The sequence below is a fragment of the Myotis daubentonii genome, chromosome 8, assembly GCF_963259705.1.
Source record: "Myotis daubentonii chromosome 8, mMyoDau2.1, whole genome shotgun sequence".
NCBI classification, from domain to species: domain Eukaryota; kingdom Metazoa; phylum Chordata; class Mammalia; order Chiroptera; family Vespertilionidae; genus Myotis; species Myotis daubentonii.
This window is the reverse complement of record NC_081847.1, coordinates 93,166,278-93,238,366: the sequence shown is the minus strand read 5'-3', so window position 1 is coordinate 93,238,366 and position 72,089 is coordinate 93,166,278.

Here is a 72,089-nt window from a genome sequence, read left to right as displayed (position 1 = left end):
ACTGTTCCAACTATTGTCATTGTCATTATTATGTTGATTATGATTATGATTTTATGGTACATGAATAGGATGCACTTTATTCAGCCAAACATGCTGTGCTCTTAAATAGTTAAATGACATGAAATAGCTCTTAATAAATTGTTGATAAGGAAATATATAAATTATATAAATACTATTTTTCTATTTTAGTAAACAAATTATATTTACAGGTTAAATACTGGAAGAAAACTTATGAAAGGTCTACAGTGGTTATCACTGGGATTGGTGGAACCCTGGGGGATACAATTCACTATTTAACAGAATAAAGAGGAAAACTCTCAGAGTCATCCTAGTTGATACAGCACCTGCATTCAGTAAAATCAGCATTCACTCATAATAACTCTCAGCAAACTGGTAGTAAGAAGGAAATTCTCTAACTTCATACATTACAATTATTTAAAAACCTACAATTAGCACCATACTTTATGGGCAAAATACTGAGTTGTTAGTTGTTTTCCCCTAATTGACAACCAGGCAAGAGTTTCTGCTCTCAACACTCCTATTAACATTATAACAAAAGTCCTATAAAATCAAAGAAAAAAGTATAAAGACAGATAGATTAAAAATGAAGAAAAAATGAAACTATCTTGACTTGTAGATAATGTGATTGCCGATGCAGAAAATTTCAAATAAATGATATAAAAAATTCACGTAAGTCTATTAGATGAATCTATTCACCTAGATTTTATCAGCATTGCAGGATATAAAGTCAACATATAAATAAAATAAAAGCATTTAAGGACGCGAGTGCCTAGTTTGCTAAGGGCAGAGCCTACAGGAACGTGTGTTATGAGGGACAGGGCCTTTCTGTCCTTCAGTCACTTGGAGTGTTTAGCAAGCATGGCTGGGAGGGAGCACAGGCCATCCAGCTCAAGGTCTCACTTTAGAGCTGAGAAGACTGACACCAGAGAGGCTTTTGTCTCCCAAGTTAGTAGCTCCCCTAGAAATAGACACTTCTGCAAACCCAGCTCGTCTGGGGTCATTCCTAATTCTGTAAACTCTTGAATAATTTGACTAAAAGTCCTAGTGCCAAAGCAAACTCAAACATCTACAAATTGTCACTCATGTATCTTTTTTTTTGCTTTAAATCTTGCATTAACATTGGCATTTGTTTACTTATTGAGCATCACCAACTTTGGTATAACTCACCATCCTAAGTGCCTGTCTTGTGCCAGCTTTATAGTATATCTGTCTGTGTAATTTAACAACAGTCTCCAAATTCCATGTATCATAGAGTATTTGTAGTAAGTTTTTAATCTCTTTACCACTCTATTCTGTACGTCTAGTTTTTGGTCTCTCGTAAGAAATTTGTGTGCCATCAAATTGCCAATTTATGCACTCAGCTAGTAGACTTGATATCTTCTTTATAATTGTAGTTCATTATTCATAAAAATTATTTATTTAATACTTATCTCACCACCAGACTATAAGCTCATTCAGGAAAATAGAAGGTTTCTTTATACCTTGCACAGAACCCTGACACATAATTAAGTATCAATAAATATTTTCAGATTAATGAATGGAATACAGACTAATTTTAATATTGCTATCAGAGAAAAAATACAGAAATAGAAAAGCTATACTATGTCACCAATCAAATGCCTATAATGTTTCTTTCAATGGCAGGTGTGACATGTTTTAAAATACGTCTTATAAATCATGCGTTGCCAAATGATCTTGAAGATAGGGGAATAATTGAAATTTCATTAAACTTAATTCTTTAATAGGATTTGTTTGAGTTTAAGTCCACCTTGTCAAGGGGGTACTGTTCTACCAGTTTTACTAAATAAAATTTAAGAATAAAATTGGAGAGCAATCTAAAGTATATCTGTAAGCATGGGACCATTCCCAACTACCTGAACCACACCAGCCAGGGCTGGACTTTTTAATTAGATGAACATCAATAGTAATTGTTTATTTTTAGTCTTTTCCCCTGAACTTTGTTATATTTCCCCAGCAGATTCATAAAGGCCATCATTCTTTTCATAACCCCACATAGATTTTGAATTGGTATCATTGCACTTCTCAAAGGGGTTAGAAACAATAGACATGATATGCCTGTAACTGGCACAAGCCAATATACATAGTTTTTCAATATCAACCATAGTAACTGGTAAATGTTTTAAATCAGTGGGTTAGTTTTTATGAGACTTTCTTCCCGTTTCTTTGCTTTCATTTTTTTCTTTTTTCTTTATAATGAAGTGGAGGTAATGGGTGTTGGTAATGTTGTCAGCCTTGTGTCTTGCTTTCTAATTGGTGGTTGGTTGCCCCCTTTAACCTTATCAAAGCAGCTAAATTTCTTCAGACTGGAGCCCTGCCAGCATCGTCCAGCCAGCCACTGCGGACAGGACTCGGCAAAGCTGAACTGATCTTCCGTCCCCTGGGCATCCCACACAGGCAGCCCCTGCGGCAGCCCGGGCGCTTGATTTAAAGCGCAGCCTTTCTGCCGGCTTGTGAGGCAGGCAAGCTGTGCCTCTGCACGGCAGTATTTAAAGATACTTCAGTTTCTGTGTATAGCACTCAGCTTTTCTGCAGGCCTTTTCCGTGCCCCAGGGAGTGAAGTTTGCAGGAAGAAAGTGAGAGAGAGAGAAGTAAACCCGTGGTTTAGATGACGAGACCAAGCACACTGTTGCCAGTTGGATCCCATTGTCATGAGCTAGTTATTAATGACAGGAAAGGAGCAAGAGGAAGGTCAGACATCATAGGCAGGTCATTTGGGCAGCTTCGCCGGGGAGCTGCAATTTCACACTCCCCAGGGGTCCAGCAAGAGGGAGACAGACGCATGCCCAGTGAAGTTGGATGACAGGTACTTGGCTCGCAGGCAAACCTGGGGACAGAGATGGTTGGCCAGAATGGGAGTGGCCACTGCAAGCCCATGAAAATGTGGGAACTCATAATCCCTTAAAGGAATTCCCTCTCTTGGTTTTTGGCTCTGTGGTCCTCTTGCACTCACTCATGTTCCCTCCATAGCCGCATAGCCCTGTGGCCCTGTGGACCCACCTGCAATAGAGTGATGGGCTGCCCCAGGGAACACCAGCTAAGCAGCCTGATGCTGTGTTGGACTGTCTCAGTGTGGGACAGAAACCACGGACACGGACTCTGACTCTAGCCCTATTGACGCCACAGCTGTTCTCCTTCCTTGATGGGACGAGGGGAAATGGGCCCTTGGAAATGAAGCTTTCTGCAGTATCGCATCCTCCCGTGGGGCCTCTGGGCGTTCTCATTCCAGCGGCACTCCAAGAACCCTACTTTCACCAGCAACAAATTCACAGGGCACCCTGCTCTCCATCTCCAAGTTTCCCCTGAAATTTAAGCTATCCTTTGGTCCACATCCTATTATACTCACAGGACTATAAAGATAAGTCCTTAGAATGAATTCTTCAAAAGAAGTGGAGTGACCTCATACAGTTTCCTGATTGTCATGACTAGAAAATTTTATTAGTTTCTACCAGTAGAATGTCTGCATTTGAAAAGAATAGTTTTTGATTTTAGTAAGCAACCATACTTCAAAACAAAGTTATCACAAGCCTTTTGCACAATGCGGTCTATCTCTGAGTTACTTTTGTGTCTTGCTGTTACGGAATTCTTTACAGAAGAAATCTTGTGCTGTAAAATATAATTGTTATTGGTTTGCTAAGAGTTCTGCATGAAAATTCGCTTTTGAGCTTACTTCACTGCCAACTTGTCAGGTAAAATAGAGACTTGGGCTCTTTGGGTGCACATCTAAACTTCCTTGAATTCAGTCATCTTTTACTGAGCGTCTCCTATGGGTTAGGCAGTGGGCGTGCTGTTTGAATTAAAAAGATAAAGGAGGTGGCGCCTGCTTCAAGGAGCTCATAGCGCAGCTGGGAAGATGAGGACTCTCCAACCAAAGGCCACGTGCTAATTGCTCTGGGTGTGCGATGGGGACGAAGCATTTTCCACGGATAAGAAACCATCAGTCCTCACACCTTTGAGAAAGAAGCAACTTGCAACTCCGCTGCTGTGATGTAGCTATTGGTGAAAGCAATTACACAGAATTAAAGTAATGGATCTAAGACCAAGAGGTTCTTGGTTGGCTGAGTTGTGCCTAACTTCCCACACAGAGCAGAGGGTGCCCAGGAACGTAGAAGAGAGACTATAGAATCCCAGAGGCAAGAAAGTGATCGTTAGACCGACTCTGACTTAATCCAACCCTAACTCCGCTCTCCTGTCAACATACCACATGTTTCCACTCAAAACGTGGCTCATCAATGTTCTTTTTCCCTTCTTCAGTAACAGCAACAACATTTAATTTTATCTCTCATTCCTCTTCTCCTCTCTCTCTCTTTCTCTGCTTGACATACCTATACATACACACACGCAAATGCATTCTACATAATGTTAATGTGTAGATTATATACACATGCTCATGTGAGATGTTACTCTCTAAAGATCTAGTAACTTTACATGTGGAGCACCCTATAGTTACTAGCAGTTTGTAGCCTTCTTTTTCTCAATCGTATTTAATTTCTTAGACCCACCACAGTTAATTGCCTTCAAAAATGTGATGCTCAAACATTGGTTTAAAGCCCAGAGGTCAAGCGCATGCAGGTGTATCTTGCAAGATAGTGATTGAAACGACCCTCACTGCCTTATTAATCCATAATCTTATCACTGTTGGATTTCATTAATCATATGGGAAAAAATCAAGACACTCTGCTTTATAAAGGGCCCATACATTAAGAAGGTCAAGGAGATGAGGCACTCTAGGAGTCTGTGAGATTGCCAACTGACAGAATATTTAAGTTCTGTCTCTATTGCCAGTTATATGTCCCTCCAGGAACCTTCATCTGATTTCATTTTCATTTCACAATCAAACTGTAATTGCTATGCTCTCTCTGTTACTATTTATACTACATGTCTAGCTATCATGGGGGCATTAGGCAGTGCTTTTTTTCTCATTCTAGAATTTGCCAGAATGTTCTGTGTGCCTTTTTCCCCTCTAAGTAGAACTGTTAAAGCTATTTCAAGCAAATATAAGCTCCGTTACACAAAGTTTATGGGAACTTTTCATGATCGCCTGGTCAACTTCATTTAAACCAAGAGCTGATCACTCAGTAAATCTATTTAAACATTTCACAGAATTCAAACGTCACTTCCCTGAAGGCGTTGCAACAAGTTCAGAATAACCATTTATTTCCTCGGTCACGGAGGACCTAGAGTTTTTGTGTAAAATTTGAGCTGAGGGAGCGATGAACTCCCCATACAGCAGTTGCCTCCCAAAGTGATACCTTTGGTCGCTGGCGCGGAAAGGGCAGAGATCAATAGGCTGCACATGGTTGTGATCTGGGCGTTGAATGAGGAAGAATATGTTTCTTTATACTGAGCACCTTATAAGCCAATAGGATGGCTGAGGAAATTAAAAGGACTGAGTGTCGGTAGGCAGACCAGTCAAGAGCCTGTGGCCGTTATCAGAATAGAGATTACAAGTGTCTTGACAGCAAAAATGAGAGAGAGATGATGTTCACTGAGAATTGAGAAAGCATGACAATCCAGTCCATGGCATCTGGCTTGAAGTGGCAGCAGAGACACATACATCAGTGATGACTGAGAGTCTGCTGCAAGCTTTGGTACACACCGAGGCTGCACTCAAGACCTCTGCCCAGGTGCAGCTGCTCCTCCTTATGTTACCATCATGTCAGTCATAGGAAAGCATTTCCTCCAAACTGGACTTTTACAGCCGCCTCCTACCTGGCCATCTGCCTTTACTCTTCCCACATCTTCACCTGTCGGTGTAGTCCAGGCATTGAACTGAAGTGCACCTGCAGCGGCTCATTAGAGGGGACGGGACTTTGCGTTGTGTGGCTCACCATCATCTTCATCCAATGAACGTGGAACATTTAGGCCTAGACAACTGAAGAATACACAGGAGGGGAAGTTTATGTTAGATCGGTAGGTGATTCATCATCTGGAATCATAAGGCTCTCAAAGTATTTTCCCATCTGAATTTTACAACAACTCTGCAAAGGAATCCATTTTCTTTTCTTTTTAAAAATATTTTTGTTGATTTCAGAGAGGAAGGGAGAGAGAGAGAGAGAGAGAGAGAGAGAGAGAGAGAGAGAGAGAGAAACATCAGTGATGAGAGAGAATCATGGATTAGCTGCCTCCTGCACACCCTAGACTGGGCACCGAGCCTACAACCCTGGCATGTGACAAGGAATCAATGGTGACCTTCTGGTTCATGGGTCAATGCTCAACCATTGGGCCACACTGGCCAGGCAGAGTCCATTTTCAATGACAAATATGAGGCTCAGAGTTTTAATTCTCTGGCTGAAAGTCACAGAACTATTACATGTTACTCCGTAGTAACTTTCAGCAGGGTACAATGTAGAAATTTGTAATTTTAAAATAGTTCCTCTTTTTGTCTAAACTCCATTCCCCATATTAGAAACTATGAGGTCTAAATATACCAGGATTTATGAGATTAATACGTAGAGATTGTATGGATTTCTTTCTCAATTTTTTCCAAGTACACTGTGAACTTGATTCATGCTTCCCAGCCTTTGTCTCTTACATTCCACAAAAGCTCCTAGGACACCGTCTCAAAGCAGTGTTTACCACTCACTGTTACCAACAATCAGGACAAAACAGCGGGCTTTCCGTTCTTTACGCTTATGTGACGTCTGAACTATTTGACATGACGTCATGAACAGCCCAGTGGCTACCGCATCTGTGCCTATCAGTCTCCTGGGTCCTGGGAAATAGTTCCATCTCTAAAAGGCAGGAGGTCAAACTACTAGAGAAGAGATGGACCTAATACCAAATCCTCTTTTTTAAGTCATGTCCAATAGCAATAATCTTGTCCTTATTGCTCAGACCTTGAACTTGAGATTCTCTTGCCTGCTTCCATCCCCTGCACACACATAGACACACACACACACACACACACACACACACACACACACACATGCTTCCAGAATCTAAGTCCTCAGGTTCAATTTCAGGCCCTCCTACTCAAACCCAGCTGTGCCACAGTGGGACTCTCACTGGACTTGACAGTAGAAGACCCACATTTCAATCCTGGCCCTTCCTTGTGCAATCGGCACAATCTTTAGCTGATATTTATTGAGGCGTTCTGAATTACACACATTATTCTAAGCACTTTGCATGCATTACCTTTATTTCTCACAGCATCGATATGAACTAATTATTATTATTACTATCCCCATTTTACCATTTTTTTAAAAAAATAAATTTTATTGATTTTTTACAGAGAGGAAGGGAGAGAGATAGAGAGTCAGAAACATCAATGAGAGAGAAACATCGATCAGCTGCCTCCTGCACATCTCCCACTGGGGATGTGCCCGCAACCCAGGTACATGCCCTTGACCGGAATCGAACCTGGGACCCTTCAGTCCGCAGGCGGACGCTCTATCCACTGAGCCAAACCGGTTTCGGCCCCATTTTACCTTTAAAGAGCCCAAGACACTGGCGGGTTAGGATACTTGCTTAAGCTGGTTAGTAGCAGAGTTAGGACCAGTGGCAACTCACTAATTCTACCTGACCCTGCATCTTCGTCCATGAAGTGGGGATAACAAGCCCCGCAGAAAGCTGTAATAAGGAAATGTATGTGAAAATACTTATCTATACTAATAAAAGGGTAATATGCTAATTAGACTGGGAGACCTTTCAGAAGACCTTCTGGATGTCCTTCTGGACATGGTGGCAGGGCCAGGGCAGAGGCAGTTAGAGGTGATCAGGCTGGCGCGGGGGAAGGGGATAGGGCGAGTTGGGGGCAAGCAGGCCAGTGGGGAGGGGGGGGGCAGATGAGGGTGAGCAGGCCGGCAGGGGGTGGTAGTTAGAGTCTATCAGGCGGGGGGGGGGGGGGGCGAGCAGGCCAGAAGGGGGGCAGTTAGGAGTGATCAGGCCAGAAGGGGGATAGTTGGGGGCGATCAGGCAGGCAGGCAGGCGAGTGGCCAGGAGCCAGAGGTCCCAGACTACAAGAGGGATTCAGACATCCCCCGAGGGGTCCCAGATTGGAGAGGGTTCAGTCTGGGCTGAGGGACCCCTCCCACACACACAGGAATTTCGTGCACCGGGCCACTAGTTAAGCTATAAAGCTCTACAAATCCAAATATCATTCTTATCCAGTGATGTCTTGATAGCACACTGAGCCAGATTCTGAACAATGCCTCACACTCACCAGCTGCTTTCTCCTGGGCACCCACTTGCCTCTGAAGCCTCAGGCGCATCTGCACTGAGATCACCAATAAGAGCCTCCATCGTCCAAGTCCAGTAAACAGTTTTCTCCCACTGTATTGGCAGCCAGTGCGGGTGTGCTGAGCAGATCCACTCCTTCAGTGAGAACTGTCCACATGGCTCCAAACGACGATTTTGTGGTAGAGACCATCATAGAAAGCTGCTCTAGGAGAGCTAACGTCCCCACAAGCCTGAGAATTGACATGGAAAGCGTGTTCCCCAGAGGACACGTGTGAATGGAAACAGAAACAAGGCGCAGTCCTCACAGGCAGGCAGGTGTGGCCGGTACAGCGCATCGGACCTCGTGGTTTGTGCCCCGCATGTGACGATAGGTCATGCTCTTGTCGCATGAATTGACCTATGGATCCCAGGGTGCACTGTCCCCCTCCGGGCTTCTACCCCGTCCTCTGACCAGCCTTGCTTACATTTCTAGCAAACGCTTGTTGGCACACTGTGCCTTAAACCCTGGGCTTGGTTCTGGAAGATTTCAGCTTCTGGACAAATATGGTTTCAATGGCAGCTCAGGGGTGAATGGGATGCTTCCTTTCGTATTAAAGAGAGGAAGTCATTCTCTCTCCCAGCTTAAGCTGCCCTAAGACACGGGGAACTTCTGGAGCGGCCTGATGTGCCACAGGCAGAGGGGCCTGCGGGCTCTGCTTTGGGGCACAGCACCCTGCCCCTTTCCATCTTTCAGCACTACAAGCTCTCACCTGTGCTTCCTTCGGCATACTGGCTTCTCCTGCAACCTGCTTCATCTGACTGTGCACCAACTGTGCACCATCTGTGCACCAACTATGCACTAATTATGCACTAACTATGCACCAACTATGCACTAATTATGCACCAATGACACACTGACTGTGCACATGGTCCACCTGAGTGCCAGCCCTGACCTTTCAGTCACCGCATCAGCTTCAGTGAGCAAGGGCCTCCACGGCCTGCACTCACACTCCTTTCTGCAGATTCGCTACAGAACGTGGTTAGCTGCCAGTCAGCCTATCGCTTATCTTACCTTGAAACTGGGAAGCAGCCTTCATCCAAAGAGTCATGTTGGCAGAGGGGAGTGAGGGGCCGTGTGGTAGCTCTTTCTAGAACACTCCAGAGAAGATGTTTAAAATAAAGTTGGTGGGGACAGGGGCAGATGATGGAATAGGCTTAGTACATGTGACAGAAGCACAATATAAATATATTTTATTCTATAAGTAATTGATAAAGCATACATACATTATTTGCTTTGATATAGATTATTATGTTACACATTGTCACAATAGAGCAGTGATGGCGAACCTATGACACGCGTGTCAGAGGTGACACGCGAACTCATTTTTTTGGTTGATTTTTCTTTGTTAAATGGCATTTAAATATATGAAATAAATATCAAAAATATAAGTCTTTGTTTTACTACGGTTGCAAAGATCAAAAAATTTCTATATGTGACACGGCACCAGAGTTAAGTTAGGGTTTTTCAAAATGCTGACACGCCAAGCTCAGAAGGTTCGCCATCCCTGCCATAGAGTGACCTAGTACCAAACACGCCATTTGGGTGTTGTCAGACCACAAACATGCATTAGCTCAGGTTTCTGCCGATGTGGGCTGGGCGTGGCAGACTTGGCCATCAGCTGTCCCCTGCGGGTTATTGTCCCGTCATGATGCCGGAGGTCGGCTGGCTGCCAGCGGGGGCAGAGGGCCAGCTGGGCCTCACGCCTCCTGTTCTCTATCATGCTCAGCCCAAACACGTCCTCACAGCCGAGTCCGGGGGACAAAGAGGAGATGAAAATGGCCCGCCCTTTCCCAGCCTCTACCTGCGTCGCACCTCTGTGATGGTGCACCCGCCCAATCAAAGCCCCTGGCCCAGCTCTGAACCCGGGGAAGGAACGAGGCCGCCTAAGGGTTGAGGACCACTAGGTCACGTTGCAGAGGCTGCGGATATGGGGTGGCAGCGGTGGGGGGGGGGGGGAATTGGGGTGTTAATACCATCAACGTGCCCCCGAAATGAAACATTAAAGTCATCAGATGGGGAGTCTTTTGAGAAGGCCGCCCAGAGGCAGGGGTTTTGAGTAAGTGCTGAAGCCAAACTGTAGGCGAGCACATGTAGAGCCAGCCATCACTGGGCCTGGTGTAAAGGTGCTTCTCCTTTTGCTGTTACGGATAAAGGGGTCAAAGGAGGCCCGGATGCCGCGCTCCTTGTCCCGGAGAGAAATTAGGGCCCAGTGTTACTCTGTGCTCAGCAGCCCGAAGCCGTGCGGCAGCCTTCGCGGCGGCCTGATCTACTGTGACAAGCTCCGGAGCCGCTGGCATGAACTTCCCTGCGTGTCTTTCTCAGGCGGCTGAGCTCTGAGAGCACCTTGATGAGGTTTCAGGTCTCAGTTACCTGGCCTGTGATCTCACCACCTCACCGTCTTCAGGAGAGAGAACATTCACTTCTCAGAAGCCTGGGGGTCTTTGTGGGGAAATCCCAGGAGGCAGCATTCCAGGAGAAATACACAGAGCGCGAGGGTCACATCTGAGGAAATGCCAGGCGCTGGGGGCGATAGAACTGTGCATTGTATGCAAACTCGGAGTTGAATCGATGGCGCCGGGTCCAGACGAAATAGATGAAAGCCGTGCTTATGTGTAATATACTAACAAAGAGGTCGCAGTCTCCCCGTAGCTCAGTTTCTTAAAATACTGTGTGTACATAAAGGAGATGGCATCCCTGGCCAAGGCAGCAGCTAGATAATTACCTGTGCGCATAAGAGCAAATGACCGTTTCAGAATCTCACAGGAAAAAGGAAAGCGACACCTTCTATGCAATGGGAAGGCGTAAGAATACCCAGAAGAGAGGCTCCAGTACTAACTGCCTCCTGTCGGTTCTGCAGTGCCCCAGGTTGTAACTTTTCAGGTTATTTCTTTTGTCACCAGTCACCTGATTTAAACCAGCATTTTCCTGTTGTTTCTTGTCCAACACTGCATTCTCCTCACACTCGTGGCAGACCTCACGGCTGTACGGAGGGCCTCTCTAGCCGAGGCTAGCCCAGGTTCTAAATCCTCCATGTATTCCCTTGTGAGATTAGAATCAGCAGCAAAGGAAGCCACCGTGCCCTCCTGCTCACTGCCCCTTCCTCCCTCCCGGCCGGTTTTAATTTAGCGAACTCCTACTCACCCTTCCAGGTCCAGCTCCCTTGCCACCTCCGCGGGAAGCCTGCCCTGGCTGCTCACTCTCATTTGGCGGTCTGTGTTCTCGCAGTACCTGGGCCGACCTGCATGAGCGAGCTATTTGCGCGATGTCGCTTCTAGATTGAATTTCCATCTCTCCCACGCACCGGTCTGTGCAGGAAACACAAGTAACTGAGACCCGCATGGTGCCTGCCTGTCTGCACCATGGCCACAACTCTCACCGCACAGAGCTCGGAGGGGGCGCCTCCCGCTCAGGTGCCCGTGTCCGGGCCTGCGGGTGGGTGGGGCGCTTAGACAGTGGGTGGCCTTGGGAGCAAAAGGCCCAAGCGGACATGTTTCTTTTTGATCCAGGCTTCTCACCCAGAAAATGACCAAATGTTGGTGACATTTTTCAGTGCTTATTCGCAGCAAAAAGAGTCCGGCTGGAAAACCTCGGTCTCCTGTGACAGGTCATGAGGGAGGTGCTGGTATAGGGCCTTATTCTGGGCTCCCCAGGGGCACGGAGGCCAGACGGGCATGTGTTCCGGCTGCTGAGTGGCGGGACGGGAGCAGCGGGCTTAGAATCATCAGGAGACCACAGCTCACCTGACCCAGGCGACGTAACATCCCTGAGCCTCTGTTCCTGCCCCAAGGAGAACAAGAGCTACCCCTGAGGGGCTGGCATGCTCGGAGGGGAGTTGTGTTCCTCTGAACGGGGCCTGAGGGGCACCTGGCAGTGTTAGCAGACCCCTCCCCCCCCCCCCCCCCGGCTGCGATGGCCCCAGAATAACGTTGGGATGTCTCCCAGCATCTTTTTATTCAAGATGATGGGGACACATTAATTTTCCATTGAAATAAAAATGGATATTGCATGTATAAAATGCAAAAGGCTCATGAATATTTATGGCAAATCACAGGACTTCAAAGAAATTTCAGGCTTGGAACAGGGAGCAACAGACTCTCGCCTGAACTGCCCGAGGATTTCTGTTTACCTTGCTCTGCCGCTAAGTTAAAGGCGTTGAGAGCCCTGGATTAAGGTCAGTGATTTCAAACACTCCCAAACACCCTGTAATTGTGGCAGATGGCCGCAGTTCTAAATGTTAAAATTATTGATTCACAACTTTTCCTTAGAAACGAGTCTTGTGTTTGAGTACTGCGTATAGATCCAAACCCCACAGAGCCTACATTGTCTCATGGCATAGCCCATGTATGGCGTTCTCAGCATATATGTACATCATCATTGCCCCCAACATCTAAGTCATTGATTTGTTCCCACTTGGGAAGCAAACTGCATCTCTTCCTGGCAGATCCTTGTCCGTAAACAATAGGAACGGGCAGGAGTGTTAGATTTTCTGCTCAGATAGACTCTCACACAAACAACGGGGGTGGCAACGCAGCCTGCAGGAAAAATAAATCGCAGCTCAGCCCGTGTGGCAGAATTTCCAAGCACAGCATGCGTGAGATGTGACTCTGGGCTTGCCTTTCGGATTTGAGAAGAAATTCCACGCGGGTGCTCTGTGAGAACAAGCAATGGCCAATGGCCGCCGCTGTGTGATTCCACACAACAAGCAGACACACGCTCATGTCACTGCTTAGAAAATACCAACAGTCCCGCCAGTGTGGCTCAGTGGTTGAGTGTCAACCTAATGAATCAGGAGGTCACGGTTCTATTTCTGGTTGGGACACATGTCAGGTTGCGGGCTCGATCCCCAGCAGGGAGTGTGCAGGAGGCAACTGATCAATGATTCTCTCTCATCATTGATGATTCTATCTCTCTCTCTCTCCCCCTCTCTGAAATCCATAAAAAATATATATTTTTAAAAGATACCAATGTGTTTTCACCTACACACACACACACACACACACACACACACACACACACACACACAGACTCTGCAGTTGATTGTCAAAATAAGAAGTAGTGAGGTTCAAAGCCATCAAGCCAAAGACATATTGAAGTCCAGGCGAGCCACAGATAAAGAAGCGAGGCCAAGTACAGCAGCACATGGTGCAGAGAGAAGAGCAGGCTTCATCAAAGGAGAACTGAAATCTGAGAGGACACCTGACGAGAGGCTTTTGTTGTAAGCTGATTAAAGCACGTCTGCGTCTCCCCAGGTGCCACCTGCACCTGCTTCTCATTTCGGGTAGAAGGGTCCCATTTCTGTCTCACATCCCCTGCGAGGCGTGTGGGCTGCGTGGAGAGTGTTCGCGATGTGCGTTTCAGGGCTGTTACCAGTAGCAGGAAAGCACCGACAGAACAGGGGGCCTTCAGGGACCAGGGCCTGGGACAGTTGTAAACACCGTGACTGTGGTTTCCTTCAGTCCCAAACCTGACAAATAGGCCCCAGAGCAAACAGGCGCCTGTGTACGAAGTTGCTCCCGAGACTAGCGTCCTGTGTCACCTACAGGCCCACCCGCCTCCTGACCCCCGGAGGCGCTGATCTGGCCGCTGACTATTAGAAGGAAGCCTTTCCCGTCTGTCCAGGACTCACAGGACCAAAGACGCTGCTCCCCGAACCATGCACTTTATAGGCCCGCCTCGGCTCAGTGCTCAAGGCGCACTCAGGCCTGGAAAGTGCCAGGGGCTGATGATACGCGCTGCGGTCCGTTACTTCTGTCCACGTGCGCACAGCCCTCGGGGCCTGATGGGCGGCGATGGGCCGCCTCACGCGGACGCGGCCTCTCCTGCAACCTCGGTGCCCGATGCAGTGGTTCGATCAGACTGGCAGAGAGGTGCCTGCAAGTCCAATACCAAAGATCATTTGGTCGTTGAGAGGTCCTTAACCCCATGGTGACTTCTCCGTGAGGAAATCTAATTCCGGACCCCAAGCTACTGGAATTAGATTCTGCGCCCGGCGGGGTCTTACTCTGAGGACAGAGCGCTACCAGCACTCAGGAGGCAGGGAGGGGGTGACACCGAGGCCCTGGGGCCACTTCGCCTGCATCGCTACTTCTCAGGCTGTCTCTCCTGGACGGTTAGGAGCATGACAGGTGCGTGCGCACGGAAGCGAGGCAAGGCATCAGTACCGGCCGGTGTTCAAGAACATTCCAGCTCACAGACCAGCAACAATCCGCATGGAATTCGCCTGGTCAGTGTGTTCACCATTTCAGAGAGATGCCCACTGGAAGCTGAGCCAGCCCGCGTCCAGATGAACATTGCAATCCTTCAGGGGTTAAATTCGGAACCAAAAGCATCCCACTCCGTCAAGATGCACAGGGGTCTGGCTTTATTGTGCAGAGGCCCCTGGATAGGCGTGTGTGTCTCACGGTTTCAAATTGATCTGCTTTAAAGGACACTGAAAAGATGCTTTCAACATGATGGAGAGCTTTAGGCGTAATTCACATGGAAGTGCCACTGAAAAGGCAAAGCTAAGAAACTCAGCTGGCCGTCCCTCTAGTGTAGTTACATCCATGTCTTCCCATGTGCGTGGGTCTATTTCCGGTTCTTGTTAAGAAGTCACAGATTCAAAAACTAGTCACTGGGTGTCTACCATGTATCAGCCAGTTTTCCAGGAGTAGGAACATGATGATGAATAAGACAAGTAGGTGCTAGCCTTGATGGAGCTAATTGTTTCTGGGGGGGGGGCGGCCAAAAACAAGTTAAAAGACAGACAAAGGTTGCTCAGGTTTGATAAGTGCGATGAAGGGGACACAGGGCTTTCCCAAGTAAACAAATGTTCCCACGACATTTCTCGGGGGTGACGCTGAAATTGGACCTGCGATCATGTCATCAAATAATCACTCGAGAGAATCCCAATTCCGCGGCCCGCCCCATGCAGGCGGCCTCGGTCACGTACACACGGAACCGGTCTGGCTGAGCCTCAGCAGCTGCTCGTCCTGAGGACCCGAACACGGAATTCACAGCAGCGTGTGGGCCACTGTTCTGAAGGTCACGGAAGAATCTTTGTTGTTCATGAGGGACTTCATGTGCTTTTGTTGGTAGGGGTGCTGGGACCAATGGGAGTAAATTGTGCTCTCACTAAAAGATTTTGTTTCCATTCACAGTCAGTCACCTTTTTAGACTAAAAGCCTTATTTCAATTAGTTGTAACAAAAGTACCACTAAACAGTTTAGGTGATAATAAGGTTACTGATCAGAGCTTATATTTCCCAACACTTTAAACAGGGACAACACATTCAAGTACTTTCTGTAGGAATATTTATGGTAATAAGGCATATGCTAATTTTCCTTATTTGCTTAGTTTTTTTTCATATGAAGGTAGCCCAGTTATTATTATTGTTTTTTATTTCAATTTTAAGAACTTCATTTTCCTCTAACTCCAGTTTGATCTTTTAAAAAATAAAATGCCACAAATTGAATATGATAATGCAGATTTATTCGTATCAAAGACGATACCCCAGAATAATAAAGGGAAAATTAGATATAAAATCAGAGCTATATTCCTTTTAAATGAAATCTCAAGTTCTTTGCCAGGCCTTTGTGTTACTGTTAATGAAATAGATGGTCCTTACATGCACTTGAATGCTGTCCTGGGTTTGGGGAATTCTGGGAGCAAGTCTGAGAGTAGCAAACTGTTACAGAATTTACTAGGCGACCAGAAAATACACACACAGGAGTACTCCGAGATAAAGGAAAAACCATTTATTTCCAGATGTACTAGTGCCATAACTCAGGGCAGCCTGTTTCCAAATCCTGAGGAAGCTAATATGGAGGAAGCTTTCTCTTTAAGCCCTTCGGTTTCCTTGTCCCCCAAATCTGGATCAGACTTCCAGACCTTTCTCGGGCTTTGCAAAAAGCCCCGTGCGTTGGGATGGGGCCGTGAGAGCACACCTAAAGGCCTGCCCTGGCGCCAGCACTGATAGCCCCTCCGGGGGTTGTGTATTGTTCATGGTTTATGGTCTCTGTAAAATGTGAGTATTTAGGTAAACAGGTCTTATCAGACCAGATAATTAAGGAAGGGGCAGTGACTAGACTATAGGCTAACAGGAATGTGCATTAGGGATACTGATTAACTAGGTACAGAGTCAGGCTTCTAGGCCAGCCTTCACTTTCCCCTCCACACCGCTCCCCCACCCCCCATCCCGCAAAAAAAAAAAAAAAAGTCTTATTTTCCTCATCAAAAGCACTGGACCAATAAGGTTCATTCTTGCCAAGTTGGGGGCAAATAAAGGAAGGGAGAGAAAACCAGGAAGGTGCATCCGTATAGTGCTTATCCAACAGCTTCTCAAGTGCCTCAGAAACAGTGAAGAAGATTACACAGTGGCATTTGGCATCACAAAGGGAATATTAGGTTTTGATGCTTTATCTAAAACCTTTTCAACTACAGTTTCGTTATAAAAATATTCATAAAGGCAGAATTAGGATGCTCCTTTCAAGCACTGTTTAGTGAAAAAAAGAACTGATTGCGCAGTGAGATATAAAAAAGAATGTGACTCAATAACAGCCCTACATTTTTTTTTTAAAAAAGCATTTTCCCCCCTTAGGTAATGAAACAATAACAACTACAAAACCCAGAGAACTTGTGACACAAAGGGACCAACTCAGTTTCATACTAAATCAGATCTATGCCCTTGTTACAGTTCCGAGTGATGTTCTCCTCCCTTATCACCATGGAAATTGGCATCAAATTATTTTCATTATATTTTTAAAAGGAGAATGAGCGCTTCTAGCACATAATAGAAGTGAACCTTCCAATGAAACTGACCACTGTGCTGATGGAAATCTACTTGCTGATGAATGCTATTTTTTAAAAAATCTTTCGTTATTCCCTAAAAGCAAAACAAGGTTGCTTTGTAAGAAAGCCTACTCAACAACTCCACAAGAAGTTATGAGTGGCAGAAGCGAGTTCAAGCCTCTCTCTCACCTTCGAGGGTAAGGTAGTGAGATGAAAGATCTTTTTTCAGTTTTAGTTTACTGTCATTTAGAAGGAAAGGCAAAAGGATACACTGGCCTCAACTGTGACTAAATTGAGTAGATGAACCAATAAAGGACGCCTGCGCTGTCCTCAAAAGGAAGCTTGCGTGACAGGAAAGCAAGCTGCCTCTGGTTGATGAGCACCGGAGAGCTTCCGAATAAGGAAAACGTTAAGCTCCAGGCTCAGTCTCACTGGGTGGCCGCTTACCCAGGGCAATTAGCTGGTGCTGTTCTGGAAGGGCAATGGGGTAGCTGACTCTCCATCGTCTTCCTTCTTCCAATCACAAGCCTGAAATTGTGGCTGGTTTTACTTTTCTGCCTCATTCACGCCATCGTTACCAGAAGACTGATGGAAAGGGACTCTCTCAAGGATCCTTCATCACATGCAGTAGATCATAGATTAACACCCCGAGAACTGATCCCCTTTTGCATGTCTATCTCACTCGTTATCCACAGAATACTCTGTTTCCCTGGGTTACAGCCATGGCCAGGCGGTTGTACTGAAACTTCAAATAGGGCCGATGATTCAGAACAAATCCATTGCAGAAGTTCATGTCTGTGGTAGGGCAGGAGATGATGACCCCAGAACATGATCCGGAAACCATGACAATTCCAGCCTCCCTTCCTGAGAGCCCAGGAAGTCTCTGGAGAAAAGGTCCTCTTACATCTGGAATGCCATGCGTGTTATTTGTACCACTTGACTGACTGTTCAATAGCAGAACAAAGTGAAAAGTCAATTCCAGCCAAGTCCCAGGGGTCATTTCAACCAAATTTTAAGAAGTAGGCCTATGGGGCCTGACCTGGCTCAGCTCCCTTCCACCCTTTTCCTCCTGTGTGGCCTGCAGGGGACTCCCCACCTCTCAGTCTGGTGCCTGGGCAGGAAGAGTTTGAGTCTGGGTCCATCCCCAGAGCAGAGCCTTTCTATGTGCTTGGCTCTCTTACATCCTGGCAACCCCACGGAAGTCAGACTTCTTTCTTGGTGGCTCAAGACCCCAAGTGTGATGTTCTGATAGATAAGACAGAAGACTCCTCACCACTTATGGCTTGTCCTTGGAAGCTATGGGGACTCCATCCCACTGCATACTATTGATTACAAGCAAGTGACAATTGTGCCCAGACTCAAGAGGAGGGTAGTCAGACTCTACCTGTTGATGGAGCAGCAGCAAAGTCTAGAAGGGCTTATGAGACAGGATATATGTTTGTGGCCAGCTTTCAAAAATACAGTTTTCTACAGTATACACATCACACCTGAACCCCTAACCCTGGACCAAAAAGCCTCAGAAGAGAACAGAACAGAGATCCTCAGACTTGAGTTTCATTCAGAATCACCGGGGGGTTTGCTATAACATAGGTGGTTGCTGGGCGCTTCCTCCTGGGTTTCTGATTTAGGAAATAGGTTTGAGATTCTGGAGTGAGGCCCGAAACTTGCATTTCTAACCATTGTCAGGCGATGTTGATACTGCTGATCCAGAGACCTGGCTTGGAGAGCCACCAGAAAGGAACATGAGGAAGAGGAGCTGGGATAAAGGCTTGAAGAGGCCCCATGGAAAGAATGCGCCAGTGAAGTCTGCGGACAAAAGGACACAGCGAGGGTGATGCCACAGGCACCAAAGGAGAAAAGTTCCCAGAGAGGGCGAGGCGGCAGGTGCTCTTTTCTGGTTAATCCCGTTACCCAAACCTCATCATCTTCCTTCCAGCCTATTGTTCTGAGAGTTTGTAATCTAATTCACCTCAGAAGATAGGATTTGCTTTTACTTTGTTTTTGACCTGAAATCTATATGTAGGCTCTTCTGGTCGCAGACAAATTTCAAATTCAAATTTCTTTGAGTCCAACATATAAATCAAAAATATACGTCATAGGTAGAGGAGTTGAAAGTCTCTAAATTTCCACTTTAACAAAGGGTGGTAATAATCCATTATTTCATAGGATCAAAGATAGTCTGTATTTTACGTGATACGACATGATATATGAGCTTGAGTGAAACAAATTATCTTTGGAATCTACATGTAAAATTAAATACTGAAGTCAAACTAATATTCTGACTAAAAGTTAACCAAGGAGTTGTCTGGTTTTCTTACTCTGTATCCACACATCTTAGCTCACGACGTTGTCGCTCCTCGTTGAGTAGGAGACATAAATAGAGCCTCGTCTACGCAATGGGAATCTTTCTAGACAAAACTCTTGGAACTATATCTTCCTCCAGAGAATGGAGAGAAGACTGTTACACTTTTGTGGGAAGTGTTTAATTTGACATTTAAAGATTCCTATTGGTTTAAACATATGGAAGAGAAGAGAAGGAGATAGTGATGAAAGCAACGAAAACCTTGAATTCAGCCCATTTTCTTGTAACTGTCTCTACTCCAAGGTTGAGAACCGATGTTGCTGGCGTGGGATGGAAAAGGAAATCCCACCAGGTAAGACCCAGCAGTCACACGCTGTGCGCTCTCACGTCGCCTCTGCATCTCCTCCTGGGTTTTCATTCTCTGATATTACAGCTTCAGTGGAAGTCTCTAGAACAGGGGTCCTCTAACGTTTTAAACAGGGGGCCAGTTCACTGACCTCAGACCGTTGGAGGGCTGGACTATAGTTTAAAAAAAAACTATGAACAAATTCCTATGCACACTGCACATAGCTTATTTTGAAGTAAAAAAACAAAACGGGAACAAATACAATACTTGAATTTGCATGTGGCCCGCGGGCCGTAGTTTGAGGACCCCTGCTCTAGAAGGAAACTCGTGGATATCCTGTCTTGTCTACCTTTTTTCTTCTACCTATATAGGCCAATAAGAGACATATCACAGCGTGGAGAATGAAGCTTTGCCCCCACGACACTCCTATAATAAAATTTATTTTGTTAGTAACATCCCTGCTTGGATCCTCTTCTAAATTAACCTTATACTTTATCTTAGTAAGAAAACACATCGCCACTCCTCACAAGTAAGAGCTACTTGCTTGGGGGCTGGAGCTGCACTCTGAGAGGCTGAAGACCCTGGAAGACATCCTGCTGATGGCACCAGCATCAGCGCCCCGTTATGCAGACCAAATCCATCCCCTCAGCACTGGCAGGTGCGGGTGAGAGCCAGGCCCCTAGACTCAGCCTGCCTTCCCTCCTTATTGGCTCAGGGCTCACAGGGCAGTGCATTTATGCATCGGATGGCCTGCATCCCCAGACCTGGACTGGAAGTGGGAAGAGGGTGGGGAGGTGGAGATGGCATTGGCGGGAAAGCAGGGCTGGACAAGCCCTCCTGTTCCGAAGGGTAGCGAGATTTGTGTAGAAGAGTTGTAATAAACATTTGAAAATGGGCATTTCTTACATGTTAATAAACACCAGGGCGATTAAAATGAGAGTTAGCTACCAATGTGAATGTGGGTGATAAAAAATAGATAGAAGCAACCAATTTGCAAATAAGAAGAAGACCCAAGAAAGTTTTTGTAGTACTATTTCCCAGTTGAGCTGATCTGGACTATGTCCATTTGGCTACTAAATTATTTTCTTTCTTTTTTTGACATTATGTCCTCTGTCCTTGTCAATGTCCCAGACGAGGCTGGGAAATGTGAATTTGCCCGTGTCCCTCAGGGGCAGGGGAAGCCAAAGGCGCGCACAAAGCAATCTCTCTCCGTGCATTTGTGCAGCTACCCGACTCTTACAGGAAGGCAAGGACGCAGGTACACAAGCAGTAGCTATGGAGTCTCAGGAAGAAGAAAGAGATCAGGATCGTCTTCTAGTTCCCAAGCACGACATCAAAAAAGAGTTTTCAGAGCCCAGACCGTCCCACCCACTTCGTAGACGCAAGAAGGTAGACAGACATCCTCGTTTCTGTTCAGTGATGAGATGCACTAGGAGCATCTGCATGAAGGTCAGCAGAGCCACCCTCACTCCAGCGGAACTGCATCCTTTCTTGTTCTGCGTTGATAGATTTTTATTTTAGTCTTAAAAGCTCCTCTCTGGGGACTCCATTAGGGCCACTGCCATTTTTCATTCTGCTCCGTTACTTCTGCTTTGTAAACTTTGATGAGTGCAGGCAACACACTCCGGCTGGGGAATTTAATTAGGTAAGTCTCCACATTAACTCTTGCAATCAGATGGCTTCTAACTGCCTCTTGCTATGCACCTATGTGTGCAGTGATTATTAGCAGAAGTCTGGGATGAGAGTCTATAGAGCTGAAGGTGCTACCGTTCAGACGTGTACTCAGCACTTAGCACTCCACGTTAATTAGCCACCAAAACGCCAACAGCACGCATTAAAAAAAGAAGGAAAAAAAAGTTGCCTTCGTGGTTATATGTACAAACTCATTAACAGAATCTAAAGAAGATGGTTTTCTTTGTATATAGGCAAAATTCAGAATGTTAAACATTACACAAATCACCCACCATAAGACAATTTGCTAGACTATAAACTATATGAAAATACGAACTTCAAAAGGCATCTGGTTCTTTTGTTGTTGTTCTTGTAGTTTCTGGTAATGATTGCAAAGGCATATTTAAAGAAAATGATGATTTTTCAGTAAATTTTATGTTTAATCTTTAAGATCACTCACCATGACAAATTTTACAGAGATCTCCTAAGGAAAGAACAACGGCTCTTCAAGTTGCGTCTCCAATCTTTTCTTCTGACACAAGGGGCATTGAGCCATTTGCAATGGCTCTTAGTAGAAAGACAGATCTAAAGCATCATCTGAAATCAAGAAAGCAGGGCGACGCCAATTCTGGGAAGACAGGAGCCCGTGCACAGAAGTTTGAAAGTCACACCGTGAAGTGAGAATGACTCATTGGTGGGAACGTAAATTGTTGGAATCTTCCCGAAGAATAATTTTGAAATGGATTTCCAGTCTCTTTAAAATAGTGATTATCTTTGACCCAGTAATTACAAAAATGGGATTCAATCTTAAATAAATACCAAATTTAAAAATAACAAACACTCATCTCAGCATCAATAATAATAACCCCCAAATTGTAGCAAGTTATGTAGTCATTATTACTACCATTGCTAGAATTGTTATCAGCTATTTTAAAAGGTGAATAAGCAGTTCTTCAGTTCATTCACTACTGCATGCATTTGACAAATATTCATTAATCACTTGCTGTATGCAAAGCATTGATCTATGCATTGGGGCAGAAAATGCCTACTGTCCGCTCATAGTCCCTTGAGGGGAGATGTATAATAAACAGGTTGAAAATAAATAATTATTGCAGAACAGTATCTGAGTGGCAGGGGTTTAAGCAGTGGGACGTGCTGAGAGTGCCTGGTGTGGGGGTGTGGGGTGCTCTCTCTCAGGTGGAGTAGGCAGAAAGGTCTTTCTGAGATGGTGACATTTGATTTGAGACCCAAATTAGTGATTAGTGAATGCAGTGCTGAAAGCAATAGGACACACCCACATATCATCAGTTATTTTACGAAACATTAACCTGCTGGCATTCTGCAAAGTAATTAATAATAATAATAATAATAATAATAATAATAATAATAAAGAAGTTTAGATTTCCCAAAATAATATAAAAAATCCAAAAGCTAAAGATTTAATAATTTCAAAAATAAAAAAGGTATCAATGTATAATGACATCAACTAGCTCACACATTCACCAAATAAGCATTACTAGTATTTATGGCTGAACATGCATTATCATTCTAATGTAAATCTTTAGCTGATAAAATGATAAGCAGATAATTATTGCTCTAAAACAAACTAAACACTCCACAAAATGAAGACATTTTTAGTAATCCTGAAAATTTCTACGGTAACATTACTTAGCACACTTACTAAAAAATTAAAGCTCATGAATGCTGTCCTTATTTTGTAGCAAAGTTTATTGTAAGTAAAAATTTAAACTAAGCTTATAGAGACCAGCCACAAATAAAGAAGATGGTGAAAAGGAACCTCAGGCCAACTCCAAATATTTTCTTCTCACTCTTGAAATAATCCTATTTCTGTGAGAAATATATGAGGAGAGTTTTGGAAAACCCCTTTATATGTTTATTTTGGTATACGTAGAGCTACTGCAGTGTTTTATTGGTAGGGAACTGGAGGTTTTGTTTCAAAAGAAAGTTGTAGTTTATCATTTCTTGAGTTTTATATTAGATAAAACTGCCTGAATCAAAATCAATACCCTCAACAGTTATATTCCACTCCTTCAAAATGTCTCTGGACTGAAGAGAGGGTTATTGCTGCAATAGAAGCTCTCGAGGCCACCATCTACTGTCCCCTGTAGGCATGGGCCCCCCACACGTGCACACTGGGCATGAGTCTAGGAATTCTTCATGAATAATTCATGGGCAGGAAAGCCGGTATCACACAGTGTGCACACGTTTAAGGCTCTGGAGCAAATCGCCAGGTTGCTCACTAGAACACAAATATACACATTTTTCATAGGAACATTGTGTGTGTGTGAGCGAGCGCCCTGTGTGAACGTCAGGTGCTTTTTCACTGTGGGCTTATAACGGTCTCCCCACCCAGAACCATGCGAATAATCATCCACATTTTCTCTTAGGAAATAGTTTTTCAATTTAATCTTTTATATTTAAATGTCAACCCCATATGGCGCTTATGTTGATTACAATGTGAGTCAGGGGTCGAACTTCACTTACTTCCAAGAGTCTTGGCTGTCGCTTCATTCTCGCAGTGCACTCAAGCCACCAGACGGTGCGCGGCGCTGTGTCGTGCCTCTGATGACTGAAGGTGGAATGAAGGTGCTGGAAGAAGTGGTTAGTAATGGGGGGGCAAGGGACCTCCCTGAGGGGATTTCCACATGTTCCTTGAGGCAAGAAGACTTGCACGAACTGAGGCTATGGACCTAATACCTCAAAACACAGCTGTTGTTTTGGTTTGGTTTTGTGTTAGTCTAAACGGAAATTTATGTTTCAGATACTAGCATTAATAAAAACTGTCATCACCTTCAAATCCAAATAGAGAATAACTACCTGCTACCCAGTGGTAACATGTATGAAAAGGCTTGAAGGGCTTTTTAACGTGTCACAGTTATAATTATGGGAAGATCTGTGCCTCTTTTACAGGCCTACTGTGAGGCTATGCCGCCCACTGTGCCCGGGCACATGTGTTCACCTACACTGGCAAATATATATGGTGCCACAACACTCAGGCAGTTTCCAAAGGTCAAGTAAATATCCCAGTGGCTTACCAATGTGACTCCAGACATGTGGATAACTTCAAGTTCCCGGGGTCTCAGCACAGGGGTTCATCCACATTTTCCTGGCACGATGGGTAGAGGAAGTCGGTGAGCTGACGCTGGGCAGCGCTGGATGACTCAGAAAGTTGTCTTCACAGACTTTCTGAGAGTGAAGATAAAGACCGTATCGATGTAAATGCAGATATTTGAAGTTGCATGGTCTCACTCCATTTGGACTGTTGTAACAGAACAACCCAGAATGGGTGGCTTGTTGCCGGGGTCCAACCCCAGCGGGTCCAGGGGTCCCCAAAGGTGTGGACGGAGTAGGCGAAGAAGGAATGACACAGGGACAGCATTCAGTTGATCAGCAGCCTAGCCAGGATCTCCAGCCAAGCTCTGGTCTCGATCCCCAGAGAGGTTCTGCTTAGGATCTCCAGCCAGGTTCTGTCCAGGCTCTCCAGTCAGGTTCAGTGTCCAGGTTCCAGTCAGGTTCTCCTGCCAATCTCTGTAGTCAGGTTCAGTCCAGGATTCCTTGCCATGTTCTCCCGCTAGGCTCTGTCTCTAGGCTCCGAGGCCAGTCCCTCTCCAGGATCCTCTGGCATGCTCTCTCCAGCGAAGTTCTTCTGCCTCTAGGCTCCGTGTAGATTCTGTCTTCTTGATTCTGTTCTAAGTTCTGAGTCTTTCTGTCTTGTTACAACTGTATTTATACCAGTTGATTCAATCCTATCAATCTCTATTACAAAGGTTAGGGCGTTTCTTATCTCCATTCCAGGGAGAAAAGATTATGTAGTTTAAGCATGATTGTTCGTAGTTAAAGGGATTAATTACCCGCCTGGCACTTAGTTGAGGGGTTTTATTCCCTCCCTAACTTCAGGGGAAAATCCCTACCTGGGGATTCAACCTTTCTCGGAGAGGTGACTTTGGTTAAAACACAGCGCCAAGAAGGTGAGCAAACATATTAAGAACCGTATGCCATATATGCCAGGTCCCTTGAAACAGCAAGGATGGACCGGCTCCCGGCAAATTCCCCCTTTTTTATTTTTTAAAAGCAAGCATTAAAAAGAAAAACCTGAAACGCTCTCTTGTATCCATTTTAAGAGTAGGATTGGTGCTTTCTGCTATTACCTGAGTCCTGATCTATCACCCCAGGGAGAGCTTGCCAATCCTGCACTTTCCCGGGGTGGAAGGGCTGCAGTGGGGTTAAGGATAAGGCTCCTTGGGCCTACCTTCTCCCATGCCATTACATTTACCTTTCCTTCCTCAGAAAAGCATGGACATACTTCTTGTATAAAACGTTCTGTCTGACTGGGAGTAACCTTAATTCCTCTGCTAGCAAGCACATATGTTAAAAGATCAATACAGAGTCTTTTTTCTTTAGACTCAGTATGGCACATCTTCTTAATCTAAAGATCAATACAGAGTCTTCTTTCTTTGGACTCAGTATGGCACATCTTCTCAATCTAAGAATCAATACAGAGTCTTCTTTCTTTGGACTCAGTATGGCACATCTTCTCAATCTAAGTTCTGTACTATCCACCTTCTTACCCTACTTATCCTCTATAGGGGGGTCTGTAGCACCCTGGTGGAGTCCTATCCGTCCCGAGTGTGGGGTTCTCAATTGGGGGGGGCTTACCTAAGGGAATCCTGTTCCAGGGGTTCCCAAAGGTGTGGACGGAGTCGGCTAATACTATCCACCCTCTTCCTATGGTGGAGTCCGATCCGTCCCAAGTGTGGGGCGCTTACCTAGGGGTCCCTGTTCGGGCGCCAGATGCTGGGGTCCAGCCCCAGCGGGTCCAGGGGTTCCCAAAGGTGTGGACGGAGTCGGCGAAGAAGGAATGACACGGAGACAGCGTTCAGTTGATCAGCAGCCTAGCCAGGATCTCCAGCCAGGATCTCCAGCCAAGTTCTGGTCTGGATCTCCAGAGAGGTTCTGTAGCCATGTTCCTCGCTAGGTTCTCCAGCAAAGTTCTAAGATTTATTTCTCACAGTCTGGAGGCTGGACATCTGAGATTGGGGTGTTGGCATGGTCATGGGAGGGCCCCCTTCTGGGTCGCTGACTTCTGGTTGTATCCTCTCAGATACAACCAAGGGGGTAGGGATCTCCTTGGATTCTCTTTCATGAGGGTTCCCACCTCATGACTTAAGCACCTCCCAAGGCCCCCATCCATTAATACCATCCCCTCGGCGGGTTAAGATTTCAACTTATGAATTCTGAGATGATAAAAAGTACAGACCAAATCATACACTAAAACGTGCAATTGAAAAAAAATTACGTTAATAGAATTTCAACTCTGTTTTCTAAATGTGTTTCTTAGGCACATAGACTTGCCAGCTCCCTAATGGGGAAAAAATAAAGCAGCACTGGGAAGTGGGGAGTTGCTTTGGGCCGAGGGGTGCCCCTAACTTGCTCTGGACCCGACTGAGCCAGCCCCACATTCACACTAAACCCACCGATGGCTCCGTCTCCCTTTCCTCCACGTGGTGATGCAGCTTTCGAATATGTTAACTCATACACCCTCTACAATTTTTGAAAAGCGATGTGCCTTTAACCCATTTTAAGTTGCCTTTGAAATGTTACCACATGATTCTAAATCAGTTCACTTTTTTAATTGTTATTTGGAGGGAGAAAGTTAAATGTAGTAAATTAAAATACTGTGACAAATGCACCACAAGCTAAAGCCGAAAGGCCTCAGTTAGGGTTCTAATAAGTCCACGGATTTTCCCATTGATAAAAATAAAAAAACAAAAAAACATTTACAATATCTCAAAATTTCTATTTAGCAAAGAAGGAAACTTTGATATGAGGAATATGCAAATGAGGAATCTATTACATTTTGCTTTTACAGATGATTAAAACATATTTTATTAGAAACACCATATCCAAACTACTGATATATTCTGTCCACAACTTAGGTTCTCTGGAAAGAGCCTCAGATGAAAACCAAATGAGTTTAGAGGTGAAAGGGGTCTTAGAGGTCACTTGACCCAGCCCTCTAATTCTACAGTTGAAGAAACTGAAGCGGGAAGAGGTTAAGGAACTTACTCAAGGTTACACTGCTAATTATTGGCAGAGTGAGAAGCCAATAGGTCTCTATTTTATTCTTAATTCTGATCCCGATGACCTTTCTGACATGAACCAAATACCAAATTTCTTGGAACTTTAGCTGCCTCTGTTATAAAATGCAGTTAATACCCTCTGGCTCCTCCATATTTCATAAGCACAGTCATAGTCTGTGTGAGTCCTGAGCAATGTCTGTCAGCTTCTGTGACAAGCGAATTATCGATTATTGTTTTATCAGCGAGGATTCTCTGAGACAAGCGACAGAAAACACACGCAGCTTACCTATGCAGCAAGTAAATTGCACAGAATGATACAAAGGGTCTCAGAGGATGAAAGGGGACTTGGGGTGACTGGCCTGGCCCAGATGAGGACGAGGACTCTGGAGAAGGTGCTGGAAGGGGGAACGGCTCCACAGCCTTACCTAGAACCAACTCGGGAATGATTCTTCTCCAGCTGTACCCCCCCCCCCACCACCACCACCACCAACCAGTGTGGTCCTCAACAGGGGACCCAGTATTGTGGGAGGAAGGAGTGACGGGTTCCGATTAGATGACAAATTCACCCCTTTTGTCCTAACAGACAGATCAGTGAGAGAAAGCTACCACAAAGAGCCCCAAAGCCCTGCCAGCTCCCGTAGCAAGAGGAAAGGGCCTTTCGAGATGCCACATAGGGAGGGAAAGGTAAGTCCTTCAAAGGAAACGATGCGATGAGAAGAGGAAATCACCCACTGACTAACCCCAAAATGACACCTGTCCATGGTGACGCCATGTTTCAGGGGACTGCCGAAGCTGGCATTTGGTGCTCTTGCCCCAGAAATAAAGCCGCAAACGTGGGCCGCATGGACTTGAGGTGAAGAAGAGCCACCCGGTAGTGCTCTGGCGACCAACTCAGAGCACTCAGCGAAGCAGTCCAGCGTGCCCGTAAGAAAGCCAGTCCCAGGAGGAACTTGCAGATGGTCTGTTTGCTGGTTATGTAGGCACGACCCGCTCTCAGGATCCTCCTAATACAGCTACCGATGTCAGCTAGGATTTAAGGGATCAAGAGGAATGTTTCCATTTGAATTTAAATCTAGACAGTAAACTCACCACTTGTTGCTCAAGAAGCCAATACAATCTGATGTCCCATCGGCTTTGTTGAGCTTGATGTATACAGGCCTCCGAGTGCCTCCGGGGCCTGGAGGACGTAGGATTCTGCCACCTTAGGCCCCGAGAGTGCGTTTCTCTAGGGCTGCACAGCAGTCATTTCCTGAGGAAGACTGAGGATTATTTATTTATTTATTATTTATTGTTAATCCCCACCCGAGGATATTTTTCCATTGATTTTTAGGGAGAGTGGAAGAGAGAGGGAAAGACAGAGAGAAACATTGATGTGAGAGAAACACTGATTGGTTGCCTCCTGTACTTGCCCTGACCAGGGCCTGGGCTGGGGAAGAGCCTGCAGCCAAAGTACATGCCCTTGACCAGAATCAAACCCGGGACCCTTTGGTCCGCAGGCTGACGCTCTATCTACTGAGCAAAACCAGATAGGGCAAGACTGAGGATTTTAAGCAAACCTTTCTTTCCCATCTCCGGTTTAAACTTCTTCACCTTCTGGGGGGAAAATTGTAAAAATATTAATGACAGTGTGGGTGTATTTTTCTTAAAAATACTTATATTCAAATTTGAAAATCCTAATACTTATATACAAATTCAAAATCCTAACCAAAAAGTAGGTGAAAGGGGAATATATATAATCTTTAAATCCCATATAAGGTTTCCTCTACTATTTGTCCGCCAACTCCCCTCCAAATCCCACTACACTCGGGTCAAAGTTAATTTCAAGGGCAACGTGATGTTGGAAAACAAACAAGGTCATGTTCCTCCTCCATAGGAACTTTTTCCCTGGCTCCTCATGAACTTCAGGTTGGCAGGCAACGTCCTTCCCTCCAAGGCACCAGGGCCCCTTGGGCCAGCTCCCCGTGGCCTCCCATCCTCGGCCGCCCCACTCGCCACCATCACACACTCCCCCATCCCCCGTGCACAACGACTGGCGTCTCCAAAACCTGTCCCTTAACCTCTGGCTTCTGCTTCCTCCACCTGGAACTCCTCTCCTCCTCCCTGTGTTCATCCATCCCTCCTTCCTGTCTCCACTCCAGTTACCACTCCCCCTGCCGCCCCCCCTCCCCGCCCCCTCCATCCAAATCCCTTCTGTGATTGACTGCTCCTGGTGGAATTTTCAGCACTTTTCCTGAACTCCCCAGGGTCAGATGGGAGCTACCATCCTCTCAGCTGTCTCCCCCTGCACTGAACTGTGCATGTGTAAGTCTAACTCCTCGAAAGCTGTGTGCGCTCGCAGCCGCACTGAGGCTGGCCCTGTGCACGCCAAGGCTCACACTGGGCAGCGTGAGGAACCCCTCTCCCGTGAGGCAGGCATGGACGGTAGAGGGGAACCGAAGGACTCGGACAGGACTGAGCCCTGCTGCGATGTGAAAGGCCACTGGTCTCCAGATCTCGTTTGTCTACCTCCCATTGCCTGCCCTGCCTGGTGAGCCGGAGTCAGACGCGGTGAGCGGGATGATGGAGTTCCCGGGTCTTGGCGGGTCTGGCCACCAGCAGCCGGAGGGAAGGTGCTTCTGTTTGCATTTTGTGCGAGAGCTTTTCCCCAGTGGAGCCGCCGCAGCAGGCCCTGGAGCTCCAAACGATACAGCGATTTTTAAAAGCTGGCGCCATCTGGGCTCTCCCCCAGCTCAGATCTGAAATCCTGGCATTACCACCCCCCCCACCCCCCATACTCCTCTGTAAGGAAAGCAGGTCAGAGCCTCCAGCACCTGGCATTTGCTGGGCTCCCCGTAAGCACACGGGATGTGTTGCAGCGCTGCAGGTTGGAGCAGGGACCCAGCACACACCAGGGAAAGGGTGGGAGGCCATGTTTCCACAGTCCAAGGCCATTTCCAATGGGGCCTCCATCCTTGAACTCCCCAGTGACCAGGCTACTAGCAACACGGACAGTTCGGTGATGGGCTGGGGCTGCAGGCTGCGTTTGGCTGTAGCTCATGGGAAGTCTACTGTCTTTTGTCAGTAAGAAGACAGTATTCTTGCCTATTATGAACACATTTAAATCTTTCCTGGCATAGTCCCAAAACTTCAAGTGTGTTAAGTGCTTCTGCATAGTTTCGTGTGTTCATTTTGTTTTGTTTTGTTTTGATTTCAGACAGGAAGGGAGAGGGAGAGAGAGATAGAAACATCAATGGTGAGAGAGAATCATGGATCGGCTGCCTCCTGCACGCCCCACACTGGGGACCGAGCCTGCAACCCGGGCATATGCCCTGACCGGAATTTGAACTGAGACCTCCTGGTTCATAGGTCGATGCTCAACCACGGAGCCATGCTGGCTGGCTGCATAGTTTATTTTTTAAAAACCAAGAGAACTTCTCACACTTCTTTCACTTAACTGCCCCTGACTGCCGTCTTCCTAACAGAACTCCTGTGCCGAAACCTGTCACCTGGAGGGGCCTGTGGGGACTCTGACGGGGCTGTGGGTGAACCCGCTCCATCCTCCCGGACGGTTCATCTCTCTGCAACTCACTCCCCATCTGCCTGGCTGCCTCTGGACCCGGAGAAAACAGGGCAAGTGTCCCGGGCAGACGCGCACTTAGACAATGATTGTAGTCTCCCCTCAGGCCTCCCCCAGGTGCAACTTCACAGAGAGCCGAGAGGCTGGGGGCTCCAGGCCCGGATGTTGCCCCTGGGGAGCAGCAGTGCAGGGACAGGGCCTGGAGCCCTCAGATTTCCTCGCGTCAGGCACCGAATTTGTTACCTAACACGGAACAAGCTGCTGTCAGAGAGCATCCCTCTGCAGGGGGGGCTCACTGTGTCCCAGGTGTGCGCTTTAGGCTGAGTGACAGCTCCCCCCTGTGCTGGGCCTGGGTGTGGCCCTGGGGGCCGACGCTGTGGACAATGCTGCTGAAGCGAAGGGGCATGTCCTGTGTCCCCCTGGAGGGTCGAGGGAAGGAGAAACGTGACTTCCAGGAAAGCCGGAGAGGTCATCTGGCCGCAGTGAAGAGGTCATGGGTCAGGTGACAGGGCTTCCCATGTCGCTCCAGGATGTGTGATGACTCGCGCCTGCCCCTGAGGGTCACCGACCACCTACAGCTGGGCTGTGGACGCTGTCAGCAGGGAACCCATTAACTGATTCCTTTCTGCACATGAGCCAGGGCGTCTGGGGGAAGCAGGTATTGCTAGTGACCGTTGTCGCCATGTTTTCCTATCGGTGCTTCTATCTGTTGTAACAGGAACAGGAGAGAAATAGGAGTTTCCTGAGCCGCACGGATAGATCCATTGACTGGGGGGCACATGCGCATGGAGAGGCATGACCGATAGAGGGAGATGGGATCGGACTCTGTTGTAGGGAAAATGATAAAGCATCTCTTCCCGCGGCTCATTTGAAAATGACAAAACCGTCCTTCAAAAACGGTGAGGTTTCTGCTGGGTTTAAAGCCAGTGGCATCGACTAACAGACAGACAGCGCAGCAACACGAACCTCCCACTGATGATGGCGGGCGGGCGAGGCTGCTGCACACATTCTCCCAAATTGATTTTTCTTTTTGAATATTAACACTCCAACTCCCCCTCAAAGAGAATATTAATGCTTCAACTCCCCTTAAAGAGACAATGCGATGCTGAGGCTGACGAAGCCCGAGGACGACTGCTCCATGGCGATCACATCAGTCCTCCACCACGGCGTCATGTTCGCTTCCTGATGCTCACGCAGCAGCAGGCTCCGCCCGGGCCTAACTGCCGGGGTCCTGCCCCAGCGGGTCCAGGGGGTCCCCAAAGGTGTGGACGGAGTCGGCGAAGAAGGAAGGACACGGAGACAGCGTTCAGTTGATCAGCAGCCTAGCCAGGATCTCTAGCCCGGATCTCCAGCCAAGTTCTTGTCTGGATCTCCAGAGAGGTTCTGCTTCGGATCTCCAGCGAGGTTCTGTAGCCATGTTCCCTCGCTAGGTTCTCCAGCCAGGTTCTGTCCAGGCTCTCCAGTCAGGTTCAGTGTCCAGGTTCCAGTCAGGTTCTCCTGCCAATCTCTGTAGTCAGGTTCAGTCCAGGATCCCTTGCCATGTTCTCCCGCTAGGCTCTGTCTCTAGGCTCCGAGGCCAGTCCCGGTCCAGGATCCTCTGGCATGCTCTCGCCAGCGAAGTTCTTCTGTCTCTAGGCTCCGTGTAGGTTCTGTCTTCTGAATTCTGTCTCCTGAGTTCTGAGTCTTTCTGTCTTGTTACAACTGTATTTATACCAGTTGATTCAATCCTATCAATCTCTATTACAAAGGTTAGGGCGTTTCTTATCTCCATTCCAGGGAGAAAAGATTATGTAGTTTAAGCATGATTGTTCGTAGTTAAAGGGATTAATTACCCGCCTGGCACTTAGTTGAGGGGTTTTATTCCCTCCCTAACTTCAGGGGAAAATCCCTACCTGGGGATTCAACCTTTCTAGGAGAGGTGACCTTGGTTAAAACACAACGCCAAGAAGGTGAGCAAACATATAAAGAAAAGTATGCCATATATGCCAGGTCCCTTGAAACAGCAAGGATGGACCGGCTCCCGGCACCTAACCACCTGGATGGCAGTTTAGAACATGGGCCCCGATCTGAGACTCGCTGGGTTCAAGTCCTGGTTCTGCCACTTCTTACCTTGGGCAAGTTTCCTTTTTCTTTTTAAATATATTTTTATTGATTTCAGAGAGGGAAGGAGAGGGAGGGAGAGAGAGAGAAACATCAATGATGAGAGAGAATCACTTATCAGCTGCCTCCTGCACGTCCCCTACTGGGGACTGAGCCCACAGCCCGGCCTGTGCCCTTGACCAGAATCAAACCGTGACCTCCTGGTTCATAGGTCGATGCTCGACCACGGAGCCATGGAGGTTGGGCTTGGGCAGTTTCTTAACTTTCTACAGTTTAGTTTCCTCACCTGTAAATTGATCCTGTACATCTTATATTCCCATATGACGATTACATGAGACCCTGGTGATAAAGCACATAGAACAGGGCTTGGAACAGGGTAGATGCTCAAGAAATGTTAGCTCTTGTCAGACAGGGAGCTCCAAGTCCTCCCATAAACCCACAGACTCCCGTTCTCCCGCCCCTAATTTCATGACATGCCATCATCATGATTAACAAGGGGGCCGCTCTCTTAGCACATGTTTGCAGTAAAGGAAGGCCTGGGAGTGGCCGCTTTGAGCTCTGCATGCCTGAGACTGTCATGGAGTCGCATCGGTGTGACAAACACTGAGCAGGTTAAAATGCATCAGCGGCGTCTCTCTCTGGGCCTCAAGGACATGCTTTATTTCAGCAGAATCCGAGTGACTGATCTCTATGGAGCCTAAGCCAAGATCGAACGACTGGCTCCCACCTATGGGAGCTCCCTCTGCATACTGTAGCTGAGAGTGAAGAAAGGGTGATGAGCCCTAACTGGTTTGGCTCAGTGCAGGGGTGGGCAAACTTTTTGACTCGAGGGCCACAATGGGTTCTTAAACTGGACCGGAGGGCCGGAACAAAAGCATGGATGGAGTGTTTGTGTGAACTAATATAAATTCAAAGTAAACATCATTACATAAAAGGGTACAGTCTTTTTTTTTTTAGTTTTATTCATTTCAAACGGGCCGGATCTGGCCCGCGGGCTGTAGTTTTCCCACGGCTGGGCTAGAGCGTCAGCCTGCGGACTGAAGGGTCCCAGGCTCGATTCCGGTCAAGGGCATGTACCTTGGTGCCGGGAGCCGGTCCATCCTTGCTGTTTCAAGGGACCTGGCATATATAGCATATGGTTCTTAATATGTTTGCTCACCTTCTTGGCGCTGTGTTTTAACCAAGGTCACCTCTCCGAGAAAGGTTGAATCCCCAGGTAGGGATTTTCCCCTGAAGTTAGGGAGGGAATAAAACCCCTCAACTAAGTGCCAGGTGGGTAATTAATCCCTTTAACTATGAACAATCATGCTTAAACTACATAATCTTTTCTCCCTGGAATGGAGATAAGAAACGCCCTAACCTTTGTAATAGAGATTGATAGGATTGAATCAACTGGTATAAATACAGTTGTAACAAGACAGAAACACTCAGAACTTAGAACAGAATCAAGAAGACAGAACCTACACGGAGCCTAGAGACAGAAGAACTTTGCTGGAGAGAGCATGCCGGAGGATCCTGGAGAGGGACTGGCCTTGGAGCCTAGAGACAGAGCCTAGCGGGAGAACATGGCAAGGGATCCTGGACTGAACCTGACTACAGAGATTGGCAGGAGAACCTGACTGGAACCTGGACACTGAACCTGATTGGAGAGCCTGGACGGAGCCTGGCTGGAGAGCCTAGCGAGGGAACATGGCTACAGAACCTCGCTGGAGATCCTAAGCAGAACCTCTCTGGAGATCCAGACCAGAACTTGGCTGGAGATCCTGGCTAGAGATCCTGGCTAGGCTGCTGATCAACTGAACACAGTCTCCGTGTCCTTCCTTCTTTGCCGACTCCGTCTACGCCTTTGGGAACCCCTGGACATGCTGGGGTTGGACCCCGGCACCTTGGTTGCGGGCACATTCCCAGTAGGGGGTGTGCAGGAGGCAGCTGATCGATGTTTCTCTCTAATCGATGTTTCTAACTCTCTATCCCTCTCCCTTCCTCTCTGTAAAAAATAAATAAAATATATTTTTTAAAAAAGAAAGAAAGGGTGATGAAAAATGCAAATGATTCCCTGTCGTAGTAACAAAGTCCTTTGTTCCTTCCCCCTTCTCCTTCTCCTTCTCCTTCTCCTTCTCCTTCTCCTTTTCCTTCTCCTTCTCCTTCTCCTTCCCCCATCTCCTTCTCCTGGCCACCACAGTGCATAGTGATTCTCAGAATGTTCTCAACAACTGAGTGCAACGCAAATTAACAAATTCATGGTGTAGCTCCACACAAGCAGCAACACTGAGGACTGGGCTGCTTTGGCTGTGAGTTGAAAACCAGCATTAATACTGTAGTGTGCACACTCGCACACAAATTCTTCACCTTATATGCCAGATGCATATGCCAACCGATCGCTGGGCAAAGAAATGGGGATCTGCGGGTGGCAAACCCAGGAGAGAATGTAGAAGCATCTAAAACAAGGTGCTGCTCTACATATTTCACAAAGAACACCTGACACTTAGGGTTGTTGACTGACTCACAGCCAGATAATAAGCGGGAGGTAGAGCTAGAACTACAATTCAGGCTCTGCCCAGGCCTCCTCCGCCACAGCGTCCTGCCTGCCCCCTGGCAGGGTGGCGCTGAGCCTGCTATCAGGCATTCGGAGTAAATGCTGTGCAGAGCCCGTGAGCACCCGAGAGCACACCCCGTCTCTATGCCAGACTAAGGGCAGAGTGTTCATCGTGTTTTATGGTATTTCTTGATTCAAAAATTGACACACAATTTAGTTCTTTTGAGAAGGATGAGTAGGTTTCTCCTGTGTTAAAGGTATGCTCAACAGTTTTAAAAATACTGACTAGCATTACAGAAAACAAATTAACCGAAGTTCAAGTTCCCTGTCCAATATCCATCCTATGCCGGCCAGTCATTCCTTTACAAATGACAAATAGTTACAAAGGATCTAACTGGTAGCGATGGCTACTGTTTTAAACGCAAGTCTTCTGTGAAACCATTTCTTCTCCGAAAGTCAACGTTTATTTTCTGCAAAAAGACACCTTTTAATTTTATGTGTTATATTCAATTTTTATAGACTATAATCACATCACTCCTGAAAACCCCTTGTATGGCAAATTTATTGCCTCGCTCTCTGATAACATTTAAAAATATTTCATCTACCTTTTAAAGTGCTAAAAGAATGCTCATGTCTTTCCTACATAATCACCACCTAGTTGTTCATCAATTAACTGGTCGTTTCCTAATCATGGTGACTTCTGCCCATTGGAAAAGGGAGAGTGCTTTGGCTAAAACCCACTGCTGCCACCTAGTGTTACTGGACAAGCGCTGCCTCAGCTTGGTCCCTTGCCTTTTTGTGTCATAGATACTATTCTTTGGAGAGAGAAGGAGAAAGGGAGAGAGAGAGAGAAAGAGAGAGAGAGATGAATTGGTTACTTTATCGGTAACCTTAGTAATTAATTATTTTGGAAACTTGCATTTTTCTATTGACTCTTTTATGTTGTCATAGATCATAGTCTGGGTTCCAGACAGGCTCTGGCCTTTGAGTGCTTTGAAGGCTTACACTGCAGAACGAGAGGCAGGGCGATAGCCGAAGGCAGTCATCCATATTGATGGCGTTTGCTATTAATAGACAGGAGCTTCAATAGCCCACGTGCAGAAGCCATGTGTCCTTTTCTTCATTCCGATTGATTCCAGGCGCCCTGAGGATGTTGTCGGCAGCAGCGGAAGGTGCCCGCGGACACTGCGTCACCCCGCATTGCACATCCAAGACACGTCCCAGCGAGGAGCTGCTGCTGGGTTCCAGCTGAGCGGGTCCAACAAAGCACAAAAATCTACTGGGCAAGAAATTATTCTGCTGGGTAAAAACTTCCCTTCAAAGAGTCCAAAATAATGAGAATTAAATGACTTTAAAGATTCCCATCCACTTTATAGGGGTGTTTCTATCCCATTCAGTAGGAGCTATTCGGGGAGGGGTGGTTAGAAATGTGAAAGGCTGGAGTTCATGGTCAAGGGCAAGTGGGAGCGGCCTGTGGGTGATGACAGGAGAAGCAGGGGTCAGGAGGGGGAGGATATGGGGATCGCTTCTTGCCCTGCGGAGGCAGAGCAGTTGTGCCGCCAAGATCTGGAAATGTCTCGGGGAGAGAGCGTGGTAGACAGGGGAGCGCTGTCTCAGAAACAGAGGCCTGCAATAGCGGCAAGGACACGGGCTGTCTCTAGATGTGCTTTTAATGTTTAACGTGTTTTTATTGATGTCACAGAGGAAGGGAGAGGGAGAGAGAGAGAAACATCAATGATGAGAGAGAATCATTGATTGGCTGCCTCCTGCACGACCCCTACTGGGGATCAAGCCCACATGCCCGGGAATTGAACCATGACCTCCTGGTTCATAGGTGGACGCTCACCACTGAGCCACGCCGGCCGGGCTAGATGTGCATTTTCCATTCACTTGATGTGTGTCTTGGAGCCTAGTCTAACCTTGTTCAGTTTTTCATTCTCTTACTCATCTCTACAGACCACACCTGCACCACATAAAACAAGACCATTTCCCTTCCTCACGTGACTACATGCATCTCTGGGGCATTCTCTTTTGAAAATACGAAGAGAATGAGCTACTCTTTGGTACCTTAAGCTCTGAGATCTGCACAAAGAAGTGGACCCCCACATTCCAGTGGCTCAACACACAGCAAAAGTTTCTTTCTCGTTCATAGTCCCGTGACACACAGTGTTCCGCAGTCAGTCTTCCCTGTCGGGGTGCAGAACCCGGGGGGGGGGCTCTATCCTGTGGTACCTCCATCCCCCGGGACCTCGAGGCCTGCACTGCAGCCAGGGGTGGAGAAGCAGAGACTGGAGAACTGCACAGCCGGCCCCAGACCCGGAACCCTGTGTGTTACTTCCACCCTCATTGCGCTCCACAGAACCCAGACCCCTGGCCACACACATACTCCCAGGCTGGGAAGATTGCCTAGGTCCATACTCAGAAAGTAGAAGAAATAGATTTTAATGCATATGGAGCAATACAACGAAGATACTACATAATCACCTCCCAGGAACCATACAGTTGTCAAACGCAGGAGAAAGCAAACTATGACTCGTGTGTCCAATCAAACAAACCACTTGTTTTGGACAGCTCATGAGCTAAAAATTGCTTATCACATTTTTAAATAGTTGGAGGAATATAAGAGAGAGAATACTCAACAGGCACGGTTCGTGGCCTACAAAGCTTAACATTGTTGTTATCTAGGCCCCTTACAGGAAATCCTTGCCAACTCCTGGTCTCCCTGTATTATTAGCGTCCTCAAAAACAGATGTCACCCGCAAAAGAGCATTTAATGAAGGGACTTGTATTAGTTTTCTACTGGTGCATAACAAGTTACCACAAACCCCTGGCTTAAACAACACACATGCATTACCTCATAGTTTCTGTGGATCAGGGATCTGGGCACCGCTTCCCTGGGCCTCGCTCAGGGCCTCATGGGGCTGCTGTCTAGGTGCTGGCTGTCCCTCACATGCTCGGGTTTAAGGCCACCCATCGATCTCTGCCATGAGACCCTCTCCATCACAACAGGCCATTTTTGCCATATCCTATTGGTTAGAAATCCCACCTGCGCTCAACTAGAGCACATTACACATGGGCATAACTCAGTCGTGGGGGTCACTCTCGGGCCACTGCCACAGGACTCTTCAGAAAGCTGTCGCAGTGGGAAACCCACCAGGAGGAGGGAACTCTAGTCTACTGACAGCCACTGCCACCGCTACGCATGAAGGAAAAGGAGAGGAGCGGTGACTAGAACTGGGTGGGACTTCTGGTCGTAGGAGAGGACACCCCAGGAGGACCTGTGGCCTTAAGTGAGGAATGCAGCTACTGCCAACCCATGGCCTCCCTGGAGGACTAGGGGATAGACGCTAGAGCTTTGCTTTCTTCCAGTTCTCTGTCTGCTAGTGCAACCGAAAGGCAGAGGCAATTGGTGGACTGATGCCGTCCACAGAGTCAGCCTCCCACATCAGACGGCAGGTGGAAATGGGCCCCTGGAGGGGCCAGTAAAAGCGATTCCAAGTATCTGGTCTTTGACTTCCTCAAGTTTCAAGAAAAAGCAGAAAATAGCTTTCTGGTGCAATAATAAGTATCATATTTATCTACATCAGAAAGAAGAATGACTGGGGTCTGCACTCATTCAGAGGGTACTGAGGTTATTCACATCATCTGAAGAGCCAGCACAGCTTGGCTTACTTCAAAGGGAAGGTGACTTCAAAGCACACGATGCTTACCCAGCTCCAAGAAAGAAAAGCGCAGCAGCATGTACATATTTCTCTGACCAAGTGATGTGGTTAGAGAATGTTCCTTATGGAAAAGATGAACACATCCCCACCCAACACCAGGGACAGGTGACACCTGTGAGTACTACCTCTCATGAGAATTTCCAACTTAGTGTCTATTTAAATAAACTAGAGGCCCGGTGCATGAAATACATGCACTAGCGGGGGGAGGGTGTCCCTCAGCCCGGTCTGAACCCTCTCGCAATCCAGGACCCCTCAGGGGATGTCCGACTGCCAGCTTAGGCCCCCGAGGGGTCCCAGATTGCGAGAGGGATGTCCGGCTGCGGGGATCAGGCCTAAACCGACAGTCAGACATCCCCCAAGGGATGTAGTGGTGTGCCAAGCAGCAGGCAGCCAGGGAGGAGCCAGAACCGGGGCTGGGTGCTGTGCCTCTCATGCTCACGCTCATCCTGGCCCTCTGTGCCTGCTGCCACCACTCAGTGGTGCTGCCACAGAGTTGAGAGAGGCTCCCACTGCTGCAGCTGTGCTCGCCAGCGGTGAGCCCGACTTCTGGCTGAGCAGTGCCCCTCCTGGGGGAGCACACTGACCACAAAGGGACAGCTCCTGCCTTAAGCGTCTGCCCCCTGGTGGTCATTGTGCATCAGAGCGACTGGTTAACCGATCATTCTGGTCGTTCCGTTATAACAGTCGCTTAGGCTTTTATATATATAGATGATGAGCTTTCTCCCACTGAATCAGGCCTGCTCTAGAAGCAGGAGCATGCTCCATTTAGACAGAGGTTGTATTGAAAAGACTACACTTTTATAAGACACTAGAAGCCCAGTGCACAAAATTCGTGCATGGATAGGGTCCCTAGGCCTGGCCGGCAATCAGGGCCAATCAGGTTCCCCACCTCCCAGCCTCCCCACCTCCTCCTTCCTCTCTCCCTCAGTACCCTGCCACCACTGCTGGTCACTCACCATGTTCTGGGGCGCCCCATGGTGGTCAGCACATGTCATAGCGAGCAATCGAACTCCTGGTCTCCAGGTCGAACTCCCGCGGGGTCCAATTTGCATCTTAGCCTTTTATTATATAGGGTTCCTAAATGGTAGAGCCATTGACTACCAGGCTGGTTTCCCCAAATAGCTGCTGAGCTACTTGGATTGCAGCTACAAGAGGATCTGTTTAGAAAGCAGGAGCATGTTGTCCCTGGGACTGCTGCTAAAGCATAATTAAGGAGACTGATGCAAAATCATTAAGGCATATCATTCTTTGGCATCTTTCTGGGAGTTTTGTTTTGTTTCCAGCATGTAAGAGAATAGACAGTGATTACCCACTGGAATTCATAACATTCTTAGATAATACACTCATAGAATTTAAGTGTGTTGTATAAGCAGCAACTCCAAGAGTACTAGAGCCACAGAAAGTGAGAACAGATTTCAGAAACAAGGATTTGAGCATGAACCTGTTGGTAATAAAATTTGAGTAAATTAATTGGTTAATATAAGAGGCTTTCCTTCCTATCACTTCCTCCCACACCCCCACACCCAATAAGATATTGCTGCCTAATTGAAAAGTTTTCTAATAAGAGTTGAGGCAAAATTAATTTTAAAGAACTCGTTACCTAGATGTGATAAGATGGAAGAGTTTCTACAACAATTTTACAGGTTTCTAATAAAAAGAAAATTAATTAATGATGAAGAAAGTAAAGTAATAACCACACCAGAGTGTGAAAGGTAATATTGTTTTAAACTTCTATGAACAATTAGTTCATTACAATACATTACAGTGGTCCTGGAATTTGAATACCAAATTCATTTATGATTAGTGCTTTGAATTAGATACCAGGTTAGCTCATAATAATAAGATACTTTAAAGTATTATTATAAAACATGTAAATGGAAAAAAACATTAGCAGCAAAATTTTGCTACCTTCCTGGGCTAGCCAAAGCCATACTTACTTAAAAATGAGAATCTTTAGGAATTGAGTATAAGGGAATTTTTTAAACTACTTTTCTATTTTTAGTATCTTTTATATCAAATATTACTTTTATAACACAAGCATGAAGCTCATTTAAAAAAAACACACACAAAAAAACCCCACAACAATCTGGTATAAAGTGGATAAAATGTAGCCAGAAACTTATTTTATACCTACAAAGTATAGTGAAAAATTATATGTTTTTTGAAGGGGTTAAAAGGTAGATATTGGAGAAGGAAGATTGTTTTATTTATCTTATTCAAGAGACACTTGCAAAATTTCTCATGCTCAAATTCACTTTAATGTTGAAGAGACAAACACAGCTACATAATCCACTGTAGTTGTCTATTTAATTTGGCCACCAATCTAAAACTTTCAAAAAATATCACATAGAGTATGCATTTTGTAACATAAAATTGGTGTTAAATTAATGGATATATATTAACAATAGTCAGATTCTCACTTTATATTGAAGAAGGTAGAACCAGAGCAAGAGTTCTGGATGCCAGGTAGCACCCCTCAGTAGGTCCCGCCCTCTTTCTCTCTGTATGTGTGATACATGCGACACGGAGTCTAGACGCCTTGACTGTAGGAGTTAGCCCCTTGGTAGCTCTGTTCTCCTTACATCCAGAGGTAACTCTTTGTGGCCAATATATGGAACTGGGTGCTCGCATTTGCCTTCCATTTCCTCCCACATCTTTGCCCATGAGGTTCCCTCGGTTTGAAAGGCTCCAAAGAAATCTGGAGGCTTTGTTATTATTTGCTTCCATTACAGGTCTTTCCACCATGTATTTCTTTTCTTTTTTTATATATATAATATATTTTAATTGATTTCAGAGAGGAAGGGAGAGAGATAAAAATATCAATAATGAGAGAGAATCATTGATTAGCTGCCTCTTGCACGCCCCCTCCCCCCCCGCGGCCCTGCCCGTCCCCAATGGGGACCGAGCCCACAACCTAGGCATGTGCCCTTGACTGGAATTGAACCAGGGACCCTCCAGTCTGTAGGCCGATGCTCTATCCACTGAGCAAACCAGCGAGGGTGAATGCCCTCTTTGCTTTCCGTCATGCAAACTTAAACACAACATGGAGCCTAAGCACGCTCTTCTCTGAAGCCTCCTTGTCTCGCAAGCACAAGTGGGCTCTGCTCTCTGAGACCCCACGGCCCTTTGCCCATATCATGGCGCTGCTTAAACTGCACTGCGATCGCTTGTTAGCACGCCCGTCTCCACCACTAAACGGTGCCGTGTCTTAATCTTGCGTTTACCTACCCCCACCAGCACGGCAGCAAAACACGGACTTCGATGAGTCTGTGTTCCGTGCATGGATGACAAACGAATGACTGGATGTTCGAGTTGCCCTATTGAGAGTCGGTAGTCTGGTTTATACAGCAGAGGAGAGAACAATGGATTCAAACAATGGATGCCTCCTGTGAGTCATCTCCAATCCAGAGCAGGATCAAGAACGGATGCCAGGGGCTGATGCATCCTGGGCCCTGCCAGCGATGCCAGCTTCTGATGGCCCCAATTCACATTTGTGCAGACACAGCTTTAGCTTTCTAGATGCCTCTGCTAGCCCTCAACCCCGTTAGTCGGAATGGCAAACCCAGATGAGATTCACAAAGACAGTAACTGACGGTCTCAATGTGTCCTGGGAGGAAACATGACAGCAGGTCCCAGACTCCCTGGAAATGTGCGCAGGATTGAACCTTCACACTCAGAGTTCGGAAACCACGCCGAGCCTGCACAGCGCAGCCGCAGCTCTTCCTCTGAGCCAGCAGAGGGCAGGACGCGCTTCACTAACCAGGAGTGGGTTGTGCTGAATTCCTGCTTCCTATGCGCTCTGGCAACAAAGATCCCAGACTCTTCCACCTCAACCAGAAGTTCTCCCCAAAATGTTATTCTTTAACGAGTTTTGTGTTAACACCATTTCATCAACTTTTATCTCACATTTCTATGGGACTAGACAGAATCGGTTTCCCATCTGCCATCTGCCACTGACTAGATGTGTGGTTTCAAAGAGTTCCTTAATCTTCCCAATTCTTTTTCAAAACACAGATAATAGGATCTTCCTCACAGAGTTCATGTAAGATCGAATGAAAATATAGAAATTAGTTTAATGTGTTGTGGTTGCCCCCCGACCCCCCGTCTCTTCCCATGTAGGAAAAACAAACAACACCCTCTATGCTGTCTACCCGATGCCAGTGTCTTGCGAGCTTCCATGGCAGAACACGATGCTCCCAAGTGAGACAGATCTGTCTGCCAGGAGCGCTGGCAGAGATATTAAATGGTTAGGAATAATACTATTAATAACCAAGACGTTTATGAAAACAATGCACATATTACACATTACGCATTTATGGACCTATGGGAGATAAGGCCACTTACAAATGCGTCACACAGCCCTGCCACAGTTCCCACGATCTCACAGGGACTTGAGAGATGTGAGTCCAAATTTACAGTAGCCAAGAATTGGGAACCACCTACGTGTCCCTGGATGGGTGGACAGAGGCCATGCAATATTATTCAGAGACCAGAAAGGACAGCCTGCCATGGGAGACAACATGGGTGAACCCTGAGGGCATTATGTTATGTGAAGTAAGTCAAGCAGGGAAAGACAAATACTGTATTGATCTCATTTATGTGTGTCAGCAAAAAAAAAACATGAACTCAAAGAAGCAGAGTCGGCTGGTAATGGGGGAGGAGGCGGGGCAGTGTGTGAAGGTGGCCGATAGGTACAAACTTCCAGTTAATAGTTAACAAATCTGTATTGTGTACTTGAAAATTGTTAAGAGAGTAGACCTTACAAGTTCTCATTACACACAAACACACACACACACACGTCTGGCAACTATGTGAGGTGACAAATGTGTTAACTAACCTTATTGAAGCAATCACTTGCAATATATGTGTATATCAAATCATCACGTTGTACACCTTAAACTTACAAAACGTTAATATCAACTACATCTCAACAAAGCTACATCTCAGAGTACTAGTCCTCACCTGCACACACGTGTCCCTCAGGATGGCCTCTAATATTAGTTTTGTTCGTTTGTTTTCCATTTCAAACATTTGATCACCATGCATATTTTATATACATGAAATTAAATGAAAGTATATTCTAATTTCTCATTCTTGTCTGAGTCTCATAGATTTTACTACACAAAATGTTTGTTATGATTGTTTTCTATGTTGAAAGTTAGTGTCCAACTTTATTCCTAGTGTTTTCATACAGATCTGCCTCTAATTGAGAATTTGTCATTTGTTATGATAAATTGCATTAATGAGTTGGCTAGAAATAAACTCCACTTGGTTAGGATGCATTATGTTTAAAGTAGCAGTGATGAATTCTGTTTGCTGTTACTTTATTTATGATGTGTGTACTGATGGTCGTAAATGAGATTGCTGGCGGTGCCATATTTGTCAAGTCTTGGTATCAATGTGATACTTCATCATAAAGTGAAACTGTCCTTCCTGGCTGCGCTCTGGCTTTGTCGGAAGAGCTTTGCGATGACCTGAGGTTGAAGGTTTGGTAGACTTTCCCTAAAACACAAAGCATGACATTTTATGTCATGTTGCTCTTTGATATCTTCATTCTGTCTATTAGAATTGTTCTGTTTAGACTTTCTGTCTCTATTAGAGTCATTTTTGGTAAATAAAATTCTTACAAAGTTATTTAGTTTTCCACATGTTCAAGTTTAATTTCATATAATGTATAAAACTATACTTTATAATTGCTTATTTTTATTTTCTTACTTATGGTATTTGTTCTTTTTTGCCATTTTTTATTTTGTGTATTGTGCTTCCACTGTCCTTCCCTTTCTTAATTATGTTATTTGGAAATTTGTTTATTTTTATCAAAGTTGTTTATTAATTTTACTCTTTCTTCATTAATTCCTGGTTTATCTTTATCGATTCTTCTCTTGGTTTTCTTTGATTTACTTTTATTTATTTTGCATGTGTAGTTCACTTGTTTTCATTTTTAGCATTTTTACTGGTATATATATTTGATATAAACTTTACTTTGAACATTGTTTTCACAATAGCCAAGAGATTCTGATGTATCGAAATTTTATTATTTTCAAGAAAGTTTACAATTTTGATTTTTATTTCCCCTTTGATTCAAATCTCCAACTTTCCTTGAACATAACATTAAAATATTTTTCTAGACATAAGGGCCTTTTTGTTTATGATTTTGTTTTATTGTATGTGGTCTGAGAATTTTGTTTATATTCTGTCTATTTTAGAATTCTAAGTCTTTCCTTGAGGTATAATATGTGTTCAGTTTATGTGAAATGTTCCATGTTCTTTGGCAATAAAAGGTGTATACTGTATTACTGAGGTACAGACTTCCATATAGAGATTTACCCTGTTGATTTTGTTATTAAATCTTCTCTACCCTCACTTATTTTTGGTAACTTGATTTGGTGTTAAATTGTGTCACATATAGTGACCTGTATTATAATAAGTGCTGGTTTTGTCTCTTTTTCCTTGCATCTCTTGTAGATAGATTTTCATTCATAAAAGTCATTGCTGAGCATTTAGGTGCACAGTATGCTGGCTATTGTATATGTTTATGAGTTATAGTCTTTAGCATTGTAATGTTTCCTTCTTCATTCTATTTGTTCTACTTAAGACTTTTTGGCCTGCATCCTACCTTGCCCAATATCAACCTTGTAATACTTTTCTTTCATTTGCATTTGCATTTTAAAAAATTGTTCTGAATTCCCTTTTTATGTGTCTCTTATATGCAACACAGAATACATTTTGTTTTGTTAGTTAATCTGAAAATCTTTATCTTTTAATGGGTGATGACATGCATTTGCATTTACTGTTACGACCAATATATTTGGTGTTAATTCTGACCTAGGGTCCATTTTATGTTTCCTTTTTTCTTTTCTAATATTTATTTTGCAATTTTGGAAGAAAGGTATTTTTTTCTAATGGCTACTGTCATACAAATTCCTTTTAAAGTACTCATAGCTCTCTCCTTCGTGGGTGGTGTCTGTTGGTTCCCTACTATGAACAAAATAGAAATTGCTTAGCATAGCAGTTCTCAACCTGTGGAACGCGACCCCTTTGGCGGTCGAACGACCCTTTCACAGGGGTCACCTAAGACCATCCTGCGTATCAGATATTTACATGACGATTCATCACAGTAGCAACATTACAGTTATGAAGAAGCAACAAAAATAATTTTATGGTTGGGTCACAACATGAGGAACTGTATTTAAAGGGCCAGAAGGTTGAGAACCACTGGCTCATTCATATGTGGAACCTAATGAACAAAATAAACTGATGAACAACATAGATCCGGAGACAGCAAACATGGAGCAGACAGGCATCTCAGAGGGAAGGGCCCATCCTTAGTGCCCCCGACCCAGTCCCTCCCCCCTGCAGACCCCAGTCTCCTGTCTGCCCCTCACCACTGCTCTCATGCGCTGACAGCGCTGGCCCCGCTCACACCCGCTGACAGCACGGAGTCATTGGGGCCTGTGCCAGCAGCGGGTGCGAGGGGGGCCGGCACCAGCAGTGGGTGCAAGAGGCGACTGCTGTCCTGACTGCCCCTCAGGTGCAAGGGGAGGTGGAGAAGCCCTGAGAGGCGATCGGGGCTGGCAGCTGCCGCTCATATCCACTGACAGCGCCAAGCGATCAGGGCCGACGCCAGGCGCCGGCAATGGGTGCCAATGGGGCTGGTGCAGGCAGCAGGTGTGAGTGCCCGGAGGGACCACAGCGCACGGGAGCAAAGAATTTTCAGTAACCACCAGAGGCTCACTCCGATGACAGTGACTGGCGCGCCCTGCCTTGGTCCGGCACCCCGCTCACCTGCTCCACCCTCCCACCGCAGCCGATGCCCGGCATGTTCTGCACTCTGCCACCTGCTGCCAACGCCAACCATGTTCCACGCGCGCCCCCTGGTGGTCAGCGCACATCATAGCAACCAGTTATTTGGTTGTTCAGTTGTTTTGCCATTCTGTCTATTTGCATATTAGGGTCTTATATAGAGAGATATGCAAAGCTAATTATTTGTCTATTTAGTAAATATTTATTGTTCTTAGTAGCAACCAGGTACTCATCTAAGTTCAAAGAGACCATTAACAGATAAAGACAGAGAAGTCCCGCTCCACATTGGAGCCTATATTCTAATGCGATAAGAACTTGCAAGTAAGACAAGGGGATGCGGAATTATGAGGGCTGTTGCATAAAGCTGTGGTGAAAGACTTCTGGATAAGTCAATATTTGAGCAGACACCTGAAGGAAAGGCAAAGGAAAATGCCACATGAACAAGCGGGAAAGGTTTCTGGGCAGAGAAACGTGAACACAAAGGCTCTGAGACTGCAGTGTCCTCGTATGTGCCAGACACGGAGGCCAGTGTGGTCAGAGCTGAGAGAGTAACGGGAAAACGCTAGCACTTGGTCATGGTGTGAGAGGTGTGAGGAAGCGAGACCATAGGATGTCTTGGGGTCAGGGTCAGAATTTGGGGGGTTTACTCTGAGTAAGATGAGAAACATTGAGGGTTTTGAACAGAGGAATTATATGATCTCTTATATATTAAAGGATTACTCTGGCGGTTATGTTGAGAACAAAATGAAAAGGACTAAGATAGAAGCAGAGCGCTGAGCTGGGCGGCCTCTACAGCAGTGCGACTGTGAGAATAGCATGCAAACATGAGATGCAAATATCTGGACCGGGAAAGTAGCGGGGAGCAGAGTGAGAAGTCACCGGATGTGGAATGTGAGCAAAAAAGAAAGTCAAAGATACTCCCGTGGCTTTGACAATGGAGAGTGGAGTTGACATTAGCTCAGGCAGGAAGCCTGGAGACAGAGCAGGTGTGACTGCTGGTGGAGACACAGCTCAATTCTCAACCTGTAAGTTAGACATCTGAGTGAACCATCAATGAGCCGATTGCACAAAAGTCTAGGCAAGTGTTCAGGAACAGGACCAGGGCTAGAGGCATAAATCTGTTTACATGTGGGATTTTGCAATGATAATGGATGAAATCAACTACAGGGTGAACGTAGGCAGAGAAAACTTGGACAGTTGAGCCTTCGGGCATTCACATCTTTGGAATTCAGAGGGTAAGTTGGGTCTTGGGGAGATAAGGAAGGAAAATCAAGAGAGAATGGTAGCCCGGGGTGAAATGTAGGAAAGGAATGCATGAGTGATGTTAAGGGTTTTCTGACCATTGGCAAAGATGCCCACGCCATGTGCGTAATGGTGACTTCGTTGAGCCCTGGAGAAAGTATTGCGCAATCAGTTGCAAGGCAGAGAGAAACACAGACTAACAGGACATTTAACATGTCTGCAGCGTGGGTGCCAGGTGGTGACTAGACTGAGTGCGGTGATTACATGTGAGGTCTATAAAGGCCAGATGACGATGCTGCCCGCCTGGAACTAATACACTACTGCATGCCAGCTATGCTTTCATAAAAAGTCATTGTAAAGGTCTGCAAAGTACTGTAAAATAATAGTACAAACCGAGCCTCTTCAAAATGGAGTCAGAGCTGCCACCCAGAGGCACTGCCTTGTATGTCTTGCTCCTCAAACCTGGAATGTTAAAACTGGGTGCCATAACCTGTGGCCAGGCTCAGGGCAGCACCGTGTTCCAGCTGACAGGACAGTAGGCATTCTGACATCACGGAACGTACAAGACATTCTTTAGCGCTAGCATCCCGCTGCTAGCTTGTCTGCGCCTGTAGAAATTCCTTCGTTACCTTATTAGCAGCCTCAGAAGTTCCTTTCTTCTGTTCATTTCTTCCCTTTCTCAGAATATCCTTTGCCTTCACCTCCTAATCAGAACATCCATGGGGTTTCTGCTTGAAATGGTCCTTCTTGAGTAGCTATTCTTTTGGATCTGAAATAAATGCTGGCTGCCTCTCACTCTAGCATTCTAGTTTCAGGTTAACAATACAAAACTGCAATCTCTTCGTCAAACATTTAAGGCATTATTCAGGAATCCTATATAATAAAGAGCTGATATGCTAATTAGACCGGACAGCAGAACAACCTTCCGGAATGACCTTCCGGAATGACCAGTGGACGGGGCTGTGGTGCTGTGGGGCCTCAAGGCAGTCGGGGCTGAGAAGGCTGAGCCCCTTGCACGAACTTCATGCATCGGGCCTCTAGTATTTTGATAAGACTTTAGCGTTTTAATTTTTAGAGATACCTAGAACATACCACTTTGGGAAAACTTGTATACTGTGACATTACGAGCTGAAACTTTTGAAATTGTGGCTGAAGGACGTGTGGCTTTCTGGAAAGTACAGTGTGATTTAGGAGAGAAGAGCCAGGAGGACAAAATGAAAAGAAGTGATATACACATTTCCTAAAATCAAGACAAAGGCCTTGTGTCAAACAGCTCACTGCTGGGGACAGTTCCTTCCTGGTGGCTTTTCTTCTCAGGGTCAGGAACTCAAGTCTGGTAACTGCATTTCCCATCATAGGAACCACATTCAGCTGCGAATGCAGATCTCTGTCCTGAAGGCTCACAGCAAACTCAGGCACATTTCCGCACAATTCTCTGATTTCTGGGAAGCTACCATTTTCTTTACACCAGGGGTTACAACGTGGGCTGTGCCCTTGAACATATTTAGAAACATGTATATTTCATATGTACCTGTTTCCTGGGGAACTTTTGTCATATATGGGACAGAATCTCTTTAGAGTCTCAGGTTACCTATCTTCCTTATAAGGAAAAGTAATTATGGTGATACTATTATTGTTTTCCTTACTGGATGGCTTCTCATTGCAATTCCCACACGATGATACAAGGTGACTCTGAACTTTAGCCAAAATAAAGCACCTCCGTAAATTCAAACTTCCTTCTTCCATTGTAATCACTGACTAAAGTAGTGGCCAAGGGCAAACTATAGATGGAGAGTTTCTGTCACCCACAGAACGGAGACCAGGTTACCTGAATAAATGACATGTTAAGCCATGCTTGGCCATTACACTTCCCGCTGATCGTTGTCGCAAATCATAGATTTCAAGATGCCATCATGGGGGAAAAATGAGTTCTTTAGGAAAGAGCGGTATTTGTCTTCCTCAAGTATAACTCATCATTAGAAACAAGTGTCTGGAAAAGAAAACAGCTCCATTGACATTGCAACTTCGCCCCTTTTATTAGCATTAGAACAGAATTTTTTAAAGGAAAAGACACGTGACCTTATGAGTTCCCATGATCACCTGCCAATCTGTAATTAGTGAACTAGCAAGGTGGATACAAATTTTAAATGCATAATGCCAACAGGACACAATCACGCCTCTTGAAAGGTAATCAATGTCTTTAAATTTTTAAAATGCATTTTGAGCTTCGCTATTTAAGAATATATATCCTGCCTTTGGTAGGCATGGGCAAGCGGAGAAGATGCCAATATCTGGCTCACTATTTAAGCTTTGTATTCTACGTAGAAGATGTTGGTTGGCAAGTATGCATGAAATAATAATTGTACTTATTTCAGTGGACTATGTTTTCCCACAAAATCAAAATGAAGGCAAGTTAAACACAGAGTATAGTCAATATATTTATTTCAAACTCTACAACGGAATGCTTTTCAGCTGTATGACAGACATTGGCTCTCAATGACTTCTTCATTCTAGCCCCAAATCACCAGTGTCTCACAAATTAAGGACTTGCTATTTAATGATGACTGGTTTTGATGGCACTGATTTGCTTCCTTATCAATAATATCAGGTAAAAGTTGACATGCAGAATACTTAGCCTTTAGATGAGATTCCTCCCCCCCGCCTCCTGATAAATCAACTTCATTCACATATACCTCACTGATCTCTAATATTGTTCAGGATGGTGTTATCTACATTTTACAAATAAGCACTCTCATTCCATCTCCCACCTCAAACTTCAAAATCTTGAGTCCATCTGAAGACTCAATTGTTAATGTGTGTTCCTGGTATGGGTTAATCACTTGAATGAATTTGAATGTTGCACCTCCTAAATTTCTAAAGAATTTATTCCATATTGGCTACTGCCATTATCAGTTTCCTTTCTTGTTCTAATTTAGCTGAACCCAGTGATGGAAACAGCTTCAGTTGTTTTACCTGGGAGTAAAATTCAAGATAACTTTGATTTTTCTGGCTAGGTATGTAGAACGTCATTGCTGAATAGAAAGGATGGGTGACTGATAAAACATATGGACTTTTTCTTTTTTTTTTGTAAAAGCTAATCTTCTGGGAGATTTCTCAGTGAAGGTAACTGCTTGCCTTGACACCTTGGTGAGCACAGTATCATGGTGTCACACAAAATACATGGCAGGCACTAATTTTCAGTGTCGGACCAATTCGTTGACCACAACTATCAGGCGCACAAGGGAACTGGACAATGAATTCCTTTTGACATGAAATTACTATGTAATAGAACTGCAGCCTCCACTCTTTCTCTGACCAATCGCCAGATGCCGTGTTGGCAGAGCACAGTGCGTTCAACCTTGACCAGGACCCTTGCCATGTTTCTTTTTATACTTGTTCGCTGATTTGTGTCAAATCATTGTTTTCTTTTCAAATGCCAACTCATTCTTCCAAAAGTGCCATTTCTCAAGTAGAAATATCAGAATGGCATAAATTTAATATTTCTCACCCTTTCCAATAATTTGGTTGATCAATTTTTTTCTCTTATATGAGTGTTTGTATTACTTATACACAATACCAAATGAATATATATATATATATATATATATATATATATATATATATATATATATATATATATATTCATTGGCTGGTTCTTGTCAAAGGTAGGCTGCCACCTGAGGTCTGAGGGTAAATTTAAAACCTGATCATTCAGCGTATTTCAACTTCAAGATATGGAAGCTGTGTGTTCAGAGGGGTCACCGAAGAGTCAGATGAGGCTATTGAATGGCCTTTACCACACCACATGCCCTACATACCTAGCTGAATGCCTGCCATGGAGTGGGCATCCAATGAATACTTGTTAAAGTAATGAATGAGTTCCTTTAAAAGACATTACGGTAATGTCTAATTTACATGAATTGGTTGCAGCAAATTGGGAATAGATTGTGCTTGTCCATGTTAGTCATGTTCACTTCTGGGTAACACAGGTGGTTGTATATATCCCTGGGAATGGTGAAGAAGAGAGGAGGTATGACACTTGCCCCGTAACCTTTTATCCTTACTCTCCCTCTCTTCATCTACTTGTTTTGATTCTGTATAAACATTGGCCTCACTCATCAGTTCACTTCCGAGGCTTTTTAAATGCCAGGAGTTGAGCTGCGATTCCAGGGTTCCCCAATCCCTGAACAGGTCATTAGTCCAAAGCACTTTTTAGCCAAACCCTCGGCCCCAGTGACGCCAAACGCCCGCGAAGCAGATGCCCAGCCTTGATAACATCTACTTACATCCCAAGGAGTAATCTTTTAAGGAGCGCTGCAGATTTGACTATTGGAAGACTAATGGGTCCACATAAAATCATCTTCTTCCAACTTCTGGGTTTCGGAAAGCCCAAAAAACAAATTAACTTTAATGTCTTTCCAAGGTTTGTTAACCTTGCTCACCCAACAGCTGCTCCGCTTTCTTAATGAAAGAGAAACGGAGCCATAATGGCCCTCGGGTTGCCAAAATGTGGGGCGGGAAGGAGGTTTCTCAGCGCATCCCCTCCCAGGAAGGGCGCTGTCAGGTTGCCGCGGCCCCAGGACACGTCCATCTCAGCGGTGATGGATGCCGCAGACAGCCCGCCACCAGGCTGCCTGGGATTTACAGCTCACTTCAGATGCTCCAGCTCTCACCGGCAAAGGCCAGCCGCTGTCCCACTCAGATGATGAATGGAGACTCCGCATCTTTAGGGACATTTCTGCAAGGCGTGCTGTCTAAGTGTCTGTGTGTTCCTCATTTCAGACTCTGCCAGTGCTTAATGCTCAACACGAATTCGGAGGGGCAGGAAAATGCCACTTTGCAGCTTCGGGTTTCCGTAGATCGCCCTGCTAAAAGGAAGCTTAAATCATGGGGTCCAAAGACCGCTTGAAGCCCATTTTCATCAAATTTCCCACAGCAGTTTTCTTTACACCTACGCTGATAGCATCATGGCTGTAACACACGGGCCTCTTGTCAGTGGCACTTGGAAACTGCCAACCAGAACTGTTTTCTTTCAGAAGCCGATTAGTTAAATCTGGCCAGACCTGGGTACTAGCAATAATCCGTTATTTCCTATGTTAAAGGAAGCAACAAGTCTTAAAACATAAATTCCCTCTGCATTACCTGCTCGTGAGTTACAATATGGACTCATGGCGCTGCTTGTAATGCTTTTTGAGGTCAGGAAACTCGTTTTGCCATTTTCTGGGATCAAAAAGACTAAGATTGTTTAGATTCTCTTCGTACACTTATCCAAAGCACTCTTAAGAGGACAGAATTTCCCGGCCTCAACCATGCAAATGTAAACACCTGAATTTCCATGTATCTTGTTTTTGCAATCCCTGCCTCCATTTTTGGTCTTATTTATTATCCCTCCCCCGCCCCTCCCCCCATCTAATTGGAGAATACAGGGAGTACTAAATGCTTAAAACCCATTTTTATATAATTTTCACTCACATCACTTTCACCTGCATGTGCAAATTTATCACCCGGCTTCAAAGGCTGCTCTGAAAAATGTTTCTAGAGCCCTGGATTTTAGATGGAGAAAGAATATTTTCCCGATAAAGTTGCCCTGGAAGAATTCGCCTCATCACTCAATGGCTTCTTCTAGTGGCATTTTCCTTCCGTGCCCTATTAACGGGTCTGTTGTGCTGCTATATGGCTGCTCGATGGGAGTTACATTTCATAACCCTACCAAGTTCAATACTTGTAGCCCAAATTGTTTGGGCTTCTGTCACTAGTGTTGGTCACAAAGAACTGATCAACTTGTCAACAGTCGATGTGAAAAAAATCAATCATATAGATCCAGCCAGAGCCAACGGAAATGTAGGTAGTAAAAGGCCATTTTCTTTCTTCACAGGGCAGTTTCCTCTTCGAGTGGCCAAATCAGTTAACTTTACATGTTATTACCTAGATTTGGAAGTGTTCGTGTGGGTGAGCCAAATTCTGGTGAAAAGATAAAAAGTAAAAGCTACTAGTGAGTACTTACAATTTGTCCTTTTGTTTAAAACACATAGGTAGTATCACAGCCTGTCTTTTCATAATTGTGTGAACGGTTTTAAGCATAACTTCAAAGCTAAAATGGATATGTGAGCAATTGTTCCATTTTTACCATAAAACTCTGGCTTAAAAATGAATGTTTAGACATCCAAATTGAAAAGGAGAAAATAAAATCATTTCTGTTTGCAGATGATATTATCTTTTTTTGAATATATCTTTATTGTTGAAAGTATTACAGATGTCCACCTCTTCCCCCATTGACTCCCTCTACCCAGTACCCGCCCACTCCGCCAGGCCTACTGCAGTATAGTCTCTGTCCAAGAGTATATGTGTTTATGCATAGTGGTTCTTTGGTTATGCAGAAAATCTTAAAGATTAAAAAAGAATTGTGACAACACAGGAATTCAAAGATACAAAATCAGCACACAAAAATCAGTTGCATTCTTATACACTAACAATGAATAATTAAAAGGGAAATTAACGTAGCATCATTGTTTGCAATAGGATCTTAGTCCATTTGAGTTGCTATTGCAAAAGTACTATAGACTGGGGAGCTCAAACACTAAACATTTATATTTCATGGCTCTGGAGGCGGGCAGTTTGAGGTCAGGGTGCCTGCAGGGTTGGGTTCTGACTCTCTCTGGGGTCATTTGCTTTTGGTTGAGTCTCTCTCACTGCCATGTTGATCTACTTAGTAAATGACTGGCTGACAATTGGGATGCCCATTGGTTCAGTCATTACCAGCCTTTGCCAAGCAGGAGGCTGGGGCTGCTGCCCTTGGCTTTGCAGGAACCGGGACCGAGAAGCATGCTGATGGAAGGGGACAACGCTCAGGGGTGATTAGCATCATCCATTGGTCCTATTCCCACGCCATGAACTACCACCACTGCTCCCAAGCCCCTTAGCATTTTGCTGCCCCATTTAAGGGGTAGTTACGGACAAATATTTATTAATCACTACCTGTAAGGAAAGCACAGTGCGAAACGCTGTTGGAGGTAAGAACATAGGTGCACTCCCTTCCTCCAAGTAAATTACAAGCCAGCAAAGAAATAAGATATTCTAAAAATGTGTCATTATTACATCTCAGATGGTGGCAAAAGCCAAAAAAATAACCACAAAAAAACAAACAAACAATATAATACACATACACACAAAAAACCAAAGAAATTAAAACTCTATGAAAATTGCATAAAAGAAAGAGAAAGTTATCCACTAAATGGGGAGCGAAGACCTTTCCTATTCTTGCTGGTGTCCTGAGAATAGGGTTTTTTTTGAGGACTCCACACTATAGGAAAGCTGCTATCAACTGCACTGAGGGAATCACGGTGTTTGAGGAGCAGAGAACACGTCATGGTGGGAAGGCAGCCCTCCCTATTGAGGCAGATTGTCTTTGGAACTTTTGAAAACATAACTACAAGAGATGAGCACACTCGCTCATGTCACTACTCAATGCATCTTATTAAACGGCGGCTAGACCCTGGAGGCTGGCCAGGAGGTGGTGTCATGATGGGCTGTCCAGCTGGGTGCAGGGAAGGGTGCAGCCATCTCACTGCCACTGTCCGGGGGTGCAGGGAGATGTGGGTTCAGGGGACCACCACACCCACCTGGAGATTTCAGAGAGAGTCCCAGAAGGAGACACTTCTAGACCTAAAGCTACATAAGCAGTTTCCCAGCCCAGAAAGCAGCGTGCGCCAAGCCCCAAACACTCCAAACACTGCCCTCTGATGCCACAAGACCTCCCATGGCAGATATCTGTCCTTCAGGAAAACTCTCTGCCCTCTAGTGGCATGCCACTATAAACCTTCACTTCTGATGATAGCGTTACTGATCCGCAGACTACAGAGTGCTGCTCAATCCAGACGGCTTCATTTACTACAATCTACAGATCCTATATCATAAGGATGTAATATGCAAATGGTCATCACGTCGTGAAGCGTAATGACCGGCCGCATAACGACCGGATCACCGATCAGCAGGAGGGTGGGGCAGCGAGCTACAGGAGGGGGCAGGGCAGCAAGCTATGAGGGGTGGGGGTTGGGGGGAGCTACTGGAGGGCGGCAGCGAGCTACTGGTGAATTACTGGCACGTGGATTTGTGCGCAGGGCTACTAGTATTAAATATTTGTGCAAAGCCAATCTGCACTTGGAGAAGTGATGCGCACTATTGATGGCTGGCGGGTCAGACTGCCATGGATTCCCATGTAAAGAAGAGAACAGCATTATTTATGGTCACGAGAGCTGCGTGGCGTGTGTTTGGGAATGAATTACGAACCGCTGGGAGGAGAGAAAGATCAGAGGGCTCTGAGCACTTAATAAACCCTGCGGCTTCGCCTGCTTTCCGTCTGACTTGGGAGCTGCAGGGACCAGCTGGGCTCTGCTCGGGTTGCCGCCGAAGCTCATTGGGATGGCCAGTGAAGTGGGGGGTGGCCATCTTCAGGGCTGCAGGAAGTGGTCTCGGGGAGATCCAAGAGATTTGCTCTAGTTAAGGGAATGAGCATTTGCAACTACTTCTGCGGCACGCAGGGGGACATTCATCTTATTTGCTAACATGAACAAAAACAAATCGATCACATCTGCCAAGGCCGCTACACAACTTATTATCGCAGGGGCCAGGCAGGCCTCGTAAGGGCATCCTTGGTGCGTGGTGTTAGGGAGCTGTTTGTGAGACGGGGGTGTGATAGCACCTTTCCCTGTCCCTCTGGACCTCCTTCCAGCATCAGCTCTCTCCTCTCTCTTGTGTATCTTCAGTCTTTCCCACTCCACTGACTTCGGCTCAGCCTTAATACCCTGTCTTTGCAATTCTTTAAATATGAAGGGTGCTTTTTTGGTGGTTCTCCTGGCTTCTCTTTTCTTGCTCTTATTGCATTCACAGCCACAATCCTTGAGAAACTTTCTGTGTTCACCATCTGAATTTCCTTAGCTTACACTGGCTCTGCAATCTGGTTCCGGCCTCCGTTCTTCTCTGGCTGCTGACGTGATGGTCCCATGGCCTCCTCAGTGCTGCCAGTGGACTCTTCTCGGTGGCTCCCCTCGGTCTCTGCAGCACCTGACTGGTCACCACTCTCTTCTTTGTAAACACCCTCCTTTGGCTGTTGAAATGGCCCCGCCCCAAGCTCTTTCTTGCGATCACTGACTCCGGCTGCTCCCTTTTGCTGGCTTCTTTGCCTCCCTCTAATATTACTTACTTACTGCTGCCATTAACCTTCTGCTATTCATTTTTATACAGCTTCGAGTACCTTCTTTTGCCTCGCGAGCCCCAAATCTATGCTGTCAGGATGGGATGCCCTCCTGAGTACCACGCTTATAATGCCACCTGTCTGGGCAACAGCTCCGCCTGAATGTCACAGAAGCACTTCAGACTCACTGTGGCTGAAGCCAGCACCATCATCTTTCATTTCTGATCCTCTCCACTGCTTAGCATCCATCAGGGGCGCCTTGGGGAATATTTCTTGTCTGCTGCTGGTCTTTATTGCATGCATTTTAAAAAATACTTATCTATTCTGCTTATTAATCTATAATCCTCTGGGGAAAGAGTCTGACTTATCCATTTTTGGATCCTCAGCACCTGGCAAGTGCCACGAGCAGTTGGGAACTAGACATGCACGCCCGGAGCGAGGAGAGAGCTGGACTCTTGGGCGCTAAGAGGAGCCTGTTAGATCCAAGTCCCGACAGGTGGTGGGAGGCGCTCCCTGGCATCGCTGCTCAGTGAAGTGTCTCTGTGACTCCTCCCGGCTGCCATCAAAACACTGTCCTGCGCTCCCGCGCCCTCCCTCCCAGACAAGCGCAGGGCCAATCCCAGGAGGATGTGTGAGAAGAGAAGTGCCCATGAGGATGCAGCTGGGGAGTGAGTGCAGGTACAAAGGCCGCGCAGCGCCGCTCCCCGGAGGACTCGCTTTCCTCCTATTTTGTTAGTTAACATCCAGCAGACGGAAAGCAGTTAGTCTATGGCAATGGATAGCAGCCTTGAAAAATGTGAAAAGATTTTAGCACTAAGCCTTTGAAATCATAAAAACCTCTTAGGAAATAAATTTAGCTGGAAAGAGAAAAATGGCTCTAGAGTAGCATCAGGACTTCCAGCCTTCACAGCAAATATATGTCAGTGCCCAAGGCCCCTGGGGAGTGGCACGTCTGCATTAAGATGAAGAACCAGAGAGAAGATGCTACAATAAAAGGAGGAAGGGCACCTCAACTGGTCTGACAAGTCACGAGGGTCCTGCCAGAGAAGGTGAAACTTGAGCCAAGTTTCAAAAGTCTACACTGGCGCTGGGCATGGGGAGCAGGAGGGAGAGCTGGCAGGAGGCAGGGGAGGGTCTATGCCATCGCACTCGGGAGAACTGCCACACGTTCTCGGGACTTAAACGTCAGAGGGCATGTGGGAGGTGGGAGATGGGCATGGAAACATAGCAAGAAACAAAGCACGAAGCCCCTTCTGTGTTGTGTTTCATAGTGTCACATACATGGTAGTGGGGAGCCGTGGGAGGATTTTGAGCAGGTAAGAAACGTGCTCAGATTTATATTTTAGAAAAATAATCCTGGAGCCAACATGTGTGATGAATCTGAGAGGACCATGCCTGGAAGACCACAGCAATCACCAGGCAGGAAACCAGGTTAGGGGAAGAAGACAAGGGAACTGATTCAGTAGGGCCGGGGATCGAACCTGCAACCCAGATATGTACCGTTGACCGGGAATCGAAGTTGTAATCCTTCAGTCTGCAGGCCGACGTTCCAACCACTGAACAACACCGGCCAGGGCAAGGACTTCTAGTTGTACTGAGTGATTTTACTCAGGCATGTACTATGTCATAGGCCCTGTTAGTACAATAAAAACAAGATACAGCCTCAAGGAGCTCACAGTCTAGAGGTGTTATAAACAAAGTAAAATCATCAGGAAAAGTATGCTGTGCACTTTTAGCCCAGACATGGGGTTCATTAATAGATTTCTGATAGAAATAGCATTTCTGCTGAGCTCTTAATGGAAAAAAAAAACACAAAAAAAGCCCGAGCTAAGAGAAATGGACTAGGGAAATATTCCTGGAATGTAGACCAGCATGTGTAAAAGCACAGAGATGAGAAAGCAAAGCTTGTTTGGGAAACTGCAAGAAAGACTGGGTGACGTCATCCCCAAGAGAGAGAAGATAGGAGGCTAAGGAGACTTAGTGGTGATAAGCCCAGATTCATCCATACGGAGATATCCACGGGCTGTCTTGATGCGAGAATGGGTTCTGGACTTTCACCTTTGGCTGGAGAAATAGATTTGAGTGACAAGACAGGAGATAAAGTCGTGAGGTTGGTAAGATTTCCCAGGAAAAGTGCAGAAAATGAGAAGAGAGAGAGTGAAGGATAGAATCACAGGGGAACACAGTCATCTTTAAACAATGTCAAGTGGTCCAGAGCAGGGGTGGGCAAACTTTTTGACTCGAGGGCCACAATGGGTTCTTAAACTGGACCGGAGGGCCGGAACAAAAGCATGGATGGAGTGTTTGTGTGAACTAATATAAATTCAAAGTAAACATCATTACATAAAAGGGTACGGTCTTTTTTTTCAATAGTTTTATTCATTTCAAACGTGGGCCGTAGTTTGCCCACGTCTGGTCCAGAGTCGGGGGGAAGAGGTACTGTGAAGTCTGGAAATCAAGCATTGGAAGGAAAAGGTGTTCCACGCCACCAGGCGAAGCGGAGCTCTGGGAAATCACAGGAAAGCACCTGTAGGAATGCGCAGTGGTGACGTCATGAGTGACCTTGTGGACCACTTTCAGTGGGAGGGTGAGAGGCCAGGTTAGGAGTGGCTGCTAGATGAAGGATTTAAGTGGTGAGTCCAGATGACGGTTTCAATAGTTTGGGTTATGAAGGGCCAAAGAGAAAGGTGGTAGCAGGGGTATCACTGCCTGGGATTTGGTAAAAAAAAAAAAAAAAGTAAAAAAAAAAATGGTTAAGTTTTGTAAAGAAAGGAGACACATAAACAAATTTATCAGCTGAAGGAAATGAGTCAAGGAAGAGGGAGGATGAAAGAAGTGTTACCAGAACCTGGAGGACCAGGAGGGACTACGTGGAGCACCAGCTTTGACTTTCAAAATGGACAGCTTGTCCTCCAGGGTTGAAAGGGAGAGGCAAGGGGTGGGTGAAAGAAGCAGGTGAAGTGGTCCCTGGAGCTCCAGAGAGGGGAGGGAATCGCTAAGCTCATGGAGGTCATCTTCTCAGGGTGGGGATGAGACCGGAAGGCACCGAGTCCCCTTACCCTACAGTCTCGCCTTCTCCCACCCGCCTCTCACACCCTGAACTCCAGCCACCGCCAGACTGAACGTCTTTCAGTTTGTCAGCATTCCCATCAAGCCCATTCGTATTCCGAGAATGGCCAAATGCCAGCTCGCCTGGGACACTACAAATAAATGTCAGATCATCTTTGAGGCTATGAGAAGCTTATATATTTTTACATGTATCATGTAATAGATTAAATAAATAGAAAAATAAATATTTACACAGAAAAGACATAGGGAATTTTTTCACCACTAATGGTTAGAAATATTTGTATTTCATGCATGAGAGTTACATTTTGAAGCTATAAAAGTGATGGTCGTGTGCAAATGACCAAGTCCTCCAAGGACTCCCGGGTCTAAGAAGTAAAACATGGCCTTCTCCAGAATAAAGCAAGGGTATGATTTAAATTTAAGTTATTTGGGCTTGAAGACATAATAATTAACGGATAATCCATCAATCACTTTTAAGATGATTTATAACTTGTATGAGTCATAATACACACACCTAATTTTTAAAATGTACTGTAAACATTGTTCTGAAGACAAATTTTCTACAGAGTTGCGTTTTATTTTTTGTATTTGTTTTCACAGAGGCAGCACTTGTTGCCCCATATGAGTAATCTCTTGGCCCACCTCCAGTTGACTGGAAATTCACACAGTGCATCTGAAGATTTGACATTGTGTCTACTATCACTTAATATTTTTGGTAAAATTCTCAAAGACAAAATTGAGAAAATGAAGCTTGAGATGGCAAGAATGCCAGCATCCCAAGAGACGGAACTAGAATTACAAGTGACCATGGCCAAATACAGAAACAATTTACCCTAAACATGGGGACATTCAAAAGGAACAAAAACAGATTAAAAATTACACATTCTTATGAAACTTACTGCACTTGCTCTTTGTAGAAGAAAATGATAACCATCATTTTCATGACATTTTCTGTGAATTTATTTGCTGATGTTGGTCACAGTTATAGTGGATAATAGTACACTTCCATGTAAGCACAGATCAAAAAATTGAAGGACATTCATTTATAACAAAGCAAATCAGTGTTAAAGTGGTTAAAGTAGAATTACGTTCAGCAAATAGTGATAGAAAAGTTAATAGTGGCTCAAACAAGATAGACGTTAATTTCTCACTCAAACAAAATCTAAAAATGAGTTGCCCAGCGCTGGCTTAGCAATTTCATGGTGACCAGAAACCTTAGCTCCTTGTGTCCCTTGCTCCACCCCATGTGGCTGCTACCTCACAGCCCCAGATGGCTGCTCAGCCTCCACCCAAGAGGTCTACATTCCAGCCAGAGGAAGAAAGAAGGAGCAGAGGCACATGCCTTCTCCTGTACATGGTGTGTGTGTGTGTGCGCATGGTTAAAAATAAAACCATGATCTGTGTACAGCTCAGTGGATTGAGTACATTCACAGTGTTCTGCCACCGTCACTTCCTTCCCTTTTACAGGACTTCACACACCAAACTGAAGTTCTCCAGCCATGAGCACTGACACCCCAGCCCACCTCCTCCCCTCGGCCCGGGAACCACCATTCTACTTCCTGTCTCTAGGTAGTCATGTAATTGGAATCATACAACAACTATGCTTCTGTGGTTGGCTTAGTCCATTTAGCATGATGTCTTTTCCAGGGTCATTCATATTGGAGAATGTGTCAGAGTCCCCTTCCTCTTTCAAGACAAATACTATTCCATGTTTAAGCACATCTCCATTCATCTGTCCATGGTCACTTGAGTTGTTCCCACCTTTTGGCTATTGTGAATACTGTTGCTAGAAACATGTGAGCATAAAGATGTTTCTGTCCCTGCTTTCAATCCTTTTGGAGATGAGATATATATATATGCCTAAATGACTGTTTGCCCGTTTGACCATTTGACCAGTAGCTATGATGTACACTGACCACCAGGGGGCAGATACTCAAAGTACAGGCATGGAAACATGGAACAGACTGATGAATCTCAGAGGGAAAGTGGGAGGAGGAAGGGGATTCGTGCACTCGTGGGGGCCCTTGGCCTGGCCTGTGGGGATCAGGCTGAATCCATGCACTGGGTCTCTGACATCCCCCTAGGGGTTCCGGATTGCAAGAGGGCGGAAGCCAGGCGAAGGGGCCCCACCACTGGGGATCCATGCACTGGATCTCATATATATATAGTAAGGAGCCTTTTATTTGAATGTGATATTGGATCAGAATGGCCTCACTGCCCACCTAGATCCGATCCCAGCAAGAATGTGTGTTTGGGGCGCCTGTTGGAGCTCACTGAGGCGGAGAGGAGCAGCAGGCTGGACCAGCCCCCAGCTGTGACAGAGAAGACAGGAAGGAAAACCACAGGAAGGGAGGAAAATGCTGAGTCGCATACAAGTTGAGAGCTCGCTCATCAGTGCTACGGAGACACTGGCTCACAATGCCCCGAAGGAGCAGGGGAAGCGTGGTGTGGCTGGAAGCGCTGGAATCACAGACAAGAAAGCCAGGGATGTGCGGGCTCTGCCTCTCATGGTGCCCACATCTCCCTCTGTGTGGCCCCGGGTCGCGGGGTCTCATAGGCAGGTGTCCCTGGGAGAGGGAGGAGAGAGGAGAAATACCCACTTACATTCAAATAAAGGTGTTTTAAAGGCTAAGATATTCGTCCCACTTATTTTCAAATATTTAAATTGTGTTGTAGAATGTTGTACCGGGTGAGCATATGCCTTAACTTGAGGATTTCTCTCCTTTCACAGATCTGAGCGGTCTGGCGAGGAAGCAGTGCACGGGCCATTTTCCAGCTCACTGACCACAGTGTGTAGGTCACTTACCAACAATGAAGATCCTTTCAGCAATTTAAACCAGAAAAAGCATAAAACCGCCCTGAAACAGAAAACCTGGGGGCAGAGCACCCCTCACCCCTTGGGTGGTGAGGCTGGCCTGCCGTCTGTGCTGTCTGCTCACACCCTGCTCTCAGGTGGTGGTGACACCGACACTCACACTCACACTCAGGGGACAGCCTGGGAGCAGCCGGCCTTCCCCCGCCCTCGGGGCTCTGCCATGAGGGAGGACAGCTGAGGCCCTGCCATCTGTCGGGCTCGCTGGGCGGGAGCGGAGGTGCCGCTCTGGAGGCCAGGGTCTGCCCAGGCCTCTGCCTGGTGTCCTGGGCGTCCGGGAAGGAAAATGCCCACAGGCACCTGGGTCCCCAGCCCTCCCACCGCGATGGGAGGCACCGATGGAGAGGAAAGTCGGTCCTGTTGATTCTCTGGGAATAAACAAAGGACTTGTTTCCCCAGAGACACAGCCTCCTCCTTAGAGACTTTCAAATGGCGACCGCATGGTCTGGAGGAGGAAGCCAATGGAAGAAGGGACCATGAGGCCACAAGGCCGCCATCTGTCTGGCTCAGGAGAGCGCGAGGGTCTGAATGAGGGCAGCATGGCCCAGCCTCCAGATCTTCCCTGGGCTCCATGACCCAGGGCCTCCCTGGGCTCCATGACCCAGAGCCTCCCTGGGCTCCATGACCCAGGGCCTCCCTGGGCTCCATGGCCCATCTGCTCTTCCTTTTCACCTGGAAGGCATGCCAGTTCTGAACACAATGCCTGGCATCCTGACACCAGAAACACGACACATCCTCATTGTTAGACCCTACCGAGCCTCCGTGCATCACTGGCGATCTCAGCCGAACCCCATAGAGACGGTGCAACAGACTCCAGGCTTCCTTCAAACCCCCTGAAAACACCTGCACCCCGTCGGCCATGGCCTCGCTCCTGCACAGCTTTCCGGGTTCCATAGGCCCTACCTGCGGGTACCTGAACCCACGTCTCCCCTCTGAGCGAGTGCTGAGCCCCAGACAAGGCCCGGCACACTCTGTCTCGGGAGGCATGAGCGACCACACCTGCCCAGCAGCAACACTTTAGAAATGAGGCATGTGGCCACCCAGAGGCTCCTCACGGCCCACGGGGATCGCCACAGTAGATGCTGTGGAAGGAGCTGTCTTCCATATTGCCTGTGCACATCATTTCCGTAAACGTGTGGGTTTATTGATCTGAAGAAACCATCCCTTGATGGGAAGAAGGTAAGATCTTTGTTAGTCATGGAACATTTCAGTTCCAATGAGGCCACTTGGGAGCATTGGTTCCCCTTTGGACCTGTTGCTTCATGTTTTGTTTGCTCCTTTGGTTGGCTTGATTTTAGCTCTGAGACCTTAACACCTCTAGCTGTGTGGTTAACACCTCGTAGGGGAAAGGCCTCAACCCTTATTTCTTTTCATCTTCTTCATGGCGCCTAGGACAATGCTCGGTATGTAACAGGCGTGTTAAACGAAGATTTATCATACTCCAGAATCCAACAATCCATTCTATATCCAGGGTAGGACACTGAACATTAACTGACATACTAGAAACAGGAGTGAGAAAGAATGAAGAGGAAGAATCTGTATCGAAGCTTAAAAGGCTCGTTTTGAGCTGGTTGAAGTTAAACACTGGGCAGACTTCAATGGAAAATATGGAAGGTGGCACTGTATAGAATGGTCTTTGTTTTTGTTTATTCTGAACAGTGTCCTGGCAACTAATGGATAGTTAATACATAATTTCTGAATGAATTTATTTTGTCACAGTCAGTCCAAATATAAATTCCAAATTCAGGGGAATTCTTATCCCTGTGGAAGATGGTGTGTATGGGAAACCTCTTTATGCATCTGTGCCTTGTCAAGGGGCATCAGAGAGGCCCAGCATGAAATCAGATGCCTTCTCATTTCCTCTAGCCTTTATCTTAGTGTTCACACCTGAAACTGGCAGAAAAAAGAAGAAAAGTAGAGGTTCACCCCCGCCCCAATTATTTTTGTTTCTTTTTGTGGCTGCTTTTATTGTTTTTTGTTTTAACCCTGGTTGCCCATCAGCGAAGGCACTCATTTGGGTACTGATAAGTACTTTGTGTTTTTTAAGACTATGTACTTCAGTGCCAACGTAGGTTGGCATTTCTTGGGGCAGTTCTAGGTGGGGAGGTGTTTAAAAATAGGACAATAACAGCAATGAGTATTAAGCAATTTGTATAGTGGTCCTAGGGCTTACTATATATTTGGTATTTTTATTATAGGCTCTATAATTAAAATGTAATCTCATACAAACAAATCCTGAAATGCACCAAAATAACCCAGGATGTTTTACTGTATTTAGGCACATAGTCCTCATAATGTGCACCTTGTGACTTCAAATATAACTTGTGTCCAGAAGCTTACATGGAGCAAGTGGTGCATTTCCTGGTTACGTAAGAGGTACCCGGTGGAACCTAAGTCTACTGGTTCTCTGGACGTAATACAGAGGCAGTGAACTTAGTGGCAGATGGTTTCCTGTAGTGCAGAGGGGTTGAGGCCATTGTGGCTTATGAACCTCAGTGGCTAGTTAATCAGTTCATTAATTAAAAGAGAATGCACCGCATGACTACTTGCTCTCTATAGTAGGTTTTAATCAGTCTCCAACAATTTGTGTCACGAATCTATGATAATAAAAATGTAATATGCTAATTAGACTGGATGTCCTTCCAGATGACTTTCCAGCTGAAGCTGGGGCTGCGAGGGAAGCCGGGGACGAGGGTGCCGGAGGGAAGCCCGTGCCAGCAGTCGGGTGAAGGAAGGCCTACTCTTGCACAAATTTCCTGCACCAGGCCTCTAGTATCATAATAAAGCTGAATTGATTTATTTGCTTTCAAGCATGATATGATTTTACTTGATGTACCAAATTTTAATTATATGTGCATTTTTAGTCAAGGAACAATCATTACACATTATGTTAATTCTGTAAACTTAAACATATAGAATGCTACTTGAAGGGCTCTTGTTCAATATAATGCATTAAAAGTTTAACCAGATTTAGGTAACAGACAAGAAAAAAGAGAAATCCATTTTTATGTTATTTTTTTAGAGTCACCTATCAGCATAAATTAAAATAATCATACATAGATATAAACACCCAGCTTGTTAAAGCAGTTTCTTAAATTATTTTAAAGTCATGTGCACATTCCAGCTTCTTGATACATGAGAGAACATATGCGAATGCGCCCAGTTGGCATTTGTGGGAGAGAAACCCCTTCGCGTCAGAGCTCCATTGGCTGCTCAGAGGGAAAGTCATTTTGGTTTTGCTTAAAAATTAACACATCCTCTCACTGACATTTAAGACCAGTAATTGGCTGTGAAGTGCTCAGTGATGCTTTTAGGTGAACTATGGTATATATATATATATATATATATATAAAATGAATATAAGTGTGGAATATACATCATTATATTTATAAAATGATAATGGATATCCATTATAATCATATACATTATCCTCTATAATAAAAGCCCAGTGACCATAATGGCGTAACGAACGGAACAACTGCTCGACCAGTCGTTATGAGGTGCATTGACTACCTCTCTGTCCCTCCCCCCGCAGCCCGCAGGCTCCGATCACAGCATGGCAAACAGGGAGCCACAGGGGAACCAGGTAGGTGGCGGCAGGGTGGGACTGGGGACTGGCAAGCAGGTGGAAGATGGCCCTGATCGCAGGCTAGGCCTAGGGACCCAACCCACGCACAATTTCGTGTGCTGGGCCTCTAGTATATAAATAATATGTACACATGTCATCAAACCAAACTTGTAGTTGTCTATTTTATTACATCATCCTGTTGCTGAATACATTTTGGTACCTTAGTGTTGTAGTGTATGTAATGATGTACTTTTGAATAGTGTACTATACAATATACTGTTCACTACATTTTTTCTCTTAAAGAATTTCTGAGATAGTGAAATTTGAATTTAAGCACCTTTTCCAAATCCTAACACCACTAGTAGTTGGAGAATAAAAGGAAAGGATACAAGGCCCAAGGAAGGAAGCTCTCACACACAGATTTCACTATATTTTCATTGTTTATAGAATTCTGTCACATTTTTATAACAGCTTTGTTATACAGCCAGCCAAATTTTAACTATAAATTATAAATATAAAAAGAATGAAGAAAAAAAAGAAAGAGAAAGGTTTTGGAGAGGAAACCACAGAATCTTAATATTCCTAAAATAAATACATCTCTGTGCAACATGTTTTCTTTCTATTTTTATTAATAAATTAAATTCCAATTGAGGAACAGTTAAGGGCAAACGTTGAGATAAAAGGAAATGAAAGAAGCAGGCAATGGTTGGAAAACACATTGTATTGTCTTTTTCCTCCTTATCTTCAAATTTTACCCCTATTAGTTATCTTCCAAACCTTTACAAAGGATCCAGGAAACAAAGCCAGCAATGAAATCCATCACCAAGCCTTTCCACTTCTATCCCAGAAACATGCCCCCTTCAAAACGATTAGTTTTGGTCTAAATGTATTTGTACAATAAATATTTACTGAGTATCTGCTATGTATCAGTTTCTTAAGTGTTCCACTTTCACGTTAGACTTACCGTGTTCCCTCTTGCCCAAACACATGTAACAGTGACATGCCTCATCACTGTCATATTGGGAAATACTGGAAATTGTTCCATTAATAGGAGAAAGCTGACTGCTCATCAGAGTTGTGAGAAGTTTTTATTGGAAGCAAAATGATAAGTGATATGGCAATATTTATAATTTTTTGTGAACATAGAAAAATTATATATACTGAAACTCTCTTTGAGTTTATACTGATATTTAAGTTCAAGAATCCAAAGAAAATTTTATATATATACATATATCTATACATATATGCATATATATGCATGTACATAATGCTACTTAAAGGGTTCTTGTTCAATTATAATGCATTATGTGTTGAACTAGAAGCCTGGTGCACAAATTGGTGCACCAGCATGGTCCCTTGGCTTGGCCCCCACTGGTCAACTGGTCAACTGTCTGCCTCCTGGTGGTCAGTGCACCTCATAGCGAGTGGTTGAGCGGCCTTAGCATGTCATTGGCATATTATGCTTTGATTGGTTGAACAGATGACCAGACTACTGGACACTTAGCATATTAGGCTTTTATTATATAGGGTATGCATTTAGAGATAAACAAAATCAGTTTTTTCTTAATGCCTATTTTTGGTAAAGAATATTTTTAAGGGCTTGTAGTTCAATGAGGGCTAAATTCAAGGACCACATTTATTTTAAATTTATTTAGTGGAGCTGAGATAACCCTATTCCTCCACATTACTGACCTATGAAATAGTTTTGGTTCTCACATAATGGACGTTTCACTTTTTAACAAGGAAGAGGGAAAGTTAATGAGAAATCTCAGGGGGTTTTTGCTGAAGAAAGTACAATACTAGAAGGAATATATAAAAATGATTGGGTCTATTCAAATCACAGTATTAGCTCCAACTCTTTAAAATAATAAAAAATAATAAAAAGCTTAATCTCTAGTATTTTACTTACAACAAAGTTATGCCGAAGTTTTCAAGAACATATATCTTTGAAAGAATGCTATCACCCATAGTTCTAAAGGTATGACACAAGAAAGCCATATAGGTTGATCATTCATTTCATTTATACTTAAAATATTAAAAGTTAACTAAACAATGAAAAAACATTATTATACTACCTTCTTCAAAGGAAGGCAATCATCCATTTAGCAAACAAGAGGTGTGTAATTATCATTTTCTTGAAATATTTGGGGAAAGCATTATGGCACTATATACTAACAGTGCTAAAATATGTTTATCTATTTTTATGTTGTATTTGCATTGCTGTAAAACAATTTGAAATTCTCCAAAATATTTAATACATTAAAATTATAATTAATATTTGAATACACTAATATTCATTAGGAACCAATGAAATTAAGGGCATTGTCATGTAAATTATGGCACATGCATAGAGGAAATAATACCATAAGTGATTACAATCAGGGCTTTGGAATTTTCTTTAAAGTTTTATTGATGTATCACATACATATAAAATCCATAGCTGGATGGATTTTTGCAAAATAAACACACATATACCCATGCCCTCATGAAGAAACAATGATACCTTTATTCCAATGTGGAAAGAGTTTAAGAAGTGAAGTCATCAGACCAGCAGCATAACCTCACATGAAACCTTGTTAGATTCTCTAACTTGCACAGTCTCCGATTCCACCCAGACTTACCCAATTGGAAGGCCCAGAAAATAGCAACTTATCAAGACCCAGAGGCGATTCTGAGGCCCGCTAAATTTTAAGAACACTAGCCTAGGGAAACGCATTTTGTTGCCGAATGAACAAAGTGTTTATACGTATTGTTTTAATGATGGAAAAATAGGCTTAGGACTAAAGAATGGGCATGACATGATGATACTACTATCACAATTGCTAGGTAGTAAAATTGAAGGTGATTTTTATTGTCTTCTTTATATGTTTTTGAACTATCCAGATTTTCTGCAATGATTATAATACTTAGGGTATATTGTTGAACACATTTATTTTGGTCTTTGAAAGTCATTATTTTCAGCTAAACCAGAACAGCGTCCTATGCTGGCACTGCACGGCCAGCTTGCTGAACTCCATATCACTACAACCACCTTCTGCATACCAACATCACAGGTGCGCTATGCAAGTGAGAAAACCCCCTCCATCATTCATTCTTTAAATCAGGGGTCCTCAAACTATGGCCTGCGGGCCACATGCAAATACAAATATTGTATTTGTTCCCGTTTTGTTTTTTTACTTCAAAATAAGATATGTGCAGTGTGTATAGGAATTTGTGCATAGTTTTTTTTAAAACTATAGTCCGGCCCTCCAACGGTCTGAGGGACAGTGAACTGGCCCCCTGTATAAAAAGTTTGAGCACCCCTGCTTTAAATGTTTGGGAGAATATAGGTACACTGCAGTCAACTGAACGTGTTGAGTGTTGCACAGATGGAAATAAGTATTGCCTTGCGTGAACATCGGAGGCAATCTTGAAATTGGAAGGCAAGTTAATCCTCAAAGACTTCCAATTTACTAAGCCCCTTTATTTAAGGAACATGACCTTTTAAACCAGTGGTTCTCAACCTTCCTAATGCTGCGACCCTTTAATACAGTTCCTCATGTTGTGGTGACCCCCAACCATAAAATTATTTTCGTGGCTACTTCATAACTGTAATTTTGCTACTGTTAAGGTTTGAACTGTTACTCAAGGAGTGAGAAAGGCCTGTCCATTGTTAAATAGGTTATTTCACGGGGGGGTCTGACATGATTGCTGTTATAGTGGGTGTGAGGATGACAGGCAGAGCATGGAGCTGGGCCAAATCCCAGGGGCTGTATACTAACCATTTGAAGGCAGGGCTAGGAGTGCTTCGTAGGGCCTGGGAGAAAGCCTGGAACATGGAGGGTACTGGACAAGCTCCGGCAAGTGGCTATTTACCAACCTTTAGAAGAATTTCAGGACTTTAATCATCAGTAAGGCCCGCCTGGTGCCAACCAGCTGAACATGAACATATCCAGAGAAGCACGCACAGATAAAAATGTCTTCTTTTGCCCAGCGGCGTGGCAAGGTGGTTGAGCATCAACCTATGAACCAGGAGGTCACAGTTCGATTCCTGGTCGGGGTGGGTGGGCGGGGGGGGGAGAGGGGGGGAATGGGCGGTTTGCAAAAGGCAGCCAATCAGTGATTCTCTCTCCTCATTGATGTTTCTAGCCTTCTCTCTCTCTCTCTCCCTTCCTCTCTGAAATCAATAAAATATATTTAAAAACTAAAAATACTAAAATGTCTTCTTTCAGCCATACAAACACCGTAGCATTATTTCCAATGGGATCAACATAGTTAGCACGGGAAATGACTGCCTGAGGCTCTCTTTTCTCAGAAATCAAGTTTTCAAAGAAGACAAACATGAAGAACACGGATCATTCTAAAACATAACTAAAAAAGGGTTCGCTCCAGCAAAGTGACTGTCAGCAAAGAACAAGCCCTCCTGGTGAGGTGCCTGCGATTCTTCGACGTAACCACATAGAACGCGCCTCCGGAGGCCTCATGGCCCCTGGTTGCTCATCTCCCTGGTTATCCTGTGCGGGGAACACACAAGGAGCCCGCTGTGCTGACCGCTGCATCAAAAGGTGAACAAAATACCGAGTTGTCAAAAGGGTTTGTAATCTCCAAGTGATACAAGGGAATTCAGAGGCCCATAGTAGGTTAAGGCTGAAATACAGTGTGAGAGGCCATTGTTACCAAATGATTCGCTGCAAACTCGGGCAATTAACTCAAGTATGGAAGATGAGACTGCATAAAAAAAATGTTGTTCCTACAGTAGTTGTACAGAAAAGAAGAAAGAAAGAAAAAGGGAAATAAAGGGAACAGAAATGAGCCAACTCTCGCTTGAAAAATTCAGGGTTTACAGTTTTTAACAATATTTTATAAGCCTCAAGACACAGTTTCTGATCTAGAGAGACAGGGGGAAAAAATCAAATGGAGATGAACTCTTCCTGAACTTACGCAGGCAGAGAATGAACAAAATGATTTCTGCGTTCAATTTTAACAAAGGACATGCCTGCATC